Raw genomic sequence first — 72,089 nt, 5'->3', positions numbered from 1 at the left:
GGTGTTGTGTGATGTCCTTAGGTTAGTTAGGTTTAGGTAGTTCTAAGTTCTAGGGGACTGATGACCATAGATGTTAAGTTCCATAGTGCTCAGAGCCATTTGATAACACCTGCACTAGCTCTGGCAAAAACAATGCCTACTACATCAATATTATGCGCCATGAATAACTCTATTATTAAAATCTTCGGCACAGCTGAACTTTCAGTACAACTTGCACTTGGACTCATTTTTATGTGGACTTCTCACGTGGTGGACACTGACAAACCAATTCCAGGTATGGACTTTCTACAATATTTCGGCTTTTCGTTGAATATTCGTGAAGCTGTCTTGCTATAATTCCAGGCTCATTTGGCCCTTCCTCCCACCTTCCCTCTGTTGAGGATCCACTCATGCATTCTTTGGTTGAGTGCTCATACTACGTCTTGTGTTACAACGCTGCTCGCACACTACGAGGTGCATTCAAGTTCTAAGGCCTCCAATTTTTTCTCTCCGGACTGGAAAGAGATAGAAACACGCGCATTGTTTTAAAATGAGGCCGCGTTCATTGTCAATACGTCCCAGAGATGGCAGCACCGTACGGCAGATAGAATTTTACCGCCAGCGGCGAGAATGAGAACTGTTTTAAATACTCAAAATGGCGACGTTTTCCTTATGAACAGCATGCAATCATTCGTTTTCTGAATTTGCGTGGTGTGAAACCAATTGAAATTCATCGACAGTTGAAGAAGACATGTGGTGATGGAGTTATGGATGTGTTGAAAGTGCGTTCGTGGGTGCGACAGTTTAATGAAGGCAGAACATCATATGACAACAAACCGGAACAACCTCGGGCTCGCACAAGCTGGTCTGATGACATGATCGAGAAAGTGAAGAGAATTGTTTTGGGTGATCGCCGAATGACTCTTGAACAGATCGCCTCTAGAGTTGGCATTTCTGTGGGTTCTGTGCACACAATCCTGCATGATGACCTGAAAATGCAAAAAGTGTCATGCAGGTGGGTGCCACGAATGCTGACGGACGACCACATGGCTGCCTGTGTGGCATGTTGCCAAGCAATGTTGACGCACAATGACAGCATGAATGGGACTTTCTTTTCGTCAGTTGTGACAATGGATGAGACGTGGATGCCATTTTTCAATCCAGAAACAAAGCGCCAGTCAGCTCAATGGAAGCACACAGATTCACCGCCACCAAAAAAATTTTGGGTAACCGCCAGTGCTGAAAAAATGATGGTGTCCATGTTCTGGGACAGCGAGGGCGTAATCCTTACCCATTGCATTCCAAAGGGCACTACGGTAACAGGTGCATCCTACGAAAACGTTTTGAAGAACAAATTCCTTCCTGCACTGCAACAAAAACGTCCAGGAAGGGCTGCGCGTGTGCTGTTTCACCAAGACAACGCACCCGCACATCGAGCTAATGTTACGCAACAGTTTCTTCATGATAACAACTTTGAAGTGATTCCTCATGCTCCCTACTCACCTGACCTGGCTCCTAGTGACTTTTGGCTTTTTCCAACAATGAAAGACACTCTCCATGGCTGCACATTCACCAGCCGTGCTGCTATTGCCTCAGCGATTTTCCAGTGGTCAAAACAGACTCCTAAAGAAGCCTTTGCCACTGCCATGGAATCATGGCGTCAGCGTTGTGAAAAATGTGTACGTCTGCAGGGCGATTACGTCGAGAAGTAACGCCAGTTTCATAGATTTCGGGTGAGTAGTTAATTAGAAAAAAAATCGGAGGCCTTAGAACTTGAATGCACCTCGTGCACTGCCAAGCATGATGCAACTAACGCTCTCTGGGAGCACAACAACATCCTCCAGCAAAGGACTGACGAGGCATCTCAGGAATTAGCACAGGCACGTTGGCTGCTGCACAGCTGTCATCTACACTATGATGTCACGACTCCATCAAGCCAGTACTGAGTGTTGACCTCACAAAAGCTGCCTTAACTACTCGTGTCAGCAATGCTATGTCTCCTGGTACCAACTTACAATGTATTCCCCCTGCTCAAGTCGACCGTAAAGTTCCCCTCATGGTGCCAGATGACACTCACCTGTCAGGCATTATTAACAGTACTTATTATAAAATCAGTACCACCAAGGGATCTCCTATTTGTTATAAAGCCTGTCGGCTCAAACCAAAAATCTCCACCAGGCCAAATCCATCATTAGTGAGCTCCTAAGTTTGAGCATTGTTCACCAATCAGATGGCAACTGGTCTCCTCCTATACACCTCACACAGAAGAAAGATGGTTTGGCCAGGCTCTGTAGTGATCACAGGGCTCTTATGCTCACACCATTATAGACACCTATCCAACCCCAGACATACACAGACACAAGACTTTGCCCAACTGCTTAGGGTGCATGGGTGTTCAGTGATTTGGATTACTGCAAAGCCTATCATCAGATTCCAATGACCCCAGAGGACATTCAGAAGACCACTGTGATCACACCCTCTGGCCTCTTTGAATAATGTTATATTCCATACAGTCTAAAACACACTGCCCAGACCTGGCAACGTTTTACTGACTCCTTGCTTTTCAACATACCATATTCATACGCCTACCTAGACGACATACTCATTTTCTCCTCATCTGAGGCTGAGCACAAATTACAGCTTGCTCATGTTCTAAACATATGACATAGGAATGCTGTCAAGATAAACATCTCAACTGCGCAAAGGGGACATAACCTTCCTCGGCCATGCAGTTTCGATGGATGGCATCCATTCTACCTCCAACTGGGTTGATTCCACTTTCCACTTTCCAGTGACTACCATGAGTTGTGCCAGTCTCTCAGCATTATCAACTTTAACAGATGATACATTCTTGATGCTGCATTCCTTCAGGGCCTCTCACTCATGCCCTTAAAGGAAAAAAAAACACTTCTGGCACCAGGAAGGTTCCCCGGGCAGAAGACATGCAGTGGGCTTTCAACATACTGAAGTTGGCTCCTTCCCGTGCTGTCACTCTTGCTCATCTTATCCCAGATGCTCGTATTTCCATTATGACCAATGCAAGTGATTCGTCAATAGGTGCAGTGTTACACCAACACGTGGGTGACACAACGGAACCTTTGAATTTTTTTCCAACAAAACTGACAGCCTCTCAGTGCAAATTGTCCACATCTGACTGCACTTTACAATCTATGAAGCAGACCTCATCTGTCAATACTCCACGAATGTGCAGTATATAAGAGGCACAGAAAATTTCACTGCAGACTACCTGTCCCGCGTGAACTCTTAAACCTCCCTCATCAATATGGAGGAGCTTAACAACCTACAAGAAAATGACCCAGAGTCGTCGCAAATGCTTCAGGATTCAAACTGTGCTCTAATGCCCCAGCAACACCTCCTTCCAGGCTCCACAATGCCTATCTTCTGAGACACTCCCACATGTACACTCCACCAAGTCGCCCCCACTTCCCTCCACTCTGCAGTTTTCGACTCCCTTCATGGCCTCACTCATTCATGGATTAAAGGTACAACTATCATTATAATGGAATGCTTTGTCTGGCCAAGTATTAAAAAGGACTGCAGAGAGTGGACATGTGCATGCACACCGTGCCAAAGGATCAAAGTCAGTAGACATGTCCAGCCACCCCTCAGAACATTTAGCATACCATACGGCAGGTTATGATATATCGATGTCAACATCATCATTCCTCTGCACCTGACTGATTGCTTCTGTTACAACTTGTCCAATATTGATCATATGATACAATGGGTTGAAACCTTCCCACTCTCAAGATATCACAGCAGAGACTGTAGCTCTTGCCTTCATCAATGCCTGAACTGCTCGATTCAGTTGCCCTTCCACTATTACCATGGACCTGGACTGACAGTTTGTGTCAGCATTGTTCTCTCACCGGTCCAAGCTCTGTGGGGTAGAGAAATTCCACACAACAGTGTACCATCCCCAGAGTAATAGCTTAGTAGAGAAATGGCATCATACTCTGAAGGCAGCATTTATGTGCCATGGTGGTTCTTGGTCCTCCGCACACCTGTATGTTCTACACATGGTGCGCACAGTGCATAATGACAACCTCAGCAGTGGTCTTATACAGTGAAGCCCTGGTCCTACCTGCTCAGTTTTTTGAGCCAGTGAACTTCCAGAACTGGTTAAATGAGTGTGCGAATGCTTTTCTAAAATACATACCCCCACAACCATAGGCTCATACAATTCCTCGTACATTCCTGCATAAAGACCTCGAACAATGCGACTAAATTATGCTATGTGATGACTCAGTCAGAGCTGCACTCCAGTACCCTACTATGGCCTGCACAGAGTGCTCAGCAGAGGAAAGAACACCTTTGGCACTTTTATTTGATGGGAAGAAACAAACAGTGTCCATTAATCAGCTCAAACAAGCCTGGTGTTTGGCTAATGCCCCCCACAGTACAGATGACAGTTCTGATTCTACAGTTGTTGGTCCCCAGGGTGAGATTACCGTTTCTCATCCAAGTGATTCCTCTACAGATCCTTCACTCCCCAAGTGCAGTGTCTCTTTCTCTGTTTGTGATTGTGTTCCTTTACATAGCTCAGTGTACCACGTCAATGGCTATGGTCTTACCATCGATAACCTATCTATCAGACTGTGTGACAGCAGCCTCTCTGTCTTCAACATTCCCTCACACCCACTACAGGACACATTGCTGCACTTTCACGTCACCCCTCTCGCCACACTCAATGTCCCTGACGATACTGACATTGATTCCCAAACAGCAACTGTTTCAGGTGATGGCATTCTTTCAATCCACATGCCTCTCCATCCGCCTTTGAGCACTCTCCCCTCGACCACCAGAGATTGGCTCCAGTCACGCACGGGATGCCGCCAACCTGCTCCTGAATGGCTTCAAGACTTTGTCGTCAACACTATTTCCTGTTCTGCACCTACCCCATACTCTGCAATACCTGGGGCAGGACCTCTGTGACAAGCATAATCGCTAGTTCTGTATTCTTCTCTACACTGATTCTTTGACTTGTTTATCTCCTCAAACTTTTTTGTGCCATGCTTTGAAAGTTTTGTGTTGTATTGTGTTCTCATGTTGAATAAATTTACTCAAATCATTTGGTGGCTGACTTTTACTAGTGTAATCTACATCACCACCATATGTAATGTCCACAACTATATAATCAGATATAGGAGACCATCTAAGCAGCATACTTGGGTTGTTTGCAGATGATGCTCTTGTTCAGTATCTAGTAAAGTCATCAGAAGATCAAAACAAATTGTAAAATTATTTAGAAAAGATACCTGTATTGTGCAAAACTTGGCAATGGACCCTAGATAATGAAAAGTGTGAGGTCATCCACATGAGTGCTAAAAAGAACCCATTAAACTTCGGTTACACAATAAATCAATCAAATCTAAAGGCCGCAAGTTCATCTAAATACCTAGGAATTACAATTAAAGGCAACTTCAATTGGAAAGAACACATGTTGTGGGAAAGGCGAACAGACCTACTAAAGAGACTGCCTATACTAAGCTTGTCTGACCTCTTCTGGAGTACTGCTGTGCAATGTGGAATCCTTACCAGGTAGGGTTAATGGAGTACATTGAAAAAGTTCAAGGAAGGGCAACACGTTTAGTACTATCGAAAAATGGGAAAGAACATCGCGGACATGATATTCGATTTAGTGGTCATCATTAAAACAAAGGCATTTCACGTTGTGGCAGAATCTTCTCACGAAATTTCAACCACCCACTTTCTCCTCTGAATCCAAAAATATTTTGTTGATTCCAACCTATATACGAAGAAATGATCATCATAATAAAATAAGGGAAATCCGAGCTTGAACAGAAAGATATAGGAGTTTGTTTTCTCTGCATGCTGTTCAAGAGTGGAATAATAGAGAATTATTGTGCAGGTGGATCAACGAACCCTCTGCCAGGCATTTAAGCATGATTTGCAGACTATCCATGTAGATCTTTAATGGATAATCATTATGAAAAGGTCCGGTTGCAGCACATTATGTAGTGGAGATGTTTAATTGCAGAGAGACACAACAAAAAGACTGATAAACTGGCGAACTTTTGGCCAAAACGCCTTCTAAAGTAGACAAGACACCAACATTCACGCAAGCACAACTCACAGACACATGATCACTGTCTCTGGCCGCTGAAGCCAGATTGCGAGCAACTGCACATAATGGGAGAAGCAGTCTGGGTAGTGGCGTTAAGGAGGGGGCTGGGGCATAGAGAGGAATAGTTGTAACCCTTCCCTATCCCAGTCTCCTCCTTACCCCAATACCTAGACTGCTTCTCCTACCATCCGCAGTTGCTCAGTCTGGCGTAAGTGGCCAGAGACAGTGTTCATGTGTGAGTAAGTTGTGCTTGTATGAATGCGTAAAAGGCGTTTTCACAAGACTCATGTTGGAAAAAGCTATACTCTTTTAGGAATGTAAACTCTCAGAATTTTACAGGTAAACCACACCATGGTGATCAATGCTGCTCTTGCAGCATCTGCCTCTGGAATAGGATGAGCATCTCCATCTCCACTTCAGAAGGGGATACAAAGGGTTTTATGACACCCTTCCGAACTGAATCAGTGCATGCATACAGGCCAGAGTGGGTGCAACAACATATGGGAAAGTGGGCTCACATTGCCAAGTTATTTACAAATTTGGCTCAATTTTGTGATCACAGAAATAATACTGCTTACGCTCTCAATCTGTGAAGTTTCATTGTCCTCTTCCAGCAGCTTCTCTTCTTATGTCAGCCAGAGAGAGAGAGAGAGAGAGAGAGAGAGAGAGAGAGGGGGGGGGGGGGGGGGCGCAAGTAGCACAAGCAGCATTTTATAGTGTGACATATTACTTCAATGGTGATGGATTCCACAAGCATTTTCTGAACTCACAAATGATGTTCGCCACTGAAAAAAGCCTATTTTTGTAATGTATTAGATGCTCTACAGTTTGTATGTACGTTTCATTTACACGCATGTATCATGGAATGGATGGACACAACGTATCTGCTAGCTGGGATGATGATACTATTGCTGATTTATCTGGTTGCCCCAGGTGTGTATTATGATGGTGTTCAACACAATGTTCTTGCTGTTTGGCGTGTCTGTCACATTGGCATGGGGTCTTATATATGGCACATTTCCTGAGGCCAAGATCGTCTGTGACTAAACACAACAAATTCCTCAGTTTTGCTTGTGGTCAAAAAACACACTTGATGTGGTCTCTTGAGGATTCTTTCTATTCTTGAAGAATGACATTAAAATAGGGCAATAACACTGTTGCAATGGATGCCTCCACATCTTCATTTGCATCACTGCTCTGAATTGCTTAGAATGGAATGCAAAGCATATCTGTCTATCAGAATAGCCATTCTGTTAGACTACTGTTCTAAGGTGTTGAAGCTCAGGCAGACTGTCAGCACCTGAAACCACGTGCTCTATGTACTACAGAGTTATGACACTACCACAGGTCGATGGTAGTCTGTGGCCTACAAATAAAACTCTGCACAAGTTGGTTTGTAGTAGACACTAAGTGTACCATTGGCTTTTCTTCTAACTATGACATCCACAAATGGTAAGATGCCATCATTCTCCACTTCCATGTTGAGTTGTACATTCAGATGGAGCAAGTTCAGATGCTACAGAAACATAGGTAGTGTCTCTATTCCATGGACCCCCCCCCCCCCCTCACACACACACACACACACACAAACAAATGTATCATCTACATATTGCCAGAAGCAGAAAAGTTGGAGACTTGCTGACTGTAGTGCTTTTTCCTCAGTCTTCCATAAAATAGTTGGTCACAGAGGAGACAGAAGACTTCCTATGACAACACTGTTCACTTGCTCAAAATATTGGCTATTGAATAAGAAGTAAGGTAAGGTGAGTTGAGGACTTGTTTAAATAATGCCACAATGTGTTTCCCAAACTTGCTGCTGATAAGCTCTAATGAGTCCTGCAGTGGTACTTTCAAGAGTAAAGATACAACAACAAAGCTAACTAAAATATCCAATGATTGTAGCTTTAATGTCTTCAGGCATCTATGAAGTCCTCTGAATTCCAGATGTAATGGTCACATTTTCTTACAAGAGTCCCAACAGTGAAGTAAGATATTTAACCAGGAAATAGGTAGGAGATCCAATGTTTCTCACTACTGGGTGAAGAGAAGGCCCATTCTTATGTATCTTCAGTAAGCTGTACAGTCTTGGGGGAACTGCAGCCTGTTTGCAGAGGCCCTTACTGACTTTAGTCGGAACTGAACTCTTCTTGAGAAGATTTAATGTTTTTCTGTGGACCTTATCTGTCGGATCCTTGTGTAGCTTGTAATAAGCAAGGCCATCGAGCAATGTCTCTATCTTACGGCTGTATTCAGGTCGCAAGAGGATGGTGGCATTCCTCATGTTGGCAGGTAAAATGAAGAGGAATTTGTTTGCCCCCTAGTCTCACAGAGTCTTCCTTTCTGTTGAAATGATATTAAAGTTTTTTGGTGGATGATGATGATGTTTGGTTTGTGGGGGTGCTCAACAGTGTGGTTATCAGCGCCCATACAAATTCCCAACCTTTGCCCAGTCCAATCTCGCCACTTCCATGAATGATGATGAAATGATGAGAACAACAAAAACACCCAGTCACCTCGATGCAGGTGAAAATCCCTGACCCCGCCGTGAATTGAACCCGGGACCCCAGGCTCGGAAGCGAGAATGCAACTGCGAGACCACGAGCTGCGGACTTTATTGATGGAGCTCAGGTTAAAATTCGGCAGGTGTCCCTCCTAGTCTCTTCTGCAACTTCACTGTGAAGTTTCAAACTTGCCTGTTCTACTCCAACTATCACATCTCGGATTGTTGCTGTCCCAGGTGTTGGGGCACAGGTCAAAACTCTCTCAAACTGAAACCGCAGCATCATCCAGGATCCTATCCGTGAAATTAAACACAGCACATCAACGTGCACATTCCCCTCTTGTAACAAGGCCTCAAGACAAGTATACTTGCATATTTGGCAAGCTTAAGCTTGTTGTTTTGACTAGTCCCAGGTGGCGATCTCAATCCAGTTGCAGGATACAGCTGAGATGCTCAAAGAGATCTTTAGATGCAGTGATGACACCATGTGCAGTTCTCACCATGTATAATATGACATTTAAATGTAGCAAACATTAGAATAGTTTGCTTGTGAAGGCATCTCAATAAAAAGGCAACAATGCACAGCAGTCTATCTCTCTTATTACATACCATGTCAAACTCACGTTTGTTGTTGCCAGTCTCTTACCTATAGAGGTACTAGATGTGACTTTTCAGCCTTTCCCGACACATCTGTTGCAAATACACTTCTTGGGTTTGCTGCCGGATCATATTGTGCAAATACCACAAAAGTTAAAGACTTTGTTCTTATCAATGTTCTTGCAACATACCAAATAATGTAACAACTTTGTAAAGCACAGTTATTGTAAACAAAAGTACTAAATATGAGACATTGTCAATGATAAGCCTCCCATTTATTTCAAGAGTTGGATTTGTACTCTTAACTTCCAGCAGTAACTGTAGCACTTCAAGAGAAGATATTCAATCAGAAGAAGTTGGCTTATGTGCTGTAATAGTAAGATGAGCAAGCTTGAATAACAAGAAGTCTCAGCTCTCAGTCAATCAGCCTTTACTTTGCCACTTGATAGCATGGTAAAGACCAACAACAACAACTTTCAGAAATATATTTCCTAAAATGGAATTTGCTATGTTGGCATACAGTCTTTCCTTTATCATCTAAGTACAGCTGTGGAGTTACAATGAACTGACTGAAACACAGCAGAATGGAATAGTTCATGGCAAAGATTTGAATAATGAGATCAAGTGAACTTTTGATATATGATACTGCAGTGCAGCTACAGCAAAAATTATGTAGCATGTCCAAGTGTTGCCCTTGTCAAGGATAATATTCCACTATGCTGCATTTATTCATACTCCACATTTGTAATTTGATGACAAATAAAGGAAGAACATACAGAGGCATGCAAATTAATTGCAGAAAGCTCATATTTTACAATGAATTAAAGATGGTTAACTGTAACCCATTTTATCCACCCAATCATTGGACTCTTGGTGGATCATTGTTGACCTGACTATGAACAACAACCATAGGCCCCTCTCAATTTCAGCTGAATGCTTGTATGTGTAGCAACAGCCTGTGTTATTTCTGTGTTCTCGACATGAGAACTTTGCGTTGAAATGTTCATTTCACATAAGAAATGGCCAAAAATACTTCCTATTCATGAACATACATCTATGGTTATAAGAGACATTGCCTCTAAGGAAAATCTAGGGCAGGGGTCAGCAAGTAATTTCAGATGAGGTCAGGATACTTTTGGAAATTTTTATTGATGTCCAGAAGAAAAAATTTATATTCCTTACTAAGGTTTTACTTTAATTTTCATTCACGAAATAAAATGAAATACAACAGATAGGCACATATGTATTCAAAAGTCCAGAAGAAAACCTCATATTCATTACGAATTTTTCACTCTCAAACAAATATTAAATAAAACAGATAAGCATTTTTGAATTTTAAAAAATCCAGAAAAAAATGTGTGGTCAATGCCATTTTTCCATTTTAATTTTCACTCAAAAAATACAATAGACACAATATCATGGGAGAAATTACATTTGCGATCTTGAATCACTTTCTTAAGTTAGCTTTACACAGAAAAGCTTATGCGAATGGTGTCTTCCAGGTGGGTGGCCGTTACTCTTGAGTGATACCTCTTCTTCAAAAAATTCATTTTTGGAAATGAAATTTCACAAACATATGTGGAGGCAAACATAGTAGCCAGATATATGGCTAATTTTTTTGAAATTTTCATATTTTTCTGAGACACATTTACTCCAAAATTCTTCAGCAGATCCAGTTTTATTCGTTTACAGGGAGATATCTTCCTGCGTGTCTATTATCTCCACCTGGAGTAAAGGCTTTGAAAGGCAGAACAACTTTGTAGCCAGACCTGCCCATTCTGCCACTGGAGAAACTTCAAAAGGCAATTTTAAGAACCACAACAGCTTCTCTCTCTCTGAAAGGTCTTGAAATTTTGCTTCAAATTGCTTCTTAAGATCTGACATAAAATTTGAAAACACTGAAATGTCTATTTCAGAATTACTTTTATATTCCACAATTGTCAGAAAGTGAAAAAATTCTTGACTTGCAATGTCTTTTTCAAAGATATCCAGCTTGTGACAGGAAGAAGACACACTTTGCATCAGATCACATATTGACATCTCATTTAAATGTTTCAGAATGTCTTTCAAGGAAGCCACGGCTAGCGTGCTGTGCTAGTTACCTACAAACTCCAAATGGTTTTTTGCTTCTTGTGAATCCAAGTTTTCTAAGAAGGATGTTATTACTTCTTTTATTTGCCAAAAATGTGCAATCACTTTACCTTTACTTAGCCAATGAATATTGCTGTATTGCAGCAAGTCAGAATGTGCTGAATCACACTTAGAAAGAAACTCTTGAACTGTCTGTGCTTAAGAGCAGAACGAGACCTCATAAAATTAATCAACTTGTCCATTTCCTGTTTGAGAGTCACACTAAGTTTTCCACAAAGGGCTGCTAGGTGATTTATGCACTGGTAAGACAGTAGCCCAGCATTCTTATCTTTATTCTCTTTACAAGTCCTCCTCCTTTGCCGATCATCGCACCGGCCTCATCAGTTGAGAGAGATACTATTTTCTTGTAAATAATGTTTTCATTTAGTTACTAACTCATCAAAAGCCTTGAATAAATCTTCTCCAAGAGTCTTGCCTTTAAACAGCAATATTGTTAGTAATTATTCCCTTAATTATTTACTTTCAGTATCCAAAAGTCGTATGGAAATGGACATTTGTTCATCAACAACATCGCATGATTAATCTAATGCTACAGCACAGCAAAGTGCCTTCTGCAGAAGATTGAGCGAACTACTTTTATTGTCAGCAGCCAAAATTGACGGTTCTTCTTGTATTACTTCTTCCCAACAATGAAATACCTTACACACACACACACACACACACACACACACATTGCTTCTTCTGTAGATTTTTCTTACTCGTTCATAGAGCGAAATTGGAAGGCCATGATTTTTTTGTAAGAAGCTATATATACCTGGAGTTTTTCTTGATGAACTTCACCACCGAGAAGAAAATATTTATGAAACTGCTGAAGAGTTGTCTCATAGTGTCACTTTAAATTGCCACTTTTAACAAGAGCAACAGTTCTGTTGCACATGGGGAACACTGGAACAGCACCACACCTATCAGGCAATGTAAAACAATATTGTTCAGTCCACTCAAACAAAAACTTCCTATTTTCACTGTCAACTTTACACTTTTTAGGCTCCATACTGATGCAAAAGAAACATTATAAACCTCGATAATAACAAAACGCTACTTACAAGATCGCAACAACTACTGATGAAGTGGCAATAAAATCTGTGTGCTTTATTCAATTCGTTTTTTACAAAAATACTGGCACCGGAACAAAGTACGTGCCCTCCCACCACAAAGGAGCTACTTCCATATCCAAGTGTATGCTGCCGCATACCATAGGACCCACACTGCAAAAGAGCCGCACTGCAAAGGAGGCTCTTCATTGTCAAAGATAATTGCCACCAAGTGAACTCACCCGAAGTTTCATAAAGTAGCTCTAAGCTATTGTTAGAGTTTTTATTATTATTCTGGATTTACAATGTGAGTACATTTTTCCAGCACCTATTCTAGATTATAGTAAGTCACTAATTATTGTTCTCCACTCTTCTCTATTTGTCCATAAATCTTCAGGAATGTTGTTCTTCCTCATTGCTGACTGAACTCCCTGTATCCATGTATCAGGTGGTCGTCCCCTTTTTCTTCTTCCAATTGGTACGCAGTCGATTATGCATTTTGGTAGCCTTTCCTGTTCCATTCGTCTGATGTGTCCATACCATTTAAGTTGTTTGTGCTCGATGAAATCAATAATTGAATTTTTACATTTCATCTTGTCTCTGATTACTTCATTTCTTATTCTTTCTCGTCTTGATATTCTTGCTGAACGTCTCCAGAAATCCATTTCTGTGGCTAATAATTTTGATTTCAGTTGCCATTTTGTTGTCCACACTTCTGAACCATATGTAATAATGCTCCTAACTATTGTTTTAGAAATCCTTATTTTGTTATCAGTTGTTATGTGTTTGTCCCAGAGAATTCCATTCAATAAAGAGATTGTCGTCTTTCCAGAATTTATTCTTGATCTAATTTCTTTGTCCTGTTTCCCATCATTTGTAATTTTCACACCTAAATATTTATATTCCTCAGTAGCTGTTATTGTTCCCATCCCTTCTTCTAATATGAAGTCTCCATTCACTCCACCAATTACCATGTACTTTGTTTTATTCATGTTTACATTTAGACCTGATTTTTTATATTCTTGAATCAATTTTCTGGTCATATACTCTATGTCCTCACAGTCTTGGGCTATAATCAGTTGGTCATCTGCAAATTGTAACGAGTATATTGTTCTATCATTTATTGGTATTCCCATAGCGTGACATTTTTTTCTTCCAATTCTGTAAAGTTACTTCTGTATATATTTTATGCAATGTAGGTGAGATGCTACATCCTTGACGTAATCCTTTTGTGACTTGGAATCCATGTGATAGATATTTACCAATTTTTATTTTTGAAATAGAATTTTTATATAAATTTTGAATTGCTCTAATTATTCTTGGATGTATTCCTATTGATATTAAAGCTTTCCATAAACTGGATAAAGGCACACTATCATAGGCTTTTTCTATATCTACACTCCTGGAAATTGAAATAAGAACACCGTGAATTCATTGTCCCAGGAAGGGGAAACTTTATTGACACATTCTTGGGGTCAGATACATCACATGATCACACTGACAGAACCACAGGCACATAGACACAGGCAACAGAGCATGCACAATGTCGGCACTAGTACAGTGTATATCCACCTTTCGCAGCAATGCAGGCTGCTATTCTCCCATGGAGACGATCGTAGAGATACTGGATGTAGTCCTGTGGAACGGCTTGCCATGCCATTTCCACCTGGCACCTCAGTTGGACCAGCGTTCGTGCTGGACGTGCAGACCGTGTGAGACGACGCTTCATCCAGTCCCAAACATGCTCAATGGGGGACAGATCCGGAGATCTTGCTGGCCAGGGTAGTTGACTTACACCTTCTAGAGCACGTTGGGTGGCACGGGATACATGCGGACGTGCGTTGTCCTGTTGGAACAGCAAGTTCCCTTGCCGGTCTAGGAATGGTAGAACGATGGGTTCGATGACGGTTTGGATGTACTGTGTACTATTCAGTGTCCCCTCGACGATCACCAGTGGTGTACGGCCAGTGTAGGAGATTGCTCCCCACACCATGATGCCGGGTGTTGGCCCTGTGTGCCTCGGTCGTATGCAGTCCTGATTGTGGCGCTCACCTGCACGGCGCCAAACACGCATACGACCATCATTGGCACCAAGGCAGAAGCGACTCTCATCGCTGAAGACGACACGTCTCCATTCGTCCCTCAATTCACGCCTGTCGCGACACCACCGGAGGCGGGCTGCACGATGTTGGGGCGTGAGCGGAGGACGGCCTAACGGTGTGCGGGACCGTAGCCCAGCTTCATGGAGACGGTTGCGAATGGTCCTCGCCGATACCCCAGGAGCAACAGTGTCCCTAATTTGCTGGGAAGTGGCGGTGCGGTCCCCTACGGCACTGCGTAGGATCCTACTGTCTTGGCGTGCATCCGTGCGTCGCTGCGGTCCGGTCCCAGGTCGACGGGCACGTGCACCTTCCGCCGACCACTGGTGACAACATCGATGTACTGTGGAGACCTCACGCCCCTCATGTTGAGCAATTCGGCGGTACGTCCACCCGGCCTCCCGCATGCCCACTATACGCCCTCGCTCAAAGCCTGTCAACTGCACATACGGTTCACGTCCACGCTGTCGCGGCATGCTACCAGTGTTAAAGACTGCGATGGAGCTCCGTATGCCACGGCAAACTAGCTGACACTGACGGCGGCGGTGCACAAATGCTGCGCAGCTAGCGCCATTCGACGGCCAACACCGCGGTTCCTGGTGTGTCCGCTGTGCCGTGCGTGTGATCATTGCTTGTACAGCCCTCTCGCAGTGTCCGGAGCAAGTATGGTGGGTCTGACACACCGGTGTCAATGTGTTCTTTTTTCCATTTCCAGGAGTGTATGAATACTAAATGTATAGGTTGTGCCCAACCATTTTTTTTCAATAATTTGTTGTAGGCAAAAGATATGATCAATTGTTGATCTTCCAGCTCTAAAACCTGCTTGTTCTTCAGCCTCCTTTTCTTTGTATTCTTGTTCTAACAAATATTTAATAATTCTTCCATATAATCTACTGAAGGTATTGGTCACTGTTATTCCCCTATAATTTTTACACTCATCTTTCGCTCCTTTTTTATGTATCACTGAAATATATCCTACTTTCAATTCATTTGGGACATCTTCCCCATTTAAACATCTTTCGAAAAGGTTTCTTAACAATTCCATTAATTTCTTTGTTCCTAATTTTAATAATTCTGCAGGAATACCTCCAATGCCTGTAGCCCTTCCATTCTTTAAAGATTTTATTGCAGTTTTTACTGTCTCTATTTCCAAACGGATGTAATTCTCTGCTTGTAGATCTATCATTTCATTATATTCAGGGTTTCCCAAGTATTCTTCCCTGTTTTCTGTTAATAAACTTTTAAAATATTTTTCCCAAGAGTCATGAGTAATATATTTAATATGTGTTGTTTCTTTAGAATTCCTTCTTAAATTTTTTATAGTTTTCCATGCTCCTGTGTTTCTTTTACCACCAATATAGGATTCAATTTTTTGACATGACTGTTCCCAAACTTTGTTTTTTGCTTCTGCAACCTTTTTCCGGATTTTCGCTTGTTGTGCATTAAGCTCTATTTTATCTTGAAGATTTCTGGTATTTAACCATTTTAAATATTTTTCTTTCTTTAATTTCACTTCCTTTTTAATTTCTTCATTCCAGTAGTATAATGGATGGTTTGTACGTGTTTCTCCTGTTTCTCCTAAAGCTTCCTTGGCGGCTTCATGTAGTTTATTTACAATATAATGATATTGATCTTCTGTATTATCAAACTCTGTCTCTACCAGTTTTTCATCTAATCTCTTTTGATATAAAAATATTGTGCTTTCATTCTCAAAACTATTCAAATTATATTTAGGAATTTTGATTTCTGTTTGTATATTTTCTATAGGACAATTTCGATTTTCTTCAGTGCTTTTTCCTCTGAAGGGGAACACAAATTTGGAATTTACCAAATAATGATCGCTAAGAGTTACCCCTCTATATACTCTTATGTCATGTATTTTTATCCTTGTTTGCTGTTTAATTATAATATAGTCTATTATTGATTTTTGATTCAATGTATCTTTATGCCATGTGTATTTATGTATTTCTTTATGTTGATAAAAGCCATTTAATATTTTCAATGAATTTTGTTCACAGATATCAATAAGTCTATTACCATTATCATTTATAACATTTTCTCCAAATGGTCCTATAATTTTATTTCCAATTTTACTTCCAGTTCTACTGTTAAAATCCCCTGCAATAATAATCTCCCTGGTTTTCCCGATATCCTCTATGATTCCATTTAAATTATTATAGAAATCATCCTTTTTACAAATTGGTTCATCTTCGCTTATTCCATATACTCCTATAATAGTAATTTTGTATCCATGAATATCAATATTAATTTTAATCAGATTTTCATCAATAGGTTTCCAGTTTGTGACCATTCTTTTGAATTTGTTTTTCATCAATATCGATATCGCCCGTTTTGCTCTTTGATTTTTTGGGACACCACTATAGAAATGTGTATATGATCCTATTCGTTCAATACCTCGTCCTTTTTTCTTAGTTTCTGGGAGTATAATAATATCTTGATTTCTAGCCTCCATTTCTTTAATCACTTCTCCTACTTTATTTTGTAATCCTTGTATATTCCATACACCAATTAAGACAGTCCGTTTTCTTAGCCTTTTTCGTCTCCTATTATATCCGTCCTGCTGTAATCTTATAGGCTTTTTAACCAGTGAGGTTTTTCCAATGAATGGGGAGTTGGCCCATCGCATTAACCCCCAACCTGGAGGACCAGGTAATTTTTGTTCAAGGTTTTCTTCCTTTAGCCTTTGGTAATCCAATACCTAGACTACAAGGCAGTAGTTGTTAGAGTTACGAGCACAAAAAATGGTGTTTAAATGAATATGCCTTCTCCGACTTAAAAGAGGTTTCAGGGGCTGCCATAGTCTGAGATCAATTTAGAAAATTTCCTTGTTCATTAAATAAAATTCTTGTGTAGCATTCATGTGTACATAGCTTTTATGTGACTTTTATGTGAATTCACACAACACACTGCCTCTCTTAAGCACACTCTCCTGCCCTGCACATCATAGGCACTGTGTATTTAACCTAACTACAACTAATTGCTAAGAACACCATTATTCATCATTTAATTGTACGCTACTAGAAAAAAAAAAAAAAATATATATATATATAAGGGTGGCATTCGAACAAATTGTCAGCTACAGAAAAATATTTTTTAAATAATCTGACTGCATAATTTATACTTCGAAAATTTTTTGGCAGGCCAGTTTTTGATCTTCTGCAGTCCAGACTTGGACCACGGTCCGTCACTCGCTGACTGCTGATCTAGAGTTTCAAGTGCAAAAAGGGATACTGCCTCATAGTCTTCAAAGAGAAGAGGCTGATAAGGATGAAAATGAAAAACCACCAATAGAACAATACAAGTAAGGACCTTCAGAGAGATTTATTGGCTAATGGGGTTGAAAGTGGCTCTCCAGCAGTATGCCATAGTCTTCTTGATTGTGGGCAGAGAGCATGAAAGCAAAAAAAGAAGCAGTTGCTGACATCTGCCATGAAGGAAAAACAGTTGGCATGGGACAAAATACTGGACCTTCAATGACTGGAAATGCGTAATTTTTAGTGACAAGTCACATTTTATTGTTCAAGATCGAGAACAAAGGCTGTCAGGTGAAACACCCATAAGGCAGTGAGAGCTGAACATCTTGAACACACAAAAAATGTTTAGATGTCTCTTTACTGAAAGTGGCCCTGGTGCATTAGTTCCACTTTGATGGCAGGCTGAATTCAACCAAGCACATGGAAATCCTTAGGTGCAGGATTGTGCCATTCCTATAGACCTTTGCAGATGGTGGAGGAACGTTTCAACATGATGTGGCCCCATGTTACATTTCTAGAGCAGTGAAGATGTTCATGGAAGAAAACAACATTAACTGCTTCAGCCGCCTGGCAATTCACAAGACACAAATCCCACTGAGTATTGTGAAAGGTGTCTTAGTACAATGGACAGTTCAGCAAAAGCATGCATGTTAGTAAAAAGTGTGGTTCGCCACAATGAACTATGAAACATTTGCTCCAAGCCAGTAGAATCTACGCTACAACATGTTCATAACCTCATTAAAGCAAAAGGAGGACGTGTTAGTTACTAATATTCAGTAAGCTACCAACTGTATTATATACACAATAATAAATGTGAACAGTTAAAGTTTAATCATCTTGCCCCAATTAATTTGCACACTACTATACAGCAACACAGCAGCTTCTATTATAGGAAATATGACTTTTTGCTAAGCAACAATAAATTTATGACACTTGTGACTCTTGTTTTTCTTTAGTGTCTTATGCTTCTGTAGTCTTCAAATTCGTTAACATTCAAACACCAGTTGTACACAAATCTAGCTTTTACAGATAAATGACGCTGATGAGTTGCAGAGCTGACATATCAATATTTCAGAATAACTTGCATTTTCTTTTAGCCATATTAGTCGGGTTACTTGCCTTCTATAAATACGATTTAGTGGGAGACAGGTAGATGACATAGACAACATGTAGAAGCAACATACATGTGTACATTTAGAGACAGTAAAGCAATGAGATGGTCTAGATGAGCCCTTTATCCAGACCTCCAATGATTGATTGATGAAACTGGATGTGAAAAGCATTTTTCCACAAAATGTGCAATTTATTTGTTTGTTCATGCAACAAGAGTACAACATTTAAGTTAAAAAAAATTAAACACTTGTAATTTCTATTATTTACACACGGTATTTGATTGTGTCTGTCAGGGTATTCTTCTAGAGAAATACAAATATTGGGCAGTTATGGTTTAACAGAGCAAAATTTTACCTTAGAAACTTAAAAAAGTCTGCGTAGTGAATCAATTAATTCAGAATCAAGAAAAATCATTAGTAGTATATAAAAAGCTAAACTCTGCCCAAACAAGCCATGAAGGTCCAATGGTACCGACCAGCCCACAGCTGTCACTGGATGCGGATATGGAGGGGCATGTGGTCAGCACACCACTCTCCTGGCCATATGTCAGTTTATGAGCCCGATTAGTAATAGTAGGCATTAATATGCCCTTGTATGTTACTGATAGCAGGTGTTACTGAGAGCAGCTTTTACTGGTTATGAAGGTATTTTCGTGTCAATTTAAGTATTACAGCCAAATCTAAGTAATTTGATGTTCGAAAATGAAATTTTCTTGAAAAAAAATATACACTTATTCTCTGTTAGTTACTGGGAAGTCATTCTCCTTAAACAAGAACATAGCTAACATGTTGCTTATAGCATTTTCAGTTTGCACAATGCAAACTTAAATCTGAATTTGAATATCAGGAATCCTTTTAAATGCCTTGGTCCAGTGTTTTACAAGTAATAGCAAACTTTTTAGGTGAAAAATGGAGCGACTTTAATTTGGGTTACGTTTTCTGTGAAGAGACATAACTGCCATAATTACCTTCTATCTTACCAAGGTTTGTTGTCAATGAATGATCAATCCAGGAACAACTGTTAAAATGCATCATCATCCTCATCCTAGTATTAAGCCCCTTTACCTGTTATGGTCTCATCAGAAGTTGTTCCATCATTTCACTGGTTGACCTACACTGTTGAGTGTTAGTGTAGCATGGATTTTGGGATCCTCTTTGAGCTTATCCATAGTAGACATTTTCTCCAATTGTCTTGTCGGTTCCGGATATAATGTGCGAGGATTAAAATTTAAGTTCCTTCAACACATCTTTGTTTCTTTAGTGATTCTATCTGGTGTAACCAGCTGTTTGTCTCAAGATGCCTAGTCTTTCCACATCTTACCTCTATTGTCCAGGCTCCACTGATGTAGCAAGACAAAGGTCTTGCTAAGGTTTTGTACAGAGATATTCTGGTATTCTTCCAGTCTTGGGAAGGTTTCATTACATTAGTGATGACTCCCATTGTTTTTGTGTACCTGTTGGCTTTTTCAGCAAGGTCTGTTTCTTCCAGAAAGGATAGTATACAGTCTAATTATGTGAACATGGCCACTGTTCCTAGAATTTTATTTTTCAAAATGATCTTACATTTTACTGGTTATTTTCCACCAAGGACCACAGTCCCTCACCGTCCATGCTGTATTTCTCTCATATTATATACAAGCTGCCTACAGAACGCTACAGGCCATGCTCTGAAGATGTTACAAGAGCTAAATCTGCAAAAATAAATAAAGTGTCTAGCTTTGTGTTTGCTGGGTTTTATGTAACCATGTGGCATTTGTCTCCACTTGTGGATGATTTTATTCATATAAATAACAAACAAGAGTGTGAAAAGCCACAGCCCTCTCGTACTCTTGCATGTATTCTGCCCCACTCTGATATTTGCCCACTTTGACACAGATTAAGTTTGTTCTGCAAATTTTGTACGTATTATCAATATGTTAGAGGGGAACATGGTCATCTGCGAGAATCTGTAATAATTTGTTTCTATCAACTTTATGAAAAGGTTTTTTGAAGTCAAAGGCAATATGTTTTCGAAACTGAATTCTCTATGTTTTTCTACACTGATCCTTAGAAAAACAGTTGCAGCCAGAAGGACCCAGCTGATCCACTGCAAACTGTGTGGGTACATTGCACACCGTCAGCTATGCTAATGATTAATTTTGCAAGGCCTGTTGCTCTCAGCGAGCATGGGTGGAGCTGAGTTGTCATATCAGTTGGTTGATAGCATCACCTAAACGTGCACTATGTCAATGTGACAAGTTTGATAGGGGGCGACATCATGGGCTGTGTGTTTCTATCGTCGTATTGCGTGCAAAACGGGTCCCCACAATTGCCCACTGTTGGCAATAATGTAGACAGAGCAATACACATGCATGATATGTAGGATCTGGATGTCTGACATGCACCACAAGGAGGGAGGACTGACACATTGTCCGTCACGTGCAAACAGATCCAACAGCAATGATAGGGGCTGTTCAGTGAGCTGTCCGGCCTTCTATATCGCATCTCTTAAGTGCTAGTACTATTGGCAGGCAGTTGCACGACCGAGCTCACATCATGCCATCTGTCACTCTCCCTGCTCCTCGCACCCTGAAGTCTGGTGCCTGCAGCAATGGACATGAGGCCCTGAAGACTGGTAGTGGGTCATCTTTAGTGATAAATCCCACTTCTGCACTGGAGTTTATGACCACTGGATCCATGTGTGGAGGTACAGTGTAGGGTACCACAAGGAGTAGTTTGAGGCCTCCATTCACGCATCCCACGAGCAATATCTTATGACGCCAATCACCGTTAGTGTTTAGTGTTCCTAACGGACTCTGACAGTCGCGCGGTAGGTGGTTCTGCAAACGGTGGCTCTGGTATTTGCGAACACCCATGCCTATGCCCTATTTCAACAGGACAACATTGTCCTCATATCGCTACCACCTCCTGAGTGTGCCTTATAGCTGTGGATAGTCTGCTACAGCCAGTCGCATCACCCGGTTTCTCCCATATTGAGAATGTGTGGGCTGCCATGGAGCGTGCCCCCCCCAGGATTCCACCTCTACCCACCGATCTACAGACGCTCGGGTACTAACGCTCCCTGGAATAGAATATTACATGACTACATTCCAGACCTGTACAACTCCATGCCATGACATCTGGACATTTGCATTCACAACTACTGGAGTCTGATGCCGTACTAACACGTACATTTTGTGGCAGAGTTGCACAATAAATGTTGGTCCTTCAAAGCTGAAAATATAATCATTTCATATGTGTAGTACCGTCTACTCGCCTGCCAATAATGATCACGATCCACTTTGTCTTTCTGATGATCATTGTCTTAGCGACTTCCATGAAAAATCTTCTAGCATGATCTGCTCACCCATGATGGATTCATAGTGCCCGTAGAATTTATTTTTGATGACACTGGCAAAAATTTAAATGCCATGTTCAATAAGCTTATTTCTCCTTTTTTGAAGAGAGGAATGACAGCTGATTTAGTCCAGCTCTCAGGTACTTCATCTCCTGAGCACATCATATATAAGAACCTGTCTGTAAATTTAAATAGCTCTAGATTGATTGTTCTCCTGGGGTATTATTTTTTATTTTGTTTAATACTTCTTTCAGTTCATATTTAGAGATTGTTTCTCTTAACTAGCTGCCTGAAGCGATTTTGAAAGTACTGCAACTATTTAGATAAAGAGATGGCATTCACGTTCACATTCTCTATTATGTCACTGTTTATATTTTTGATATGTCTGAGGGTCTGTGGTTGGGGTTTGTAAACACCATGTTCTACATGGGCCACAAATGCTTTCCAACTTGAGTTTTCTACGTGCTTCTCTTTTAACAACTGCTCTTTTCCTATGATGTCCTACATTATCTTCCTGTTTTTTTATTGATGGATATTTCACAAATGCTTCCCGTTTGTTCTTTACAGCCTTCTCAGCGACTTGTTTTCAGTCCTTTCTTCCTGTGTCATTTTACTTTTTCTGCCAATTCTCTGACTGACAGCTTCTCTTAGAATGTATTGGAGAGTCTTCTTGAGCTTTCTTTTATGGGCAATTTTTCACTAGATCATCCTTTTAACTAAAGTATACTGGGGTTTCTCAATAGGCTTACATGGAAGGCTAGTTCTTTATTATTGTCGGTTATAGTGATCAGATTCAATTTCCAGGCCTTGAAACACATTTGCATCCAATACTACATCAGCCACTTTTTATTACAAAGGATTTAATTTATTATTATTGGCCTGAGGTTACTGGCTTCCCAGGCAAGTTTGTGGCTTGCGTTATTTTTTAACATTGTGTTCAGAATTATGAGTTGGTTATATACAGCGAAACCAATTTAACTGCACCCGTTACTACAGTATGTTGCTTCCCTCTGACGGTCTATATACTGCTCAATTTTTGTGTCACCTACACAAGCTTTAAAGTCCCTCATCACTATGATAATATTAGACCCATTGATTTTGTTAATGATCCTTCTGTAAACCCTTTCTCCCCTTCAACTGGAGCACAGACATCAATCACTGAATGAAGCCTCATGACAGTTGTAGTCACAATTGAACAATCCTTTCACTCCAGAAAGTGTAACTACCGATTGCTGATCTGAAGCACTTCTGTACCAACAACACGTCACGAGCATTTGCTCTAGTTTTCCAATCAACTCCACTGTAGAATTTTAAGTAATTTTGAGTCACATTCAAATGTCTCAATTTCTTTTTTGTTTTTGAAATTACTGCTACTGAAATCCCTTTTCTGCCAATATGTCACCTAGCTGGTCTTTCATGTGTTTCAAATCACAATATGTACAGCATTCTGTTTTTTCCATGTGTTATCCTTTTTCATAGCTGAGTCATCAATGTGTTGTCCAATCCAATTATTTCCTGGTAGAGACACGAGAGCATGAAGTTTTCTTTCCAGTCAGTTGCTATCTGACATGAAGCAAGTCCAGTCATGGTGCTGCCACCTTATAGCTTCTGCACCAGCCTTAGGGGTTATTTCAGCTATCCTTAACAAAGGGAACTGACCTATTGGTAGCTGCCTTAACCCGAGGAACAGATGCTACCTGGTGGATTTGAGACTGCTGCTGGGTTGCATGATCCTCTTCTCCTTCAGAACCGTTTACTATTTCCATGTATAACTGTGGCAAGTAACATTTGCAAGGTACTACCAGCTGAGCCTTAAAATTCATATGTATAATATTAAAAAAGAGACTCATTGTCCATTATTCAGCATTAGCACACCACTGATAAATATATGGCCATTGACTATTTACATCTTTATGGATCAGACAGGGGGAAAAAAAAAAAAGGCAAATCAGTTTGACAAGTACCTCAGTAAAGGTCTTAAGGAACTTCCTTTAAAAGTACGATACTTACCTTAAAAATGTAACCTCTATTATTTGCTGCAGTGTCAAGTTGCCTGCAACGTTCTTTCACAAACTATTTTAATTAATAACTCAAAGTGCAAAATCTTCATTTACCAACAGTATTTTCACATATTAATATCTTGCTGTAGACAGTTCCAGCTTATCTACCTCAATCAATGTGAGGAGGAGGGTTATTTTTATTGAGATCAAATATAAACATAAAAAGTGATGATAACAGATGTCTGAAGAATCAAATATTTGCATCAGATGCTCTACAAGCTACTATAATACTGATAATATGCACTCACGAGTAAAGAAAAGCAGTTTTCTGACTCATAACAATATCATAATTTTCTTTTACAATGGCAGCAATAGATACATTTCAGAAATGGGTTGCATACAAAGAAATGGCTCCACAGTACAAATTAAATGCAGGCAAGAAAACATGCCATTATAAGCAATAAGAATGTTCACCAAACTTACTCTCATGCACTGCTAAAATTCTCTTAATTGTTACAATGTAGATTGTCTCCATATTAACAATTGCATTATTGCTCTGAATCACAGAAGCTAATCTTGCTTAAGTAACAATGTCAATGTCAAAATTATAAACCTTTTAACCTATCAGAGTGAAACAAAAATATCTGAAAAACATATGTTGTCACCCACTGTAACACATTTGTACAGCACTATTCAGAATTTTACTGAATGTTAAATCGTGCTGTGCTGACACAATGAAAATTATCCTAATCGAATACAGAGAGTTTGCGCATGCTATGGTCAGTGTACTGCATTTCATACAAAAGTTAATTGCAAATATTGTTTCTGATAATGCAGAGTTACTTTGAAATGATGAACAGCACTCAATCACTTCCTAATAAAACTCAACATTTCTGCCTGACTAAACTATTCTTGCTACAAAAATAATAAATAAAGCAGATTAACAACTGAAAATAAAATGTTCAATATATTCTAACAGTAATAACTAATATTTTAAAGCTTATGTTTATATGTTAACATAAACAAGTTAGTTAATTTTATTTACACATCAGAAATCAGTAACTCTGGAGATTCAACTACAGTCACACTAAATTAACAATAATGTAGTTGCAACTGTTATCTGTCATCACTTCAGGTTTCACTAAAATAACCACCTGCAGCACATGAAAAATACAAATGCCTTTTGTGCTAATATCAGAAACACAAATGTCTTACAGAAACAGTTGTTGAAGAAATAATTATATAAGTCCTGATTTTCATTTAAGCATTACAGCCTTTTTCACTGATCCAGTAACTTACAAATGTGAGTTGAAATTCTCGCCTTCGTAGTCCTCAAGCCATAGAAAAGCTGTATATTGAGATTCTGACATCAACTGATTTAACTTTAAAATATCATACAAACAGTGTCCCTCATATTCATATATTTATAAAATTTTAACCTTTGTCCATGGAATCTTGTTGTCCCTATATTCAATAAACTTCTGATCGAAACAGAAAAATGCGTCCATCCTCAGCTGCATGCAGTGCAAATTTATGTACACAAATCTAAAAACCAACAGCAAAATTATCTGTTTAAGGAAAGAAAAAATAAAAAATTAGGAACTGATACTAAAACCAGGGAACAAATTAGATACAAAACAAAAATTTATTACATAAAATCAGGTTAAAAGCATCTTACCAAAACATAATGATGATAAATAAATGAAAAGTGTGATACAAATATACTGCCTATCGAAAAATAAAGTAACTGAAATACTTCGTCTCACATCACATAATACTGCCCTCTCATGTGCCAACTGCACATAATAGTTCTGTCCACCCTTACTATCACAAGTTTACCAAATAATGTGTTTCACGTAAGATAACATGATATTTACTTCAAGATCATGTATCAAAAAAGTCAGAAAGTAATAATAACAGCCCACAGTAATCACAATATGTAGGATGTGATCAACATCAATTATGATTTCATAATCACCACATAGTATAGTCGGAGTCCTCTGCATCAAAGGTCATGAAAAACCCAACTAGAGTTGCATAGACAACAACATTCCCTGCTAATGTCAGGTAACAAGCACCCCACTGAATCTGAAACACAAAACATTTGCTTAAAACCTAAGTTGTTCTGTCAAGGACATTATGAAGTACAACTCTCTAACTTCAAACTTACAACTGGATCATTTGATGGCGAACGAGCTAACACGATAGGCAGAGCAAAAGATGACACCACAAACCCCATTGTAACAAATATTGCCAGCTCATAAGCACTTGTACTGCTCGCTCCAGAGTTTTCATTGTAGCGGCGAGCAATCAGAGTTGGTAGGGGTGCAAGTATATAGAAGAGGACAACAAAAAAAGGCCACCAAATCCTGAAACAAACAAAAAAAATTACCATTAATATGGTTTAAGAAAAGAGTGAAATAAAAGTACAGAAACACAGCAATCTGCCAGATCTTTATCAATATAATTTGGTTTCTAGTCAAGTAGAACATTTCAAAAAGACAACTTATCATAGCTATTTCTCTTTTCAGGAGAGGACCCACAGAAACCCCAATCAATATAGTGCTCCCAGACTATTATGCCTATCAACTGTTTGGCAGAGACTGGTCCAAGTCAAATCCAGCTGTGTTCACTTGCAGAGGAATGACAAGTGGCATATTGTTCAATATAGTCTAACAACAACATCTAATATTTTACTGCTTATATTTATATGTGAAATGCTTACTAAGAATGTAAATGGACACTTATTTGGTTCTTAAAAGACTGTCTGGCAATCACAACACAGACGATACTTGATTATCAATATATTAAAATCTGCAATAAAAATCTTGCACACAGCAGACATGTCGACATGCACATTTATGACTTTTGTTAATGCTTACATCACCCAATATGAAAGACTGCTACTCACCACATGGATGAGGCACTGAGTCACAGACAGACTCAGTGAAAAGATTGCTAAACTTTAAGCTTTCAAAAAACAACAACAACAACAACACCACACACACACACACACACACACACACACACACACACAGATGTGGCTGCCTGGCTGACCTATAATAAAAACACGGAAAGAGTCGGCCACTGTGAGAAGAAGAAAATGTTGGGTAACAGTTTTATACACCGATGTTAAGTGCTCAAATAATAATCAAAGTCTCAGTTCAAAAATATTTACTAGAAGACAAATGAACACACAGTGCAAGTTGTAAAACTGATGCAGATAACCATGACTGGCTTGATTACTGATTAAAAAGGATGAATCAGCCAATCTGCGATACATTAAAATAACTTACCCAATAATTTGGGCAAGAGTTCTGGAACCACACAACACCTTAAAATCTTTCCCACACTCATCTCACTGTTGTTTAAAACAGCAAACTAAACATTATAAAAAAATGCTACTCTCCTCAGAATATAAAACGCAATCAACTAAGATGTGTGCATAGACACTGGTATACCTCAAGCATCACACACTAGGGTCCTCTTTCCAGATGAAGTGCCCATGTGTCAGAGGATAGTGTCCTATTCTCAGACGTGTTAACACCCCTTCTTTCCCCATATGTGGCAAAATGGTGTTCGCCATGGCAAAATTGTAGAGTTCACAAGCCTTAATTTGTTATTTTGTACCTCCAGCAAATGTGCTCCCACTGACATATAGCTCTTCTCCTCGACAATGAGGTATTGCGCTCACCAACTGGGGCAGCATGGGGTAGTACATTACTTATCTAGCATACTTCTCTCGCCGCCATATCAGCTTGCTCATTTCCCACGATGCCCACACAGCGTTTGTATCAATGAGAATGACACTTCTTTCCCTTGATGTTGTAGTATGTGAAGTGTGCCTTGTATGTTTTGGACCACTTTGTCTGCTGAGTATATCTGCTGAATGGTCGGCACAGCATTTACGGAATAAGGGAAGAGAAGAAAGTTATTGCAGTGATTGCATCTCATCTACTCCAGTACCTTTAGGCTTACCTAGAGCTTTGCATTTTGACTCTAAATTTGCTTGGAAGTATAAGCCAAAAGACACTATGAAGAGAAACTATCGACGAGCCAACAATATGTCCCTGCTCAGATTCCTAAGTGTAAGTACTGTAAAATGTTGGTTTTTTTCATCTAAAAATTCAATAATACGCTTGTCTGAAAATAAAATCTGGTGTACAGCTTTTCTTTCACTTTGTCATATTAAAAAGCATACTTTGCTAACAACTACTAACAATGGGGGATATTACTACTAACCATGGAGGATATTAGTTCTTGCCACACAGAACTTTGCAAGCAGCTCCTTTGCTCTAATTCCAAACAGTTTTGTTGCTCTTCTGTGATTTATGTACATTGTTCTGCTGTTGGTTCAGGCAAGAACATTTAAAATTGGTGACTGGGGGACTAATCAGGCTTTATACGCATAAGACTCTTCTGCTGGCTGGTTGGAGGTGATTTCCCTGCCTCAGCACAAAGGCCCTGAAGACTCCTGTCATAAATTTAATGTCCTCTCGTTGAACATCTTTCAACAGAATGCAGAACAATATGTGATAAAGCCACAGTTCAGTGACAATTGAACAAAGGCTCAGTGAAATAACAAATCCACCCCCCAAATAAGCTACTATAGTCAAGTCACCATAAGAAGATCACTTACAGCTAACAGTGCTGTTGCCCACTTTCAGTTTCGATGACCAAACGGCTGCACACGAAAACAATATAAAACTGAGACAATTGCCAGATAAATTTTTATCAAATCATGTATGTAACTGGACGAGGTAACCGCACGAAGCTGCGTGCCCAGCCTACTGCAACTGTCAGGGATCTTCTTACGCCAACTCTACTATAGGTCACTTTTAACACGTTTAAGGCCTTTGGAGCTCTTGCACTGATGCACTTCAGGTGAGGCAACCAGATGAGTTTCTAACTGCAGATGATACCCAGGAACTTCCCTGATTACTATAAACTACAAGTAATGCCCGTCTGAGTTCAGGTCGATTAGAACATGAAGTATGTAATTAAAACTCTCTGGGGAAAAATTGGAGCCTGTGGTTTTGTTTAGTTTTGGGGCGCAAAAACAACTGAGGTCATACATGCCCGTGTCAGGACCTTAGGAGTTAAAAGTGACAGTACATTAAGCCCAGGACAGATACAAACAAGGACTTCCTCTTGGAGAAAGGTCAAAAAAAAATACGCAATACAGACAACAGAGGTCCAAAACTAAAGATTAAATGTCTTTCGCCATATTACTTTGGCTGATAACTCAAACGACAAACACAGATTACAACGTAAATGCTTAAAAAAAGGGGCATTCGGTTGGGAAATGTCGAACCGTCAAAGGCTGATAACAATGCCTACAAAGTGGTGGGGGATCACCACTTAACAAATGTTGATGGCTAAAATGACAAAGCCCAATACGCAACCTAGCTAAAATGATCTCCTCATGGCGAGAGCAGCGAGAGGAAGTTGGCCAAGACACTGGGAGAGATTTAATTCGCCGAACCTTGTTCCCATGAAGAGAAGACCAGTGGTGATACCATAGTGACACTACCTGCCGACAGACGGCAACACAGAGATTCATTGGAAGGAATGGCAGAGCTAGCGGGCTGATAGGAGCACTGCAGCCTTGGCAGTAGCATCAGCAGCCTTATTTACCATCAGACAGACGTGACCAGGAACCCGCATAAACATCACAGTGGCTCCCTCAAGAGTGTGCAAGTGGAAGCTTTCAGGGGATGGACCGTATATAGCACATAGAGACTCTGAAGGGCACAGACAGAATCTGAACATATTACAATTAAAAAGTCTGTATCGCCGCATGTACTGTGTGGCGTGATAGAGGGCACAGAGCTCTGCTGTAAATACTGAACAATATTCCAGAAGTCGACACCAAAAATCGTCTGTGCCAATGACAAAGGCACACCTGACACCACAGTCAGTCTGAGAGCTATCAGCATACACAAAGGTACTGCGCTAAGTTCCATACGAATGTCGAGAAACTTGCAGCGATAGATTGAATCCAGAGTAGTTTCATTAGGAAGCGAATGAAGTGAACAAGAGCCACCACACAAAGCCAAAGTGACGAAGGGTTCACACCCATTGGGAAGGTGGCAGGTGGTGTTTTTTTTTTTTTTTTTTGGTGGGGTTTAAGGGTGCTCAACTACTGAGGTCATTAGCGCCCAGTCACTGTTGTTAGAGCACATGGAATCTAGTAAAACTCAAGGGGATGGGGGGGACACCAGAAGGACCTGACAAAGATGCAGATAAAATAAGTTAAAAGGTTAGATGTCTTTGGACAAGCCAGTTAAAGTTATAAAACGCAGAATACGAGCAGCTGCTCGAGCGTCATCAGCTAAAACATCTGGTAAAGTAGATGGCAGGGACAGGACAACACGAAATTGACTAAAACGGGGACACGATAATAAAACATGGCGCACTGTTAATGCCTGACCACAAGGGCACTGCGGGGCTGGGTCACCGGAGAGCAGGTAGCGATGGCTAAACTGGCAATGCCCAATCCGCAACCGGGTCAGAAGGACCTCCTCTCGCCGAGATGGTCGGGAGGAGGCAAGTGGTGTGAAGTTAAGCTGCCAGAGCAATAGCCAAAAGCAAACTGTAGGATGTACCAGAGGAGGACATGCCCCATACTGTCGGTCAAAGGAGTCACTGAAAAAGGAGGCACAGGATCTGTGGCTGTGTATGGCAGAAAGCAGCACGCATTTCTGCTGAGAAGAACATCACGCCGATATGACTGCAGTAGATCGGGCAGGCCAGTGTAGAAGGTGCCAGTGGCCAAATGGACTCCACAATGGTGGATGGTATTAAGATGACATAAGATGGACGGATATGCAGATGCATAAACGAAACACCTTCAGTCTGATTTCGAATGGACAAGGGATGGTACAAACAGAGAAGGTACCAAGAAAGTTTTCTATTAAGCTTGAGCCCCAGGAATTTCGTAGTTTCAGTGAACAAAGGAGCAACAGGCTCAAGATGTAAAGACAGTGCCACCAGAAATTCATACAAACTGTTTTATCAGAGGAAAAGCGAAAGCCACTGTCAATGCTTCATGAGTAGGGACAGGAAAAATTCATTTAAACGATGACGCGACGAATAACGTGAACTTGGTGGTTTTTAAGGAAATAACATGAATTCAGGTGTTTTTAAGGAGGTAACGCGAATTCGATGGTTTTTAAGGAAGTAACGCAAAATTGGAGCTTTTCAACAAAATTTCTCTGTGTCCTCTTAAGAAGTGTCTTAAATCTAACGACGTTTAATGTTGAAATCTTCTATGTTCAACTGTCACACTACTTTTTGCAGTCGTGACTTAACTAGTGGGCTTTCAACTATCAACTTTTGAAAGCGCGTACGAACGACTACTGTGTGAATTTTGATTATTTATTTCTTTTTCAGTGTATGTGCCACAGTGTGGCATTTCAAAGCAATGGCGCAATGACAATCTATCACAAACACATCGCCAATGTTTATTAAATGCGGTTAATAACACAGCAACAATATAAGGCTTGAAGAAATGTGATCATTGAGACGAGACAGTAGCCGAATGAGTAAGCCATGATGTAATGGATAGTTTCGTGGTTTACGATACTAATGGATGTTAAGTTTGCGTTCCACTGATGCTAATATATATATTTTTTCCATCGTAGCATTGCCGACACAGTCTAGGTCTTTTGTTATGAATGTAATGCAAGTATTTGGAAGGAGGGTGAGTGTGAACACTGCTAACACCATCATCAATCATTAAGCTACAACTTGATGATGCAGCCAAGACATTTTATTTATTAAGAACAGCATTGTAAAGGCAGAGATTTTTGTTTACATTAAAAGCTTTTCTTCTAACTTTCATTATTGTTATTCCATAAGAAATTTCAACCACTTAACATAAATATTTAAGTCGATGAGAAAAATTGTCGAGTGTCAAAAATTGGATTGCGTATCTGAAAAAAGGGAAGTTCTGTATATTTTGTAATCTGCTGGATTCATCATTGATAAATTATTTTTTTCCCAGTATTTAAAAGATATTTATCACTCCACTCCATTCTGGCCAAGCACAGCAACAGTATACAAATGTTAAAAATTTAAATAATAGTCCCTCTTGCAGATACTTTTTGATGACACCTTTCATGCTCCTAGCAGATCTTCAGATCATTCTTGAGCTGCGGAGACCGGCTTCTGTGGTCTCCACAGCTCAAGAACGATATGCAGAAGTGGGAAACATGTCATCAATAAAATATCCGCATCATACTGTTATTTTCATTTCTACCTTTGGTGGTTTGTTTTTTTTTTTTTTTTTTTTTAGTTTGTGTCAAAAATTTTTGTTAAAATAATTTTTCTCTACACTTGTCTCATGTTTGGCCCGCCCTATCTTAGGAATAGTTCAATTTTCAACATATCATTGAAAAATGGTTAAATATGACAAAAATAGATAACTGATAACAGAAAAAGCTTGTCAGAAAATAACACTGACAAACAACACCGAAAAGTGTAAAAATAACACCGATTTTGGCCATAAAGCAACACCAATTTTTTCCTGTCCCTATTCATGAGTAAGGACAATCAAGACATTGTTGAAGACACCACTCATGGAGACAAGTCCATGGAGAACTGCAACGGACAGGAAAGCCGTCAACAAAAAGGATGCAGGAGATTCCCAGTGGGAGACAGGCCATAATACGGTTAATGATGATAGCAAAGAGGACGACGCTTACGATGGAGCTCTGAGGCAACCCGTTTTCCTGGATAAAGCTGTCTGACAAGGCACAACCCACATACACCTTGAAAACTCAGTCTTTTTATTTATTTGTTTATTTATTTCTGAAGGGAACACGACAAGCGGCCTCAGAATCCCCATGTATATAGAGAACGGTGAATACCAGTTCTCCAGCAGGTGTCATAGGCTTTCTCCAAATCAAAAAACATGCTCATAGTTTGGTATTTCCACACAAAACCATTCATGGCATGGGTTGACAAAGTGACAATATGGTCAACTGCACAATGGCGCACTCTAAATCCACATTGTGCAGTGGTTAGCAAATTGCGAGACTTGAGCCACCATACCAGCCGGCCATGAATTATACACTCCATCACCTTGCAAACACAGCTGATGAGAGAAATGGGGCAGTAGCTAGAAGGAAGGTGTTTGTCTTTACTGGGCTTAGGTATGGCTATGTCAGTAGCTTCACACCAGAGTCTGGGAAACACGCCATTTGCCCACATGCAATTGTATGTATGAAGGAGAAAGTGTTTGCACGCAAGAGGAAGATGCTGCAACATCTGAATGTTAACATCGCCCAGCACGGGGGTGGAAGATCGAGATGAAGTGAGAGCACGATGTAGAGAAAGTGAGAGCACGATGTAGCTCTCTCATAGTATAGGCACTGTAGTATTCACATTTGTGAAAGGACAACGGTATCACCTGAGCCGCCTCCACTTGTTTCTAATGGAGGAAGGTGGGGTAACAGTGGATGGAACTCAAAATCTCTGCAAAATAGTAGCCTAATGTGTTGGAGATAGCAATGGGGTCCACAATGACATCACCCGCTATGGTCAGGCTGGTAATTGGGAAATGGCTCTTGGTCCCAGAGAGCTATCAGAGATTGGTCCACACGACAGAAGAGGGAGTGGAACTGTTAAAAAAAACTAGTGAATGAAATCTAGCTAGCTTTTTTGCTATTCCGAAGAATGTGATGACAATTCGCAGGCAACAGTTTGTAACGAATACAATTCACCATGGTAGGCGGAGAGCATGTCCCCGCACACAAATCATGTCACAGCAAGCCTCAGTCCACCAAGGAACCGGAAAACGGTGTGGTAGTGATGAAGTGTGAGGAATGGAACGTTCTGCAGCATTAAGGTAATATTTGTAAGGTATTCTACCTTGTCATCACAACTAGGGAAATGATGTTTGTTGAAGATTGCAAGGGAGGAGTAAAGCCTCCAGTCAGCCTTACAAAGCTGCCAATTGGGTTTACATGTAGGTGGAGTAGGAGTCAGCAAACAGATAGCACACTCAAAACGGTCACTTGAGTACACTTCAGAGAGAACAGGCCACTCGAGACAATGGGTAAATTGGGCAGTGTAGAAAGAGAGACCCAAATGGGAATAGGCGTGTGTGATGTCTGAAAGGAACATGGGTGCACCAGTGTTAAGACAAATGAAGTTGAGTTGATTGAGAAGGTCAGCCAAGAGGGCACCTCTCGGATACGTCCTGCAAGACCCCAAAGGGGATGGTGTGCATTAAAGTCACTGAGCAACAGAAAGGGGTGAAGACATTTACCAATAAGCTGGAAGAAGTATGCCTTGGTGACACCGAATGATGGGAGGGATGTAGACTTGCGAAGAGAAAAGGTGAAGCGAGGAAAGAAAATGCGGACTGAAACAGCTTGCAGCCGAGTGTTCAGTGAGATGATTTGACTACAAATCTCATCCCAGATGATCAGCATGACTTCCCCATGAGATGGAATGCTGTCCTTGGGGATGAAGATCAAAGCAGGCCGGAAGAAAACGCAAGATGTCAAAGTGGTCGCAAGGATGCAATTTTGTTTCCTGAAAGTAAAAAACAAGCGATGTTGCGATTCCAAGAGCAGCTGTAAATCTTCCTTGTTGGATCTAATGCCACAAACATTCCATTGACTACAGCACACAGAACTGGAGGATCCTCTTCCATGAGATCTACAGAGGCATCAGCACTCTCTCTGGGTCAACCTATGAGTCCGGGGCAGATTGGTGAAATGGAGGTCGGCTCGGTGAGGGTATTATGCAACGACACCGTTGAAGGATTTCGGAGTCAGCAAAGGAGAAGGCCATTTGTCTCTGTCCGATTTCTTAGAGGTTTTGTGGTTGGCATATGAAGATGACTTCATAGCCTGTTTTGATCTGTGATGGAAGCACTACTCTTATCATATGTGAGAAAAAGAGCACATGTAGGCACTAAGGTAGCAACAACTTTTTTCATTACCCAATAAACTGCAGTAATGCCCAGATCAGAGCGAGAGATTTTGATTTCTCCCTTGGTCAGACCGAGTGTAAATAATGCCACGCGAAGAATTCAGCATTCATCAAGCCTTGACACAAACAGCACTGCTGTGGAGGAGTGAAGCTGCAAGCTATTGTTGGGCTTGAAAATCACAACTGGTCTCCAAACACAAAGTACCATTATGTAAACAAGAGCACGATTTCACAGAGCTTGCAACATCAACACCTTTCAGAATAATAAACGAATTAACCATTGCAAAGGACTGACCATCAGTACATTATACCACATGGAACCTAGATTCAACTGGGAGATTCTTTGAATATTTAGTCTCATTCCGTTTGCGTTTAGCAGACATAGACTGAGATGGTGACTGATTCATTGCAAGAAAATCCCCACTGGTTTCCAATGTCTCCGATGGCATGCTGCTCCCGCCTTCAGATGGGAGCTGATTGTTCTCACCTCCATAGCTCCTGACAGAGGGGCCAACTGGCAATATGGGAAGGTAACAGCTCAAGCAATCATCCCTCCCTGGGCCTGGCCTGTGCCAGGGGGTGTGTGCAAACCCTACCCGTCGACCGAAGGCTACGAATTATGCATTACTCAGTCACCTACCTGAAGGGTAGGAGATGAAGAATGAAAGGAAAAACAGATGATGTCAGGCTATTAAAACATCAGAACACATTTTCAGAAATATCCCAGAATATTCCCCATAGGAGGGGGAAAAGGATAGCAGAAGGATAGACATGTAGTACAGAAAGGGAAGATGAGCTGCAAAGTCTGCGATCCCGTGGTAGCCATGTACAAACTCACCAAAGAATTGTGAGCCACCTGGGAGGGGGGATGGGCTGTGGCTTTAGCCCACAATTTTAGCTTCCTTAACTTTATTTGGAAGAAAGATATTGTTCCACCAGGTTGTATTTTAAAATTGTACCTTATTAAGTATGGCTTATTCTCAAGTGCAACTCACGACTACACAGCCACAAAGCACCCCTACACACAGATACTTATTGCAGTCACAAGTGTATTGGAAAATTTTAACTGCCAGTGGTGTAGGTGGGCTTTGTGGCTATGCTTTATGACAAGCACTTGATGATGAGCCACATTTTAAACTAGTAAGTTTAGTAGTAGTTAGTTGCAGTTCTTGGGCAATTGTCTCAAGACTAGAAGACCAATAAAAGACTGAAAAATCATCTTCAAAAAAAAAAAAAAAAAAAAAAAAAAAAAAAAAAAAAAAAAAAAAACCACACATCAGAAAGGTTTCCTGAGTGTGGACACTATGTTGTTAATGACAATGTAACATACTACCCTGAGGAACCCCATTTTCCTGGGTATGTCAGTACATGCAATAATGCCCTTGTTTACACTTGCAGCTGCTTTTAAACTAGTTCCAGCAGAGGTCACTACCTAACACCAGAGAAAACTTTCAATTACAATGCTAGAAGCACAGAGCATTACAACCTTATGCAAAGAGCCTGGATCACAACAAAGGGTGAAATCCACACCCACAAACATCCGAAATCCAAAGAAATCTGGTATAAAATCAACAGATAGGAGGAGCTTAGTATTAACTTATGAAGAAATTGAAATAAAACTGGATATACAAGCTGAAGTGGGAAGTTGTCCTATTTCTCCACTTACTGTCTAATACGTGTAAAAAAAAAAAGACAGGGTGAACGAACACTCCATTCCCCTGCCTCCCCCCAATTAAAGGCTGCTATACTGTAATGGAGTGTTGAATAATTTTATCCATAAAATCCACACATAAGAGAGCAAAAGTATGATCTCTCCCGCTCTCTTTATTGCCCTTATACCTTGATTAAAATTACTTTGTGATTGACAGACTGCAGTAACAGGCAACAGTTTTGCCAGCAGTGACGGGGAACAGTTTTGCCAGTATTCAGCCAGCCAGTCACTTCCTCCAAAACTGGCAATATAGCAAGCATGTGGCACTTGAGAAAGAACTCCAATTAGCTGCCAGATGGTCCCTACCGCTCAACTTGCTGAAATGTCAAACACAAAAAAAAATTTAATAGGGGTATAGAAATAACACATTTTGCTCCCTCTCTCATTTTAATTTTATTGTGAAAGATCAATTGGAACACTAGTTCCAATAAGAGTTTCTGTACAATTAATTGTGACTGTTTAACGAACACGTTACAAGATTAGTAAAGCTGTGTCGGTAGACTGAAAATATATGTAATTTATCATTCTTTACATTATTATTTTTCCCCTTTGAATTCAAGTACTACTGCTATCCTGTTGCAAACCACTGGTCAACTCAATTCTGAATTTAATCTTGGGAGCAAGCAGTCTACTTAAGGAGTTCAGTTTGTGAATTGCTGTATCAAACCCAAGAGTGTACTTCTTGACAGTCAGGTCAATTAAATATCTGGGTGTAACATTGCACAGCGGTATGAAATGGTTGGTTGATTGGATTGGAGAAAGGAACCAAACTATGCGGTCGTAAGTCCCTCTGACCTTGGAATAACTAAAATCGATAAAACCTCACACTATAAGAGGGAACTACGATGGCTATAAAATTACAAATTATTGATAGAGAAGGAAGGAAGAAGAGAAGATAAGAGAGAAAGAAAGTGACTAATGACAGGGGCATGAAGGAAGAAGCACAGATAGACAAGATAGACAATCAAGATAAAACAGACCCCATAAAGAAAGGAGTGGGAAGGCAGAGGGTGGGGGTGAACCACCAAGCCCAGTCAAAGCCAATCCAATTGGGGCGAAGGGGGGAGCAAGACGGCCTGCCATCCCCTCCGCTCACCAATAAGGTTGAAGGGCCCACACTTAAATAAAGTGATAAAAACCCCCATCATGAAGAGATCTTCAAACTAGATCAACCGGTGAGGCACTGTCAGCTAACATCAGGGGCAGCCAGTCAGGAAAGCTGAAAGTCCGTCGCAGGGCGGCTAAGTCGGGACAGTCCAGTAAGAGGTGAACCACAGTCAACATTGATCCTCAACAACAGAGAGGGGGGTCCTCACGACGGATGAGATAACCGTGAGTCAGCCGAGTACAGCTGATGCGAAGCCGGAAAAGGATGACAGAGGCTTTACGAGAGGCCTGTAAGGAGGACTGCCACATAGTTGTAGAATCCTTTATCGCCCTGAGCTTGTTTGGTGAAGAAAGAGAGTGCCATTCTGCATTCCAAAGTCCCAAAACCCGACAACATAATGCTGAGCGAAGGTCTATTTCCGGAATGCCAATAGCAAGAGATGGCCTGTTAGTAGCCAATTTAGCCAGTTGATCAGCAAGTTCACTGCCAGGGTTCCCAACATGGCCTGGAATCCACATGAAAACCACTGAGCATCCATGCTGATCAAAGAGTCCTGGATAGCTACGACCAACGGATGGTGAGGGAAGCATTGGCTGAAAGCGTGCAAACTGCTCAAGGAGTCACTACAGATAGTGAAGGACAGTCCTGAGCAGAAGAGGACATGGTCCAGTGCGTGCAAGATGGCTACCAATTCTGCAGTAAAAACACTACAGTCATCTGACAAGGAATGAAGTTCCGTGTGTCTCGCATAGGTGTAAGCATAACCAGTGTGACCAGCAACCATGGAGCCATCAGTATAAATCACTTCTGAACCCTGGAATGAACTGAGGAGACAGTAGCATTGGTGGCAAAGGGCCTCCGGAAGGATAGAATCCTTTGAATTGATGGAGAGATCAAGACAGAGCTGTGGCCAAGAGACGCACCGCAGAGACGTGGCCAAGAGAGGGGTATGTGCGTGAGTGGAGAAAAGAGGTGGTAAACGGAAGTGCTGGAGCTCAGAAAAGAATGACTGAATGCGGGCAGCCACGGTAAGCCCACATCGTGGCCGCCACCGCAGGAGGTTGATCTCCGTGTCTGGATAAAGGAGACCATAATTAGAGTGCTTTGAGGTTCAGCGAACGCGGAGCGCGTAAGATATCAGCTGTTGTTGGTGCAAAACTCACAGTGGTGGAATACCCAGACTCAAGAAGCGATGGGTGTTCACCACCTTGAGGGATTGGCCATCAAGGAACAGGTCTGGATGGGGATGGACTGTACAGCGATGGCAGAAATGCATAATGCACGACTTTACCACCGAAAACTGAAAGCCATGGGGGAGGGTCCAAGATTGCATCCGGTAGATTGCCCCCTGTGGACAGCGTTCTGCAGCACCCATGACGGAAGAAGTGACGTAGATACAAAAGAGGGGGACACTGTCGGCCCCGCAGTCACCACCAGTCACCACCAGTCTATTAATGGTGACGAGAAAGAGAGGGACGCTCAGCGCAGAACCCTATGGAACACCATTTTCTTGCCTATGGGAAGTGCTGTAGGAGGAACCAACTTGGACCCGTAAAGAGCGACAAGAAAGAAAGTTACGGATAAAAACGGGCAGAGCACCACGTAAGGCCCCAGTCATGAAGGGAGGTGAGGATGTGGTGGCGCCAAGTGGTGTCATAGGCTTTATGCAGGTGAAAGAAGACTGCAATGAGGTGTTGCCGATGGGCAAAAGCCGACAGGATAGCAGACTCCTGATGGACTAAGTTATCCACCATAGAGGGACCACGGCGGAAACCACCTAGAGTCGATGACAAAAGGTCACTGGATTCAAGGATCCGAAACAGTTGCTGACTCACCAGGCATTCAAGGAGCTTGCAGAGGGTGTTGGTAAGGGTAATTGGACGGTAGCAATCCAACTGAAGAGGTGGCTCCCCAGGCTTCAAAACCGGAATAACAATGCTTTCCTGCCACTGGGTAGGAAATACCATCTCACTCCACAAACGGTTGAAAAGGGTCAATATACAACAGTGGCCAGCCACCGACATGTGTTGGAGCATTTGGTTATGTATCCAATCGGGTCAGGTTGCCGTGTCGGGACAAAGGGCGTGGGCGCTGGTGAATTCCTACTCACTAAATGGGGCATTATAAGGCTCCAAGCAGCGAGAAACGAAAGACAAAGGCAGTCGTTCTGACCACTCTTTAAGGAGGACGAACATGGGCAGATACTGAGTTGATGCAGAGGCTTGCGCAAAGTGTTGAGCAAAATGCTCTGTGGCGAAGTCCGGATGGGTAAGGACAACACCATGCACAGGAATTACTACAATGCCAGTAGGAGGACGACAGCCAAAAATTCGCCTGAGTTTTGCCCAGACTTGTGAAGAGGGGGTGTGCGGTCCTATGGCAGCCCATATTGTTCTCAGCAAATCCATTTCTGAAATATGATTAGGTAATGGGCCAGGGCGAGGAATCGTTTAAAGACCATAAGGAGAGCAGTAAAAGGGTGCTGCTTGAAGAATTAAAGTGCATGACGGCGGTCTTTTATGACCGCAGAAATTTCTGGAGTCCACCAAGGGACCATCTTCAGATGGGGGGAACCCGAGAAAGAAGGAGTGGCTGAAACAGCTGTGGCAAGAATGGTAGCAGTCAAAGTCTGTGTAGACTCATCAATACTACTGTGTGGTAGTACAGGGGGAATGGTAGCAGAGGAGAGGGCACCTCAATCAGCTTTAGAGAAGGCACACCTGGGAGGGTGATGGAGCGAGATACAATGAAGGAAGGTCAAAACAATCAGGTAATGATCGCTGTCACATAAGTCATCGTGGACACCCCACTGAATGGAGGGAAGAAGGCCAGGACTGCAGACAGGGAGGTCAATGGTAGAGAAAGTGCTGTGTGCCACACTAAAGTGTGTGGGAGCGCCGGTGTTTAGGAGACAGAGGTCAAGCCCTGCCAGAACAGCTTGAACTGTCCTGCCCCGGGCAGTAGTCGTGTGACTACCCCAAAGAAGGTTGTGGGCATTAAAGTCCCCTAGAAGCAGGAAGAGAGAAGGGAGTTGTTGAAAAATGGTGGTTAGGGCAAGGGATGTGGGCAACCTGTCAGGTGGGAGGTAGAGATTACAGATTGTGACTGGAGTGGCCAGATGGACCCCGACAGCAACTGCTTCCAGAGTGCTATGGAGGAAGAACCCATTTACTAACAATGTCCTTGTGAACCAACCTGCAAACACCACCAGAAGCCCGCAAGGGGCCAATCGGTTTCGAAAGAAAGTGTGGAACCCACAGTGGGTGGGTGAGTAAGAATTGACAAAATGGGTCTCCTGGAGAGCAATACAAGCAGCAGAGTAGGAGGAAAGAAGGGGCTGCAACTCCGGGAGGTGACACAAATAGCCATTACAACTCCACTGGAGGAGTCTCTAGCTAGATTCCAAATGGGAAGTGAACGGACTGGAGCCGGTCATGCTGCCAAGTCACCATCCGTCACCAATAAGGATGGGGTAATGTCCATATAGGTGGGGTCAAACTCTGTTGATTCATTGGCTGGAGGAGGGGAAGGCGGCACCTCAAGGGGTACCAGACGGGCCTTGCCCTTGATCATATGTTTCTGCTTCTTCTCTTGTGAAGGAAGAGAAGGGCAGACTGCAGCGAAGTCAGGCACAGAATTACACCTGGAAATCTTGGCGCCCACTAGCCATGGATCACGCAGCTGATGTGGAGCTGCAGATCGCCTTTTAGGGGAGTGCAGGGAAGAGGAGTCCCAGGAGGGAGATCCAGTACCAGCTACCGAAGAATGGGAGTGCTTCTCTGGTGGGGGAGGGGAAGCAGCACCTGAAGGGGTGGGTATGGGTACTGATTGGGAGTGGGAGTGGGAGAGTGAGGGTGAGGAGGAAAGTGCGGGGCAAATTGGGCGGGGCTTGCAAGAGGAGGGGGTAGGAGGGGGAATGGACATAACTGAAGCAAAAGTAGAAGTTAGACGCACGGGATGGAGCCGGTCAAATTTTCGACAAGCCTTGGTGTAGGTAAGTCGATCTACAGTCTTGTACTCTTGAATCCATTATTCTTTCACATACACCCGGTATGCTGGTGAGCGTGGAGGATGCTGCGCATTACAATTGATGTACACTGGCGGGGGAGTGCAGGCACTCCCCTCATGGAGTGAGCGTCCAGAGGCACCACAGAGGGGATCATTGCTGCAACGGGAAGACATGTCCAAACCGTAAGCATTTAAAGCATCTCATTGGTGGTGGAATGTAAGGTTTTACATCACACCGATGCACCACGACCTTTACCTTCTCTGGGAGGGTATCCACTCGAAGTCCAGGATAATCGGTGTGATTGTTTTTCGGGCCTTGCTGTACACAGCGGATAAATCTGACTCCTTGCTGCTTGAGGTTTGCACAGAGCTCCTCGTCACTTTGGAGAAGAAGATCCCGGTGGAAAATTATACCCTGTACCGAGTTCAAAGATTGGTGGGGTGTGACGGAGACTGGGATGTCACCGAGATGGTCATAAGCACGCAGGGCTGCAGATTGGGCAGCAGAAGATGTCTCTATGAGCAAAGAACCGGACCGCATTTTACTCATGGATTCCACTTTGCCATACTTATCTTCAATTGTCTTCACAAAAAACAAAGGTTTGGTCGTGGTAAAACTCTCAGCATCTGTCCTGGTACAAACCAGGTACCGATGGAAAGGTTTCAACCCAAGGTGGCGAGCTTGACCCTCTTCCCAGGGGGCGGCCAGGGAGGGGAAGGCCGAAAGATCAAGTGTCACGTCTACTACCACTCTTAGAGACGGCCACAGAATGGCCAGGATGTTGAAGCCTTTGTCACTTCATATGCACGGCATCCACCCTAGTACCACCCACTCCGACCAGGGGCTCACCCCATGGGCACCACCCAGCCACAGAAAGGGCCGTCTGGCATGGTGGCCATTGCCTGGAGTTCTGATGCTGTAAAGTGATGAGAATTAACTCCTTGGCATACACGAGGCGTTAACAGCTCAGGTACTAGCATTGTGATGCCTGTGTTGTCAGGGAGCTCAGCCAAGTGGGCACGTAACGGCCCTACCACACGGACTGGCTACTGTGGTGGTGACCTAGCAGGAAGGGGGATAGGGTGCAAGGGGAAAAAGGAGGGGAGGGGGAAAGGAGCCTGCACCATGGAAACTAGGTAGGGAGTTCATTCTCAAATGGCTCACACTGAACGGAAAACATTGCAAATGGAGGTCAAACCCCAAGGGGACCAAAAAAGCCAAAAAGGGGATGGAAACAGCAAGGTAAACAATAGCACATACAAAAACAAAGCCAGGAGGATAGTCAGGTCGATATAAAGAAGACCACCATGAGGGAGATGAGGGGGCAGGGAGAAAGGAACAAGGACAGGGAAGGAGAGGAACAGGGACAGTAATGCAGTCTGGAAAAAGGAAGGAGACTGCAATAGTTTGAGGCCCTGTGCACACCACACACGTACCCACAAAAGGACTGTGGACCCCCTGGGGAGGATATGAAATGGAATGAGCATGTAAGGTTTGTAGTAGGGAAGGCAGATGGCTGATTTCAGTTTATTGGGAGAATTTTAGGAAAGTATGGTTCATTTGTAAATAAGACCGCACATAGAACACTAGGGCGACCCATTCTTGAGCACTACTTGAGTGTGTGGGACAAGTAAAGCAATTCAGAGGTGGGCTGCTAGGTTTGTTATTTGTAGATTCAATAAACACACAAGAATTATGGGGTTTCTTTGGGAACTCAAATGGGAATCCCTACAGGGCAGGCAACATTCTTTTTAACGAACACTACTGATAAAATTTACAGAACCGGCATTTGAAACTGACTGCAGAACCCTCCTGCTGCCGCTAATGTAGGAGTGTGACGACAAGAGAAATTAGGGCCCATATGGAGGCATATGGACAGCCTTTTTCCCTCACTCTATTTGCAACTGGAAAAAGACAATAAATGACTAGTAATGGTACAAGATACTATCTGCCACACACCATACAGTGGCTTGCCACATACGTACGTATATGTACAATCAATAAAGGAGACTGAATTATGAACTGTTCCATAAGGGTCTTAGTCACCTTGCACACACTTGGCTAAGACAGTTGTATTCAGATCTCGCCAATGTACTGTGGTTACTGTATGTTGAATTATAAGACTGGAAGTGTTAATAATGATTTATTTATAGTTGCAGTGAGGAAAGTGTACCTTCTGGGTGCATCCGGCAGTTTGCAGAGCACTCATATACTTTTCCAATGCCTTGAGGACTGCATTTTGGTTACTTTTGCTTACAACTAGGAGTCAATCAAAATGCAATGAACTGGAAGCAAATTAAGCAAAAGCGAATTAATATAGGAAAAAATAGCATTTTCACTCTTCCAGAGAAATGTCAGCTGCAAGGATATTTTGATTTGATCGTTTCACTGTCTGCTGCATGTACTAGAACTAAAAAATTTACTCTTTATCATGTTTTATGTTAGAAGTGATATCTGATATCCTGGATACTGTCAGACTTTTATTGTTTTGTGATTGCAGTTTACACAGGTGACAAAATTCTAATTAGGCAAGTGGGAGACGACATTCGACAACTTTTCTCAGAGAGGCAGCTGTGGAAGTTGAGAATGAAACTGTCTTGGTCACTTCAATTTCTTTCTTTTAAAATTGCATTCCTGCTCCAAGTAGGGTGATTGCCTGAGCAGTTTACACAGAGGTCTTCTATTGAGCACAATGACCCTGCTTCATGGGTGTCACTTCTGCCTTTCCCATGTGCTGCCTAACCATGACACCCTAGTGTTGCGTCACCAAATCTTCTGACATTTATAGCAAAGCATTGGACTGAGTGCATGAAGTCTTGACTTCAGTCATAAATCTGGCCTCGATGTGCTCTGGAAGGATAGTCAAACTGAAAGTTAGGGTGAAAATGGCAGTCTTCTGCAGCTCACCATTAATTCACCTCGCCATGTTCCAAACTTCTGTTACAACTTCCTTTTCCCAGTGTTCTTGTGTTTCAGCAGAGTCCATGTCCTTGATATCTCTAAATCTTACAATACCCATACTGAAGTATAAAATGTTTTACTTTCCTCTACTGCTATAACATATTGACTGAAGTCCTTAAGAGTTCAGAACTGTGGTCACTTGGCAAGACAGCAATTTCGACCAAAGCCTTTCTATTGTGAAGTCTATTCAGCCTAACTTTTTGATAATCAAACAATGGAAAATCCAGGATGGAATATAATAATATTCTAAGTAAAGTTGCCACTCACCATATAGCAGAGATGTTGAGTCGCAGACAGGCACAACAAAAAGATTTTCACATTTAAAGCTTTCATCCAATGGCCTTTGTCAACAATACACACACACACACACACACACACACACACACACACACACACACAAAACTGTTGTGTGTGTGTGTGTGTGTGTGTGTGTGTGTGTGTGTGTGTTGACAAAGGCCATTGGCCAAATGCTTAAGTGTGAAAATCTTTTTGTTGTGCCTATGTGCAAATCAGCACCTCCGCTAACTTTTTGATAATGTAGAAGAGGGATACCCCTCTTCTCTTTACCACAATAAAAACATTCTGACACTGTTTTACCCTGTTACAATTGTCAGTGTTCGACTTACTTAATGAAATAACAAAGGGACTATACCGTCAAGCTCTGTTTGTTTTGGGGGTGTTAGTGGTCTCTAACAACACAACCCACTGTGTAGAAATTGTTTATGTTTCCAATGTTCCACGATGTTGCCACAAACAGATAGGGATCTATACAGTCCACACAAGCAGAGCCCTGCTAGCCTCGGTACGCCTTATACAACAAGGTCTATACATCCTTGCAATCTGGGTAGTTAAGTTAAGACCCTCGGTAATAAGAGACTAGCAGCGTTTAACAGCTGGATGAACCTTTGGGGAAGGGGGAGGGGGGGGGGGGGGGGAGAGAGATATTTAAGACAGTCAGGAGTTAGACTTCCAGCATGGAAAGAGAAATGGCTCTCCAAACACTCACAGCCCAGTGTTTGCCAATCACATGCTCACAAAATAGTTTTAAGCCATTTGATGGTTTCACTCTTTCCACACACCTGAGGATGCCACTCAGAATGAGATCTATGGGAACATTCAGTCTGAATGACAAAACCTTGCATCTTCCCTCCTTAAGATCTTCATTCTTCTTTCTTCCCCCTCTGTTTCCACTTCTCTTTCAGTCATTCTTTCTCTTATCTCTGACTCTTTAACTGACCTCTTTAGCACCTGAGAATCCTCGGGTTTTCCAAATTCATATCATTCCAAACTCCTCTAATAATCGTGTATACCTTCTTTAATAATTCAAAGCTCACCTGTTGCATCCTCTTGATCTATGAACAACTCTTTCACCTATTTACAAATTCTCAGATTTTAATGAAGGTTGCCCCCAAGTTTCCCCAAGTGAAATTTGCAAATATTTCTGATTTCCAGACAAGTTTTAGCATTTTTCCCTGACAAATTTTGAGATCCCAAGGGTAAGTTAAAACATAAGTTGACAATCTGTCTTTGCAGTTACAGTACAACAAACAATAGTGCAAACAAGGAAATATCTTAAAAAAACTTGCAAGCAGATGGTGTTTCCTGACATGAGCAAAAATCTTCAGTACTAACATCAACATCATTTGTGACAGATGGAGAAAGCAAGCCAAATGGTTTGTGTATTTTATTAAGATCACTGATGTTATTTTATTCAATAAAACAAAAAACATTTGGTGACACAAATACGCATTTACTTGGAGTCACAAGGCAGATTTAAAATACCTTCACTGATTTCAGAAGTAACCTCAGAGAAAAGTCGGCCTCTTGAAAGAAGTGTATAAGACGGGGAAGAAGTGTGTAAACTAACACTGTAGGTGACCGCCAATAAAATGTTGGTTCTATTATGCTTGTTATTGTCAGTTATAGCCCACTGCATTATACCTACCATTTTACAGGTATTGTGAGATTTTTTCTTTTGAGAAGTACATGAGTACATAGTGTACAAACTGTCAGCAACTGACACAATTTTCTTCTTCTTATCATCCATACTTTCTAACACATGAAACACTTTTGAAGTGCCAAATGTACTAGCAAAATAAAATGTCTATAAAACGCCACACTGTACAACATACTTGCGGTGAGACAGTTGCAATTCCTGAAATCCATTGCCCATGGCCTCTGGCCTAACACACGCACACACACACACACACACACACACACACACACACACACACACACACACAGCCTGCGGCCAGATGGGAGCGACTACATCCGAAGAGCAGAGTCTGCATGTTAGTGCAAAGCGAATGGCTTCTGATCAGCAGGCCCATACCATACAGATTCCTGCTGAAATGGCCTGCGGTTTTGGCCCGTCGCAAAAAATCCACTTGTGTGGCCAGCTATTCATGAGACACAGAAAGCATGTTGATGAAATGAGACCATGGTGGTCAATCCATGCAACAGATAACTTGTTCAAAAACTCTGAGAAACAATAAGAATAATAAGGATAGGTAGCAACTCACTGTACAGATGATTGCTGAGCCACACACAGGCACATAGAAAAGACTATCACACTCTCACAACTAAACTTTCAGACATAGCTCTTGTTAGAAAACAAGAGCACGCACACATATTCACACAATCATTCAGATAAGCCCCATGCACACATGACCATCATCTGCAGTTGCTGCATCTACAGTCTCTGAGAATCAGATCCAAACAAACCAGTCCTCATAACTCCCTGCCTCTCATCGGCAGCTGCTAGGCTAGTAGCAAGAAGTGGTGGCAGCACTGACTGCAAGCTGAGCGGAGTGGTAGGTTGGGGAGAAGCAGTGGGCATGATAGAGAAGGAAAACGGTCCCTTCTAAAGACCACATCAGTAGTGTGGTAAAGCCTGATGAGGTGATGGAGAAGTGAAACAAAAAAATAATGAATACAGTAAACACGAAGACAAATCAGTTTCTTATTCCTACTAGTTCTATATGCATGGAAAAAGTTTATACAACTCAAGACTTTGCTTTTTAACTATTTTCTAATACACTACCTTTTCAAGCACTGGAGTTGGGAAAGATATGACAACATTACTTACTACTTAACTCTACAGCCCTTGAAGGGCCTTGGCCTGCATCACAATATCCTGCCATTCTATCTGCTCCATGGCTTTCCATATCCATCCTCTGACACCCAGCTTTTTCATGTCTTCTTCAACTCCTTCCACCCATCTCTTTCTGGGGCATCCCCTCTGCCGTCTGCCTCCAGCCTTGCCATCAAAAATCCTCTTACATGCTCTGTCTTCTTCCATTCTGACCACGTGCCCTGCCCATCATAGTCTTCTTATTTTAGTGGTAGTGACAACGTCAGGTTCTTCAAAAAGGTGTTTCAGCTCTGCATTCGTACAAATGCGCCAACCTTCTTTATCATATATTGGGCCATATATTTTACTTAGCACCTTTCTTTCCCATATGCTACGGATCCTTTCCTCATTTACAGTCATGGTCCACATTTCGGCACCATACATACAAACTGGTCTTATAATTCTTTTGTAAATGAGGATTTTGAATTTTTGTGATAGAAGTGAACTGCCAAGCACGGATAATGCAGCAAAGTAGCACCTGTTACCTGCTGCTATTCTGGCTTTCACCTCACTGCCAATGTCATTTGTCTCCGTGATAGTCGACCCAAGGGACTTGAAGCTTCTCACCCTTTCAAACTTCGTCGGCTATCCTGAGATTTGGTAGGTTTTGGTTGGTTGGTCACTGCCATATACTTGGTCTTTTTGACATTGACTGTCAGGCCAAGTTCCCTTGCACCTTTCTCCAGTTGTTGATAGGCTTCACCTAGCACAGCAGAGTTTCGTGCGAGTAATGCCACATCGTCTGCATAGGCTAGGTACTGCAGTGAACGATTTAAGAAGGTTCCTCCTTTATTTAACTCTGTCTGACTTATGACTTTTTATAAGCAAAGGTTGAATAGCAGTGAGGAGATATTGTCACCCTTTTTAAGTCCCTTCTTCACTTCCACTTCTCTGGAGATTTCGCCCTGTATTTTTACTTTACAGTTGGTTTCACTGAGGGTCATCATAGAAAGTTTAATGAGCTTCTTAGGTATTCCAGCCTCTTCCATTACATTCTGCAATGCCACTCTTGAGATGCTATCACAGGCTTGTTTAAAGTCAATATAAAGCTGTTGTATGTTAATTTGATGTTTATAACATTTTTAAAGTAGTATGCACAATGTGAATATCTGGTCAGTTGTAGACCTATTTCTTCTAAAGCCACTCTGATAGTCTCCAACTCTCTCTTCCACATATGGAATAAGCCTGCTGGTTAGAATCTTGGAGAAAACTTTATACGTAGTATTTAGTAGGGAGATTCCTCGATAGTTCTGGCAGTTTAATGTATCTCCTTTTTATGTATAGGGCACATTATAGCTGTTTTCTACTCATTTGGCATGCTCTCCTCTTGCCAGATATTCAGCATTATTTTAATTGTTTTCAACAGCGTTTCCCCCCCACCATATTTGAGAAGTTCGGCCTGGATCAGAGCTTCTCCAGGCGCCTTATTGTTTTTTAAGGTCTTAATGGTTTGCATCACTTCCCTCAGTGTATGTTCTGGTGTTAAAACCTCTGGTCCGTAGTAAGTTAGTTCCACCAGTTCCTCTCGTTCTAACCCTTCTACTTCTGGGTTCAGTAACTCTTTGAAGTATTCTGCCCACCTGTCAAGTATTTTATTACTCTCCCCTATCAAATCCCCTTCTTTGTTCCTACACATATTTGTTCTGGCTTGGAACCCAGTCTTTCCTTCTTTAATATTTTGGTACATTTCACGACTTTGCTTCTTTTCCCCTACCTGTTCAATTTCTTCTAGTTTTTTTCTTTTCTAGTGCTCTTTTCTTCTGTCTGCAGACCCTCTTCACTACACGGCACTTTTACTTATATTCATTCAGATTAACTCAAGTTCTTCTCTGCAATAATTTCATTTGTGCTATATTATGTTCCTCAATTCTTCTCATACATTCTTCATCAAACCAATCTTCCTTCCTTTGAGCCCATTGATGTCCTACAACCTCTCCAACTGCCTCGAGGATTGCAGTCTTACATCATTTCCACATTACTTCTATATGTTCATTTGATGTGTGTGTCTCATTCTCAATCCCCTCTCCTATTTTTGTCTGATATGCTCTCCGCATTTGTTCTAACTTCAGTTTCTTAATGTCAAACCTCTTTTTTGTGGCCTTTTTTTTTTACTCAATAGTGAGATCCTTTGTCTATATTTAATAATCACTAGATAGTGATCTGAATTGCAGTCAGCTCCACGTTGGTTCCTAACATCCATTATGTCCGAGCCGTGTCTCCAATCAATCAATATATGGTCTATCTGATTTCTGGTTCACCCATCAGGTGAAATCAATGTTTTTCGTGCATTTTTTGTGTGGGAAACATGTACTGCCGACAGTCATGTTTTTGCTTATAGCAAAATCTACAGCCCGAAGTGCATTGTAGTTTGATATTTCATGGAGGCTATGTCTTCCTATAGTTGGCTGAAAGGCCTCTTCTTTTCCTATTTTTGCATTCAGGTCTCCTATTAATATCTTGACATCCTGTTCGGGAGCCTGATCATGCAGTTGTTCTACCTTGCTATAAAACTCGTCCTTTTGTTGTTCATCTGCCTACTCTGTGGCTGCATGTACAGTCATCATTGTAATGTTGAGAAATTTTCCCCTTAATCTTAATATGGACATCCGTTCAATGATTGGTTCAAAGCACATCACCACATGTTTCAGTTCTTTGGCGACCACAAAACCTGTTCCAAAGGTATTCATCCTCCCGCCACTATAGAAGATAGTAAAATTTCCTGCGTCCATTATGTCACTCCCCTTCCATCTAATTCCCTGGAGAGCCAATATTTTTATACTGTAGTTGTTTACTTGCGTTAGCAGCCGACGTAGGGCTCCAGCTTGGTATAGGCTCCGCACATTCCATGTTCGTATGTACATATCTCATATCCTTTTTTTTGTTTGCTGGGGTCATCATCAAAATATCTGTCCGGCTTATTCCTTTGCTAGCATTCGCAACAATTGATGTTTTACAGGGGGAGATTGTTAATCTTCTGCCCAACTGTTTGGCGGGTTGGCCCTTACAGCTCGCAGGGCAGCTGGCTCCATGTTCAGGGGAGCATCCTTAGCCTTTGTAGATCCCTCTACTAACTGCAAGGCAACTGGTGATTTGTATCAAGTTTACTCCCTTAGGGAGACTGGCTTCACCACGCCTCCCTGCCCTATGCTGTAGGATGTTAAGAATGATAAGGGAAAGGGATAGGCTTAGGATAGGATATGACAACATTAGATGCCGTAAAAACTTAGCACATGCTCTACTGAGACAAAAAAAGAAAAATAATGAATCAGCATACTTACTTGTAGGACGGCAGAGCACATCCTAGAATAACCAAGGTCATACCAATTGACCCTGCGAAGGCCAATGAAACCAACCTAGAAAAGACAAGTACAATATAAAACATATACAATGAATATTAATATAATGTACAACTCCAACTTTCAAACACAGAAAAACTTTTTTTCCTTCCTATGAAAAATGCTAAAAATCTGCTGCTTTATTTACAAGCTGGCAACTGTCTATTCAAATATTCGTACATCACAGAATATTAGAGGAGGAACATTATTTTCTTACACGATATCGCCTCCTCAGAGAGCTTAAATTTTATTAAATCACATTTACTTCTTTCAGAATTATTTAAAAAATGTACAGAGAGGGGTCACATGTAATACACACTACTTCTGTGAGAAAAGTATATTTAGCAACAAAATTGCTCACTGCACATTACAAACTAAATATGAATTCTCATTAACTCTAGTTACAGGTGTTACAGCAAATCTGGAACAAAGTTCTCTTTTCACTTCATTTTCAGTGACATGATTTCAAATCTCTTGAAAATAAACTGTCAACTCATGAAAATAGTGCATTGGTTCAGAAGTTCAATCTAGAGCAATGTATTTTACAGTGAATAATCATACTGACCGTGCTATCTAAACACACCTCACAGCATACCTGAAACCTTACACCTGACAGCAGCCCCTCCAATTTCCCAGATCTTTCCAAATCATTTGCCACCCAATAACTGGAATTTCAGGACCTCACTGAAAAGTTAGATGAAGCCTAAAAACATAAAAAGATCCACTAGTGTTCAAAATATGAAGCAATATTAATTACACATGTCCCTGATTGTAATTATTTTGCCACCAGAGAGATGTTATATCCTTATCCTTCAGTGTCCTCTCAACAGAAGTTTTCTAACAGTTATGTAAATTTAAATGAACTTAATATCATTCATTAATGGACACAGTAAACCACCATGTTAAGAGCAAAATCCAATCCCCGATATCCACACTTAATATCTCATTTTCATTCCCCCCCCCTACACACACACACACACACACACACACAAACACACCACTTCAACGCTGCAAACAATTAACATATGTGACTAATAGCGTCAAGAAAACACACTGAAAGCAGGTTTAATTGAGAAAGAAAAAAATACTTAAGGTTCCAAAAAAAATTACAGTGCACATCCTTTAGCCTATAAAAATAGTTAAAAAAATGTGCAGCCTACCTAGTGGATATTAATACATTACACAAAGAAGGAATTAGCAAGCCAGTCTGCCAAACCCAGAGGATTCAGTCTCGCCATTAGCTAACTTAATGGCAGGGCCTCATATTATATAACACCTAGCCTCTTATTGTTCTTATGTGGCCACATGGCGAAAGCTCTCAATATGATTATTTGAACTGACAAACATTTCTTCAGCGTCATTCTCAGACATTTCTGCTTAAACTCAACAGGTACCTCAACATAGCGTGATGAAATGCAGCACAACAGTACATTGTGAAAGCTATCATTTTGTTAACCCAAATCCTAGAAAGTAGCTATCAGCCTCCACAGAGGAAGGGTATCATTAGTTTTACTGTAAAGGCGGGTGTGGAGGAGGTAGGCGTGCTGTGAAATAAAACAAAAAGGTAACCAAAATGAAGGCAGTTTATTCAAAAGTGCATATCTTTGCATTTCTGTGAAATCAAAATTTGCTGCTAATTAACATCATCTCATAATCAGCTACAAGACAGAACCACTGATCCACAGTGGCCCTCCTGAGGTTGTCCAGCAAGTGAGGGTTGTTCCTGCGACGAGACATTGCAAGTTTCAATAGACGCCAAGCATTCCAGATTGGGTTCAGGGCATCACATAAAGCAAGCTGTTCCATTTGGCTGATTGCCACCTCTTGGAAGAAAAGAGTGTTTCATAAGGTAGGCATGCTGTACTCTTGCATTATCATCTTGAAGAATGAATGCATCAATGAAACATTGCCAGTAGAGCAGGGTAATGGGATGGGGGATACTATCCCAATACTACATAACAGTCAAATTACACTGTACAATGATGAGAGGTGTCCAACATCCAACCATGATCCTGGACCAAATATGAAATATGCACCTCCCATGTGAACCCACAGGATTGTGTGCCTAAGATTTGTATTAGTACCTGGTCACCTCCATACCTATGATGATCATCAGGTGTCAGATAAAGTCTCCCTTCATCGGCGAATAGAATGCGATGCCACTGACCCTATAGAGTTGGACAACACGGTGGAGTATCCTCACCTAACACTACACAGCTGTCTAAGTACCTTGTATAGTGATAAAAGGCGCTTAACATCCGTACATAATACTGGCCCAAATACAACACATTGTTAATATAGCAAAACCTTGTATCTCGAAAATACAGATTTTACAGGAAACTAAAATAACTTTCTAATACATACAGTTTTTAACTGATACTAGCCATACTACTTTATAGAATGGCTAGTATCAATTAAAAACTGTATGTATTAGGAAGTTATTTTAGCTTCCTGTAAAATCTGTATTTTTGAGATACAAGGTTTTGCTATTAACAATGTGTTGTATTTGGGTCAGTATTATGTATAAATGTTAAGTGCCTCTTATCATTATACAAGGTACTTTGACAGCTGTGTGAGATGTTGAATCATAAACTAAAGTAACAATATCTGCTGCTCGTATTATTCGGCAATTTTATGGTATTTTGAAAGTTTTCGGTACACAACAAGACACGAGTTTTGGCACTCAAATAGATTTTAACTGAGCATGAAACGAATTTAAAGCCTTTTCACACAAAAATAAAAGTTGTAGAGAAGTTATTTATCTTTTTTTGCAATTTGTTTGATATTATTTCTAAAGAATACCTTCTTAAAAAGGATGATAGTCTCTTGCAATAACTGGTTTTATAGAGATCTGTGCAGAAATTCCAACTGGTACTGTGTACGGATTTTCTAGATACACGGTGATATACTGGGGCATCATGAAAGTAATTTCCAATCCTCTTCAAAACCCAGTTTATATTCAATAGCCACAGAATGGATTATATCTGAGCTGATATGTCTAATGCATGAATCTGCTACTTTATTCCTCAGACAAATTTATTTATAGTACAAAACTTCAGGTGCCATGCAATGCCACCTCGGACACCTCTGGGCAGATGAAAGTCATGTTTGAGCATTTGGCACCATTACACAGAGATGTCTTTGAAAAGGTCATGTCATACGCAATTCATTTTACACTGGACACTGTTTGCCACATCTTGCTTCCTTTATCACATCAATATATACTGCCTGACAAAACTAGTAAAATGCCAAGAAGACATGGTCAGATGTCAATGTAACTTCCCACATGTACACAGCATCAGGCAAGTAAATGATTAGAATTGCAATTCCTTGTGACCACTAGAACGGCCACTGGAGGGCATTTGTGTTGTTCGTGTTTAGTGTTGTGAGCAGGCTTGGTAGGGAGATGCTACATACTAGTGAGAGAAAATGTTATCTACATCTGGCAGAGTTTGAAATGGGCGTTGTTTTGGGTCTCCATGTGGTCGGCTTATCAAATCATGCAATATCCAGATTTGTGGGCATTCGGATGTGACAGTGGCCTGACGTTGGATTGTATGTGAACACGAAGGCAGGAATACTCATCGACAAGGCTCCAGTCAAGCACACTTGACCACCACAAAGAAGGATAGCCATATTGTGCACCAAGCACACTGTAATGTCTTCACATCTGCACCTGTCTTGTGGGAAGAAGTAATGGACTCCCTCCAACTTTCTATGATATTTGCATCTTGGTTGAAGACTAACAGCAGCTAGACTAGGGAATTACCATCTTGTGTGTTGGCTGCATTTAACGCCACAACACAAATGGCTGCAATTGGAGTGGTACTGTGACTGGCAACCCTGGACCATTGATGAATGGCACCACACTGTGTTCAACAATGAATCGTGGTTTTTCGCAACTCTGGATGACCATTGTCCGTGAGTGCGGCGTGACCCAAAAACAGGTCCCATTCTTCCAACGTTTTGTAGAGGCACAGTGCTGTCACTCCTGGCATCATAGTATTGGAAGCTAGGGAGCTGTCTTCAGTTCATGGCTGATGTTCACTGAGGAAACACTGACACCACAACAGAACATTACAGATGTCTTGCATCCTCATGTTTCACTTATGAAACAGTATCATGGTTCCATTTTTGAAAAGGGCAAAGCTTGTCACACGTGGTATGTGTTGCTATGAACTATCTGTATGATGTTGAGGTACCCCCATGGCCAGCAAGATCTCCAGTTCTGTCACCTACATAAGATGTGGGATCAGCTCGGATGTCCATTTGGTCCTAGTGCCAGTATCTAGGATATTGAGAACCAGTTACAATAGTTGTAAGCCAGCTTACTCCACTAGAGGATACAACAACTCTAAATGCCCTTTGAAGTGAAACAGTGGATGCACCCCAGCCAGAGAGGGTACAAATCATTCTGGCAAGTGGGTTTGTATTGCAAGTTGTTTGTAAATTTGAATCTATTTTGTAATCACTGAAATAACAACATGTACCCTTTCAACCTGTGAACTTTTATTTCATTTCCTCCTCCCCTTGCAGATGTTTCACTTTTTTGTCAGACCGTGTAATCAGCTGGGGAACAAAAGATTATTACATTGCCACAATAATGAAAGAAGCCCCATAAATTTCCAAGCAAAAACATTCTTCTGAGGTACAAGGTTTCACACCTTCAGATTCGAGTCTTAAAAGATACGAGGTCTTGATACTTTGCTAGAGACTAGTTACGCATACCTGCACTCGGCCACAGGAATTTTGTCTTGTGCAGAACACATTTCTTATTGTGTAGAACCATTTAACCCAAAACTGACAATTACTGAGTTATGAGGTTTCAATGATGATAAACACCTCCCAACTGAACCCATGGGACTGTACGCCTAAAATGTGTTTTAACCACCTCACTTTTCTATGACTATCAGGTAGCAGATAAAACCTCCCTTAACCAGTGAAGAGAATGTGATGCCACTGACCCTTCCACAGGCTTGATAGCACAAGCTCTTTTGCATTCTCATTAGATTAGCTGAGCCACAATTTGCAGGTACTTATGGTCACCTAGTGGTGTTCATTCCAAGCAAACACAACTACACAGGTTACTTTTGTTATGAATCCACAACAGCAGTTGAATGGTTGTATTAAATTGCATGGCTCCAGGCATGTTGACAAACTGGCAGTGTACACAACACATATTCAGGGTGGGAACTATGGAAATCATGAGGGTGGTGGTACAAAACTATCCCCTCTCTCTCTCTCTCTCTCTCTCTCTCTCTCTCTCTCTCTCTCTCTCTCTCTCTCTCTGAGGACGTGCTTAAGTGACCATAACATTGTCAGATAGAAAGTTCAGTTAAAATTGATACAAATGTGTGTGTACACAGTGGAGTAAGCTTTACTGCACTGTAAGGTAAACACACATTTAAAGTGTCTGCAGCTTCTATGTTACGTGCTGCTGTTGGTAATGGTTTGCATGATGAATGATACAAAGTAAAAACAACGAATTGTGAGTTGGATATGGTAGCCATTCACAGTAATCATTTGTAATTTCCTATACTTTGTAAAAGAAGTTAGCTGGTATTGGTTTACTCACAGCAATTTAAACTCAGCTATTAGATCCCAAACCCAGCCATAACACCAGAAATTGTGATGTATTCTGAAGAAGCTGCCAATTATTTGTGTCAGTCAAGATTACAAATTTAATCTCTGCTCATTTCACTTGCAGCAATTAAAGTCGTGCCATTAGGGCCCAACCTACACACTAGACACTGAAATCACTATGTATTTGGAAAAAACAGCCGAATATTTGTGACAACCAAGACTGTTAGATTATCAATCACCTTTCTTTTCAGAACACTTAGCATGTACAACTCATATAATTTGTTTTACTTTTTGTGTAGTAGTGAAGGATTGTTCAATCAAGCGTTTAGTTGCATGCAAATCAAGGGCAATTAATAGAGTCTTTTCGGTAGCAGTAAAACTGTACATTTATCAATAATATCAGAGACTAATAGATTTATAAGTATTTGTGTTCTCGTTGACCAAAAATCACACCCCATTGTTGCTTGAGATAAGAAGTTGTCTATATTATAACATTTTTGACACACTCTGGCTCATTAACAACTTAGTTTCACTTAGATGTAAATTATGAAGTACATGTATCACTGCTTACTAAATGTGTAGTGAGTAGTTTTGATAAGAGAAATACTGGCAGCAATTCAGTGAACATCGTGATCTCAGATATGTTTAGAAAATTGTGGTGTGAACATGATCAGTATTGTGATTTGACAAAACCTGTAAAGCACAACTTACAATACTGGTAACCACCTATACAGCCTACATCACCCGGAACATCAGTAGATGTGTGTTGGAAGTGGATGTTTTTACAAAAGAGAAAGGACTATGGGAGAACTCTCCAGAGAGTGTAAAGGTGACCGTTTTGCTCTCTTCCCATGCTAGAGGTACAGCCCCATATCCTTTTCCCCAATGTTTGAATTACTTACAAACAGGGTCAGCTAATGGCTTGTGATGTGTTTACTCTTTAAAACATCAGCCAGAGAATTTTGCTAGGGCTTGCAAGCTACTGATGTTAACTGGATTAGCCTCATTTTGACTCAGGGTCTGGACCTGGCAGAAACATTCCCTTTGCCGTTAAATAAAAATAATACACTTAACTAAATTGCCAAGCTTCCTCACACAGACTACACTCCCCTCCAATAATATGAAATAGTGTAACATATTCTTGGATGTCTTCTAGTGATGAAGAATACAAAGCTGCTGTGAAATCAATCATTAAGGCTTAGCGCTGTGCACACAGTACATGCGGCGTTCAGCGAAACCAAACAATGCTCCGGAAAGCACTGTGTGTAGCTAATGTTGACTGTGTTCAGAAGGCTGCAATGGGGAATTTGATTCTGCTACAGTTGTTATACACCTCGCTACAGTTGTAATACGCCTGATAGCCAACTTGACAACAATACTTCGAAGAAGCCAGTAAGGAAGTCTGTACATCTCACAAGCGCAGCTTTCTGTCTGTCTTCATTTGATCCACTGTATAGCAGTGTGCTAATTATTACACAAGAGAGAACGGTTAACAAATGAATGAAGCCTGTGCTCCATAATCAAGTGTCTGGTGTTACACTTTTCTAAAAAGATGATAGTACTTGCAATATTACTGTCCCGCCGTAATCAGCCACACAATGTTACAACTGAATGAATGAGAGGTTTTGCAGCACCATGAGAAATCACTTCTAGAGGCCTATGATAATTCTGTAATGAATAAAAACTGCATACTATAGATTCCGAAGGGGTTTGGAGGGGGGAGGGGGGGGGATGCAGTGCTCCCTCTTGCGGAATTTCGAGTTCCATGCCTTCAAAATGGGTAAACTTGCAATGAGGAACTGACAATTCCCAGGGATATTCCAGATTAGGGCATACAGCATCATCGTTGTCAATTTTCGTGAATAAATAATTTGACAAGTATAAATTTATGTTCTCATAGTACCTAGCCTCCCTGGTTAACCAATGTTGGCAGTTACGTTGTTTTGATGGCCTAGTGCTAACTTTAGTAACAGTAAATTACGCCAACACAATTTAAGAATCACCTTCATTATGGAACAGTACAGGATTCATTAAGTATATTGTCAACCACATCTTGAATATCCCTCAATGTTGTATGAATCGGAAGTTGCTGATATTTGCTCTTATGGAAAAGTAAGGTAGCTGGGAAATATGAAAGTAGTTGTGCTATGCTGCAAGCACCTCATTACTATTACGTTCATAATATGGTTAAACTGTTAAGTCTTCTACTGACATTGATTTATCTGTAGCTCCTTCTCCATAGTCATGTGTGTTTTTGTTTATTTTCTAGTCTGTGTTCTATATTTGAGGACAAGTTGAGTTTTCATGCAGTTTTTTTCTCTGTCTGGAGAACAATTTAAGTCATATTTAATCAGTGTTTTAATTACATACATCACAGTAGAACTATTAAAAGGCACATACAATACGGGTGATTTCACAGTTTACACCTACTAGCAGTATCAGAGCAGCAGCAGCAGTACATCTAGCCTAGATATGGTGAATGCACTGGGTTAGATTGAAAGGCATATTTGTTAAGAGTTAGGTACAATCATTCAGAGTTGAGATTCTGTTATGAAGGGTGATTAATACCTGAAAATCAACTGGCACAACTTCAATGTAAATGTGTGAGCAAACTTCATATCTGTACTTCAGTAGGCCTAAACAAAGAGTAACCAGCAAACTGAACCTGACAAGCTCCCAGAACTCCAAAACATAAACACAGTTTGCTTGACAGTTTACTGGAGGGTTTTCTTCTCACAGCAACTTGCTAAACACTCAAAGAAAGAGAGTAAGTATGGCGGCACAGTGATAATTTTATAGAAAGTGAGATCAAAACTATTGAAAAGCAGAGAATGAAGGTAGGGACTGTGAGAGGCGTAGACGAGGGGGATAGTAGCAGTAGAGGGACAGATTATACTTTCATCAAAAATAACTTTGTGGCTGATGTTTAAGTGAGTCAAATTGTAGGAGCCAGGCATCTGTCAATCACAGCTTTATGTCTGGCTCCATGTGCTCACTGTGTTGCCTATTGTTAAGCAGGCTGTAAGACATGTAGTGTAATCTCCCTAATCATAACATAGCACAGGAGGGCATACTTATGTATATCAACAATGTATGCAGAAACTGGCTATGTTAACAATGCACACATGTGGCAACAACCGCTGCGCACCACCATAAGTTCTGTTCTGACTGCTACTTTAGCTGATTTTTGCTGAATGTTGCCTTGGCCTGTACATTGTCTGTTTAATGTTGAATTTCCCTCTGTATTGAATCATTTATAAATCGCATAGAAAAGTCACTCTGCTTTTAAACAGTTTTTTAGTAGCACATGAATATGAAAATGTGGGACAAAAAGTGTTAATAATAATTTCAAGTCTAGTTGTATCAGAATGCTTCTAATCTAAATTGACAAACTCTCAGAATCCAAATGATAAGTACTACAAGTCATCTTGGTGTGACATCCTCTGAAAGTGACCTGTATCTTTCGAAGAAGAGAGGGGTGTTACACTGCAGGTACTGTTGTGGTGTAACACACCTCTACTTCTAAATAAATAGATCACGTTCACAAGATGTCACAGTAAGGTGATCTGTAGTATTTATAATATGGATTAATCAGCTGATTAAGAACAGAAGCTCTCTGGTACATCTGCACTTGCAATTTTTATTTACACTTTACATCACACAGTTTCATAATCAGATGCCACTAAATAACTGTTCAAAAGTAAAGCAACTTTCCTGTGAGAATTTATACTGAATATGCTACAGAGATAGATTCACACAATAAAACAACAGTATGTCAGGCCCAGACAATGGTCAGTGGAACAGAGGTCCAATAACAATCATAACAGAAATCACACTGGCACGCGCATGTATCAGCATGTGGCATTTACCGACAACTCTGTTCCCACCAAAAACATCGGTCAATCAGGAAGTTACTTTAATCAAAGTATAGCATGAGGTATGTAAGTCCAAATATACAACCTTTGTTATGCAATCCAAGTAATTCCGGGTGTGAAGTTTTGGTTATGAAATCCATGTCACACTAGGTGCAAAATTTTTGTATGCAATCCAAGTCATTGAAGGGGCAAAGAAAGACAAGCCTGTTGAACTGCTGATAAGTTGCTTGTATGGCATAGAACAAGTGCAGTGTTGCTAACACAGGGCACAGACCTCTGTTTCCCAGATGGCGTAGGAATAGGAGGAGGAGGAGGAGGAGGAGGAGGAGGAGGAGACAGACTGTGTGGAGAAGTTCAATACTGGGCAACCCCCTGACGCAGGAATATATCAGTGTTACAGCTGTCACTGGATTTGTCAGGATATCTCAGAAAATATACAGTAAGAATCAGGCAAAGAAATTTCACACCACATGAGCTATTATCAGCAACATATAGGAAGTTTTCAGATCTTTAAATAAGATAAAAAAAATTACTGAAGAACGAACACCAGACCGAGTGTAGAGCAAGAGCAATATGATTATAGTTGGCGTTTCACCAAATACAGTGTGTATGCTTTTGTTCAATTCTGAATTTGGTACAATTGCCTCCATTCTTGAGTACTTAAAGTGGGTAGGGCGGACAGCAGGCCAACTTGGAGCAGGAGAGGCATCACAGGACATTTAAATTTCCACTGTCCATACTTTCACAAATAAATTCATAAAACTTACTCAGCATGACCAGGAAGGATTCAGGATTCACACTCATAGCTGTGGAAGTTCAAAAACATAACAAAATAATGTTTTTACATGTGAAATTTCATCATTTTTTCACTTACTATTGGCTGCATTTGTTGCTGAAGTACACTTTTCTTCATAAGTGAGAGAGATTCTTCGATGAATTTTGCACAGCATGTAAACCATACTTACAGGTGTAATTTTCCACATCTATTAAAAAGTGTGGTAAAAATTGAGAAAATTACCTATAAAATTTAAGTTTTTTTTCTAAACACAAAGTTTAAAATGTAACAGCTAATTCAATGTTTGATAAATTAAATAAATTCTAGAGTTTCATACATCTGTAAGTATGGTTTGTATGCTGTGCAAAATTCACCAAAGAATCTCTCCTACTTTTGAAGAAAAGTGTACCTACAGCAACAAATGCAGACAATAGTAAGTGAAAAAATGATGAAATTTCACATGCAAAAAAATTATTTTGTTATTTTTTTGAACTTCCTCTGCTATGAGTGTGAATCCTGAACCCTTCCTGGTCATTCTGATTAAGTTTTATGAATTTATTTGTAAAATTATAGCCAGTGGGAATTTTAATGTCCTGTGGTGCCTCTCCTGCTGCAAGTCAGCCTGTTTGACATCCTAGCCCCCTTAAACACATCTGCTAGTTCCTCTTTGTGTAATTGCAAATTATTTAACACACACATTCCTGTCATCATTCCTACACAACACACATTACATAATGACACAGCTCTCACTCTACACACTTACCAGAAAATGGGTTAATGGAACACATTTGTAACACCTTCTTTTGCTAATGGTAAATATTAAATTGAAGAACTTAACAAAGCAATTCTGATACCAGGCATGTAAATTTACTATAACACAACTGAAATAGGCCTAATGTATAACCAACAAAATGAAAAACTGTAAGAATTAACAATCTGCTCAGAAAAGTAGTTGACAAATTTAAAAATTACAGTAAGATCCCAAAGTCAGGATTCTGTTTTTTACTATAAACTACATAGGCCTATTGAAATTCATTCCACTTGCAACTAATATGGAAAGATTTTTCTTGGATGATTCTGCAGAAGGAATCATTACTCTTTTTTAAGAGTAACTTTTAACTATAGGAGCAATACACATGCAATCAAAGGAAGTCCATTGCTTCTCTCCAATGAATACTGGCTAACCAAACTTTTTCAGTAGGTTTTCATGGATTACTTAGTCATCTTACTCTGCATAAGAGCCAGTTATTTTATTCCAGCAGGCTCTGAGATCAAACACAGGTGACCTTACACTACGTCACACTTTGAACCCTCCCCCCGTTTCAATCTGATTTGAATTCAACACATTCGGTGAACACACCAACATAACCTGCGAAGGTATTTAAATGATTTAAGCAATATTTTTCGTATGCAAACACAATCTTCTGAATGAATTCAGATTTACTTTCTTTGCCAACAACTACATCTATTTTACAATTATGTGTCGTGTGTGCCTATGCAAGCTTAGTCCCAGGTATCCACTTTGCTAAAAAGAACAGACTGGTATTGGAAAGCAAACGAAATAACATTCCCGGCACTCATTTCTAAATCCCTGTGTTACAGAAGTTTACATTCATAGAAAATCGATTTAGACTTCGAGCTTCACTAGAGTACGAGACTGAAATGGGAAAAGGTACCCTGTTAACCACGTAACTGTCTCTAATTAAAGCAATTCATGGTAATTCACTGGATACCTTACACAATGATTATTTGACTTTATTTGTATATTGAAATTAAATAGACTATTTACTGCCATTATAAGCACGTTCTCTAAGTTATTATCAAGCTAACCTGAATGCAACATTAACCATCTGCTTCCAGCAAAATACTAACGGCAAGAATTTGTACACAAAATAAAACTAGTACAAGCATATAAAATGTCAATAGTAAAATTGGCAGTACTTACGCTGTGTATCCATGGCAGCGTCACGAAACAATGAAACAGTAAAACGAATTAGTTACTGTCACACTTAAACTAAGCAGTGAAAAAGAAAACACAAAAGCACTGTATTAGGTAAAACGTCATTAGAAATGGAGATAAACAACAACAAATGAATTAAACACTAACCCACATGATGAACACACTTATCACGAAAATCTGAAAATTTAATAGTTCTGTAGACTCGACTAGCATCAAACTTAAATTATTGTCACGTAATGATCAGCTCATTCTGATGCTTATGTTCAATTTCACCAGCACGTACGGAAGGATCACAGGTATGTTATGTCTGACTTATACTTTACGTAATAAGAAAGTAACCAGATCACGGATTTTCCGCTCGTTAGCTTAAAATCAACTCTTCTTCATGCTAGCAACAACAAATTAAGATTCATTTTCATTTATAATTTCTATTATTATTGGTACTCACCTTTAATCCCCGCCATCTTCAAGTAGTGACAAGTGACAAACTGCTAAGAGTCATGCGACGAATCCACTACCACTCCTCTATAACCTGTCAAGCCTTGTTGTGTCATGGGCATTAACAGGTAGGCCTAATCCTGCAATTACGTAAACAGGTGTGGTTTCGCTGGAGTAACTTCCAGTACCGATGTAACCACGATCGAGCTATAAAAATACTATTTACTCACTAATATATATTTAGCCGCTGATGGAACTATGTATATATAACCTTTGTGAAATTGCGCGGGAGATTGAAATGTGGTACAGGGTATTCCGGTCGGTCAGATCTCATGAACTTATGTACAGTAATAAAATACTATGGGAAGCCGTTAAGTTGTTGTTGTATTATATTTACATTGTCACTTAAGAAACTGATCTTGTTATCGGGCGCCGAGACAGGCATTGTATGATTTCAAATGTATGAAATTGCATCGTGCAGCATCTTTAGTTCTTTAAAGGCAACTAACCAAATCAATTTGACACATTACACAATGCCTATCTTACATACGAGCAACTCCCCCAAGCCAGGGCTGGCTTATGTTCATACCAACGAGAATGTATACAAAGGTTCTTCAGGTAAATGAACCAGGACCACCTTGCGAAAGTACATAGACGACTCTCACCAAAATACATCTACATTTGCTTTTGCAGGAATCCAGCCAGATACACTCAATTGCAAACAAGTTAAAGCACCCCAAGTGAGCGCCTTTTTAATGGACATGCCTTTATTGAATTAGGATGAAGTGAATGATGTTAAATGCCCCTTGGGAATTTAAATGTTAATGTGAAGTCCAGTAGTCAAATAAATTATGCAGGTGAGAAGTTCCATTCCCAGTTCAGCCATATAATTTAAGTTTTTTGTGGTTTCCTCAAACCATTTAAGGCAAATGGTAGGATGGTTCCTTTCACAAGAACACAACCAATTTCCTCACCATCATTATCCAGTCCGAACTTGTGTTACATCTCCAATGACATCATCAACAGGACACTAAACTTAAATGTTTGTTCCTTCCTCCCTTAAATAAATTCTTCTTCTTTTCCTTCAGCATTTGTCCTGTGTGCCTGCGGGATCCACTACATGGGTCCATTTTCTCCATTTTGCTCTATCTCAGGCTGCATCTGGGTGGATGTTCATGCATTTAAGGTCTTTATGAATTGTATCAGCCCAACATTGCTTAGGTCGTCCTTTGGGTCTACTGCTGACGACTTCAAGTATGTAACCCGCCTTGGCAATAGAGTCATCATCAGCCTGTAAAACATGCCCAAACCATTGAAGACGACTCTCATGCATCTTGTCTTGGATCAGTGCAACACCACACCAGACTGTTTGCTAATGTTGTCATTAGAAACGTGATCTAACTTAATGAGGCCCGCTGTTCATCTTAGCATCTTCGTTTCCATTACACACAGGCGGCGCTCTGCCTCAACTGTAGTCGGCCAGCACTCACAACCATACAAGGTGACTGGTCAGATGACAGTGTGATAGATTTTTGATTTTAAATTATTTTTCATCCTGCGGTCACAAGTGACTCTGGTTGTTGTTCGCCATTTCATCCAAGCTGTCTGAGTTCTGGTGTTGACCACTTCAGTGAGTCAGCCGTCAACGGTGATCGTGGAACCAAGATGCTTAAACTTACTCACATGAGTCAGACTTCACCATTAATCATGATGGTTCCCATTTCATGTCTGTCTGATGTCATGTACTTGGTTTTCTTCAAATTAAGGCGCAAGCTGTGTTGCACCAATCGGTCACTCCATTCTTGAGTTAGGCTCTGCAGATCAAGCTTGTTTTCTGCTGCCACCATCACGTCATCAGCATAAAGTAAGCTCCATGGTAATGGCTGGTGCAAATCAGCTGTCACAGTGTCCAATATGAGAATGAACAGAAGTGGTGATAACGCAGAACCTTGATGGACGCCAACTCTGATGAGGAAGTCCTTGGATAGTCCTGAGATTGTACGGACATAACTTCCCTGCTGTGCATAAATTAACTGCACCCAGTTGATAAGCTGCTCCAGCTCATCATGCTGTCAAAGTGCTACCCAGATAAGACTGTGTGGCACCCAATCAAAGACCTTTCCAAGATACAGGAATGCTAGATGCAGTGGCTTGGCTTTCTCATTATGTTTGTTGACTAAGATGCAGCATGAATCACATCAGTTGTGCCACAGTTCTGTGTGATCTCACGGATCCTTTGGTCCAGAACACGCTCAAAGATTTTCATGGCATGGCAGAGAAGTCGAATTGCACAGTAGTTGGCACACCCAGCGGGATTTCCCTTCTTCTTAAAGATAGGCATGGTGACACTCTGCTGCCAATCAGTTGTTGTTTGTCCCTCGTCAGTGATCTTGTTGAAGAGTTCCGTTAACCATTCGGCTGCCTTCCAGTGATGGGAACACCATAACTCTGCTGGAATGTCATCTGGGCTGGTGGCTTTCCCAGTGTTATATGAACAAAAATTTGCCATATGCCATCAAAATTTTCAGTGAGTCACAAACAAAATTTCAGACGTTGAAAGAAGTACTAAATTTGTTTTGTGGGCCTCTCAGTGGTTAAGATAGACCATCTTATTCCATTCCATATCAGTAAATTATTTGTGTAAAAGCAGTAACAAAAACGAATGTACTGCAGTTTGGAATATAAAAATATTAATAAATTTCAGCACATAAGTGCAGAAAGAGATATTAAGCCAACATTCATGGATGTCAGTGTTGCAAATTCAGTTGTGACATCCAGCTCAATAAACTTGAAACCAGTAGACATCAGTAGTGGTGTGTGGTTGCTTCAATATGGTAAAGGTGGTGGGGTTAATTTGATCAATTTTTTTCTTCTTTTCTAAATTTTTATTCATAAATGAGGAGAAAAACATATATAAAGCCATATGCAGTTTCATTTTTACATTAATGTCCCATTTCTCACAGATTTCACAGAAATGTAAGTAGGAGACTGATTTTTTTTAAGGGGGAACCACTGGCAAAACATGTTATGTATTGGTACAGATATGTAGATGATATTCTTTGTATGTGGAAAGGTTCCAATAAACAACTCCACAAATTTGTGGAAAATATAAAGGTCAGCATGGAGTTGGGGGGGGAGGGCAACATAAATTTCCTGGATATTAGTTTAAAGTTAGAAGACAGTAACCATAAATTTGAATTTATGAAAAAGACTCCATTCATCCCGGCTTCCTCCCGACATCCTACAACCTGTAGACATGCAGCATTGCACCATGTAATCCATTGTTTCCTTTCGATCCCTATGTCCCAAGAAGACTTTGACCAGGAACTTAACACAAGAAGAACAATAACCACAAATAATGAATTTAACCCCAACATCATTGATAAAATTTTGGGTAAAAAGATAAAAAAAATGTAAATGTTGTGTGACTAGGGCCTCCTGTTGGGTAGACCGTTCGCCGGGTGCAAATCTTTCGATTTAACGCCACTTTGATGACTTTCACGTTGATGGGGATTAAATGATGAGTATTAGGGCAACACATCATCCAGTCCCTGAGTGGAGAAAATCTCTGACCCCGCCGGGAATCAAACCTGGGCCATTAGGATTGACAGTCTGTCACGCTGACCACTCAGCTACCGGGGGTGGACCTAATGATTAGGACAACACAACACCCACCCAGTCCCTGTGCAGAGAAAATCTCCGACCCAACCGGGAATTGAACCCGGGCCCTTAGAATTGACATACTGTCATGCTGACACTCAGTTACCGGGGGTGGATGGTAAAAAGATGAAGAAGCAAGCCAGGTCCCTACTGTCCCCAATGAAAAACATGGACAAACTGAAAAAGAAATGGTTCAGTTTACCTTTTATAAGGAAAACATCAAATAGGATAAGTAACATTTTGAAGGCAAAAGATTTCTCTGTGTTTTTCTAGGTGCCTCAGACAATAGGTAGTTGCTTGTTCAATGCAAAAGACAAACAACTAGTCATCACAAAAAGCAGAGTTTATAAAAACACATGCTGTGAGTGTCAGTCTTGCTGGGAGGTCAATCTGCACCAAGCTTAAAGAACATCACAGAAGCTGGAGATTGAAGAAGCCTTTGTGGAACATAGCATGAACAATAACCACAAATACATAACAGATGCACAAGTCTTACACATGGAGGGAAAGGGGACTAAACTCAACCAATTAGAAATTTTAGAAATTAAAAGACAGACTTGTACACCCCACACTTATTATTAAATGAACAAACCCAATTCAATTATTCACCTCTTTTAGCTGAGATCACAACCCCAGCATAGAAGCAAAACATTGGGCCCAAGTCCATCATAATTAAAAAGTTCTTGGCTGATGCATAACTTTAGTCCGGTCATGTCAGGGTGATTGCTGAATTGTGTAATTATATATGGAAATGGAAGTCCCATGCCTCTTGACAGAGTGTAGGGGAACAATGCGGGAGACCCGCACCGCCGTATTAGGCAAGGTCCTAATGGAGGTGGTTTGGCATTGCCTTCCTCCGACCATGATGGGGATGAATGATGATGATGATGATGAAGATGACACAACAACACCCAGTTATCTCGGGACGGGTGAAAATCCCTGACCCCGCTGGGAATTGAACCCAGGACCACGTACTCGGGAAGTGAGGCCATGAGCGGCAGACGTAATTATGTATGTAACTTGTTAAAAATGGTGTAATGTTACATTAAGCAATGGATCGACGCCTTAAGAAGTTCAGATGGTTACCTTTGCCTTGTCATCATGTTTATCTATATATTATCATCTTTGGGAATGTACTTGAAAATGGGCTTATGACCTGAAACCTAGGTTATGCAGTAACATTAATAATGAAATTGTGAAACAAGGCAAAAAATGGTGTTTGTTTCGTTAATTTACAATGTTTCACCAAGAATCCACAGTTGATTCAATTAAAATGAATTTGACCATACTTTTGGGCCATTTAACACCAGGGTTAACTGTACGATATGTCATGGTTAACTGGACTTCTCAGTAAAATAAATGAATTACAAGATCCTAAACATAATATTTATTGCAACAGAATTAGTATAAATACAAAAATAAACATTCATGAATACAAAAATTTTCAAAACGGGAGTGCATTGTTCCATGCACGGCTTATATTTCATGGAGTATCAAAAGTAATAAACACTGAATTTAACTCAAACTAACAAAATTGTGTACAATCAGCATTTAAAACTTTAAGAGAATTTGTTAGACGCAAATGTAACTGACAGCACCCATATGAACTCAAACAGAACATTCAACTTAAGTTAGTTTCATGATCTATGGTTCATTTGCTCACTAAATGATAATTATGTGGAATGAGTCATTTTACATGCACATCACGACTTAATTTTTAAATGTCAGTGCATGCTGAATACCTATAAGGTTGTCTTAAAAAGACTACAGATGATAGTTAGTAACTGCTACTCTCTACCATGTACACATTTACAATAATGGAATTATTCTACATAATAGGAGTTCTCAAGGAGAAACGTTTTTAGTTTGTTTTCAAATTTTACTTTGCTGTCTCTCAAACATTTTATGCCACTGTCTAACATCAAAATTTTTTGTTGCAGCATTGTGCACCCCTTTTTGTGCTAAAGACAATCTTAATGTGAAGTAATGTATGTCATTTTTTCTCCTGGTATTGAAATTGTGTACGTCATTGGCCCTTTTTAAACTGAAGGGCATTATTCACAACAAACTACATGAGGGAATACAGTAAAACTCCATTTATACGTTTTTCTCACTTTTACTTCTTTTTTATAAAAAAAGGGGGGGGGGGGGGGGTTGGTTGGTTGGTTGTTTGGGGAAGGAGACCAGACAGCGTGGTCATCGGTCTCATTATCGCATTACTTTGCGGATGTAGCATTCCTGAGGAGTGTGTTCAGCTTCATAATATAAGGAGCCACTTTCTTGAGCACATCCTTAAATGTACACTCGTCCATTCCCAAAGGGATTTTCATGCGGCTTTACGTCCTCACCTTGCATTCCCGTAGCAAATTTTGTTGTATATCTTTCGCTTCTCGCCGTGAAGTCCACGGCTTCACCCAATTATGTTTTCTTTTGTTCTGTGATTCTTGAGTTTCTCCCGGCGTATTTGATAATCAAAATATCCACGGGTATGCTGCCGGTCTATAGTGTCCAACGGGCACAATATTTCGGCGATCAAACATGTCGCCATCATCAGGTGAACTGACGGACTGAGCTCCTGTGAACGTGCCGGCACGGAGATCCGTACGCTATGGCTGCTCAGAGGGAACTGGGTTCGGTCGCGGCGGCGACCGATTTAAATACCCTCCGCCCGCGGCGCGCTCCCTCCGCCGTCCGCGCCCAGCGTTAAGGCCGGTTCCCACTAGAGCGCGGCAGCGCGTCGTGCGGCAGCGGCAGCGGCAAGCGTTTTCCGCTTTGACGCGGCGGCTCGCGGAATTGGCGTTCCCATCTGGAAGCGGCAGACGCTAGCGGTAGCCAATGACGGACAGCCACTGAGGTACGGGGCAGGACCCACTGAAACGCGCGGTGCGTTTGATTAGCTATATCTTACACCTACATGAAGGAAAGACGAAGTTGGGTGAAGACATACCAATTTTTCATTTTCTGTACAATGTACTCTTTCACATATTTCATTATTCATGTTTTCTCATTTCACCATAAACAGATTTCATGACTACTGTTCACGATTGTTCACTATCTCCTAACACATTGAAACAATGTACGACAAAAGAGATTATTCAGATAGTTAAGCGAGACAAAAATTTAAAATGTGATGCGGTAGCAGGTACACGAAAACAGTAAGAACACAAAGGCTAGGTGGAAGGGATGAAAGTGGAAGCCACCTGATAGAATTTCCCACAGAGCATAATGTAATCATCGCCAGCACCTTGCTTAAGAATCACGAAAGAATAATATATATTTGGAACAGTTTTCGAAACCAGATTTTAAATTGTAAGGCATTTCCTGGTGCAGACGCAAACCTGACTGAAGACTGTCAATAGCAAGAAAAGCGTTCTGAAAAAGAAAATTTGTTCACACCGAATATAAATGCTAATGGTTGGATACTATTTTACAAAGGTATTTGTGTGGAGTGCAACCTCGTATGTAAGTGAAACGTGGACGATGAACACTTCTGTCAAGAAGACAATAGACGCTTTCAAAACGTGGTGATTCATAAGAATGCTGAACTTTAGATACGAGGATCGTGTGACTAAAGAAGAGGTACGGAATTAAATAGAGGAGGAAGAGGAAATTACGGTACAACTTTGACGACAATAGGGGTTATCTGACATGGCGTTTTGTGGGGCGTCAAAGAGTGAGGACAAAGGGGTTGGGTGATGGTATTCTGATAATAATCATCTGTTGAAATACTATTCTACTATTTTATCTAATAATGTAAGCAATGAATTTACTCTTCCATGCACTCCTTAAAACATTTAAACCAAAACTGAAATCAGCTGAACACCAAATCTTTCAACCACTGTCTGACAACTACTGGATTCACTTTCAACTTTCTATAACTATCACTGGCTAGCCACACACACATACAGATATAAGGAGAACAAAAATAAACAAACATTAGTTTTCAGCATATAATTCTGCAGGTTGGCAACATGTACATAAACAAACCAGACAGGAAGGGACATTAGGTGAACACACTGTAGTTACGACTTTAAATCAGAGTTTTCGGTAAAACGTCTACTGCTAGTGACAGAAGAAAAAAGAGCGAACATGAAAATGTGCTTATGTTCCATAATCTAAGTTTTAGTTCAACCTCCAGCATGTGAGCAGGTGAGGCGAAACGTATATGTCCGCCAAAAACTCAATTCACTGTAAGTAATCAGTCATTCACGTAAAAAAAGATGTGAACTGTTTTATAATCTCCAAGTATCACAGATCAAAACAAAACTGAGTCATTCTAGATTCCACCGAAGATGCCTTAAAGTAAAAGGCGAAACGCGTCTTGAATCAGTAAAGTACACTGGATAAAGAAAAAAGAAAGGAAATAATCAATAGCTCTACATATTTAGTAAATTACATCTTATG

At 40.8% G+C, this 72,089-nt stretch overlaps 1 protein-coding gene across 4 annotated transcripts; it reads right to left on the bottom strand.

Moving 5' to 3' along the window:
- Window positions 1-24,378: 24,378 nt before the first annotated feature.
- Window positions 24,379-64,198, bottom strand: LOC124615934 (leptin receptor gene-related protein). 4 transcript variants are annotated; one of them, XM_047144122.1, is made up of 5 exons: window positions 64,036-64,198; window positions 51,338-51,412; window positions 26,361-26,559; window positions 26,169-26,278; window positions 24,379-25,758 (listed from the first exon to the last, which is right to left on the bottom strand). In XM_047144122.1, coding segments are annotated over exons 2-5 (351 nt in total). In that variant the 5' UTR covers window positions 51,379-51,412; window positions 64,036-64,198; the 3' UTR covers window positions 24,379-25,757. The 4 variants fall into 4 exon arrangements, with proteins under 4 accessions (XP_047000078.1, XP_047000076.1, XP_047000077.1 ...); XM_047144120.1 differs by lacking the exon at window positions 24,379-25,758 and having other exon boundaries at window positions 25,817-26,278; window positions 64,036-64,193; XM_047144121.1 differs by lacking the exons at window positions 24,379-25,758; window positions 64,036-64,198 and adding an exon at window positions 63,573-63,610 and having other exon boundaries at window positions 25,817-26,278.
- Between the last annotated feature and the right edge of the window lie 7,891 nt (window positions 64,199-72,089).

Source organism: Schistocerca americana, chromosome 5 (genome assembly GCF_021461395.2).
Source record: "Schistocerca americana isolate TAMUIC-IGC-003095 chromosome 5, iqSchAmer2.1, whole genome shotgun sequence".
NCBI classification, from domain to species: Eukaryota; Metazoa; Arthropoda; class Insecta; order Orthoptera; family Acrididae; genus Schistocerca; species Schistocerca americana.
The sequence above is the reverse complement of the archived record's forward strand: the minus strand, read 5'-3'. Positions and strand labels throughout refer to the sequence as shown.

Bases quoted from the DNA above. Each gene is read 5' to 3' on its own strand.
- LOC124615934 (XM_047144119.1), bottom strand. From the start codon at position 51,441: ATGTTTTATATTGTACTTGTCTTTTCTAGGTTGGTTTCATTGGCCTTC. The intron at 26,560-51,337 runs GTAAGTATGCTG...TGTTTGTTTCAG, and splicing joins TGTGCTCTGCCGTCCTACAA to GATTTGGTGGCCTTTTTTTG. The intron at 26,279-26,360 runs GTAAGTTTGAAG...TTTGTGTTTCAG, and splicing joins CGCCATCAAATGATCCAGTT to ATTCAGTGGGGTGCTTGTTA.